The sequence below is a fragment of the Coregonus lavaretus genome (genome assembly GCF_964263955.1).
Source record: "Coregonus lavaretus genome assembly, chromosome: 3".
Lineage (NCBI taxonomy): Eukaryota > Metazoa > Chordata > Actinopteri > Salmoniformes > Salmonidae > Coregonus > Coregonus lavaretus.
The window spans coordinates 75847095-75919183 of NC_139990.1; the positions used below are offsets into that span (position 1 = coordinate 75847095).

At 42.8% G+C, this 72089-nt stretch overlaps 1 protein-coding gene across 1 annotated transcript; it reads right to left on the reverse strand.

The window, feature by feature from the left end:
- Positions 1-7938: 7938 nt before the first annotated feature.
- Positions 7939-42540, reverse strand: LOC311127076 (low-density lipoprotein receptor-related protein 12-like). Its single transcript, XM_084158839.1, has 10 exons — positions 41759-42540; positions 31647-31703; positions 24759-24894; positions 18596-18798; positions 16775-16953; positions 15008-15238; positions 14524-14745; positions 13175-13644; positions 12701-12833; positions 7939-9949 (listed from the first exon to the last, which is right to left on the reverse strand). The coding sequence occupies exons 1-10, from the start codon at positions 41832-41834 to the stop codon at positions 8996-8998; spliced, it is 2661 nt and encodes an 886-aa protein (XP_084014965.1). The 5' UTR covers positions 41835-42540; the 3' UTR covers positions 7939-8995.
- Between the last annotated feature and the right edge of the window lie 29549 nt (positions 42541-72089).

Sequence of the window (72089 nt, forward strand, 5' to 3'; positions counted from 1 at the left end):
TACACCCCTGATCACACACAAACACAGTTAACTTTCATAGCAGCCACATACAAACAGCATGATCCCTTTGATCGTTGTATAATTCCTTCTCGCATATACAGTGGGGAGAACAAGTATTTGATACACTGCCGATTTGCAGGTTTTCCTACTTACAAAGCATGTAGAGGTCAGTAATTTTTATCATAGGTGCACTTCAACTGTGAGAGACGGAATCTAAAACAAAAATCCAGAAAATCACATTGTATGATTTTTAAGTAATTAATTTGCATTTTATTGCATGACATAAGATCACCTACCAACCAGTAAGAATTCCGGCTCTCACAGACCTGTTAGTTTTTCTTTAAGAAGCCCTCCTGTTCTCCACTCATTACCTGTATTAACTGCACCTGTTTGAACTCATTACCTGTATAAAAGACACTTGTCCACACACTCAATCAAACAGACTCCAACCTCTCCACAATGGCCAAGACCAGAGAGCTGTGTAAGGACATCAGGGATAAAATAGTAGACCTGCACAAGGCTGGGATGGGTTACAGGACAATAGGCAAGCAGCTTGGTGAGAAGGCAACAACTGTTGGCGCAATTATTAGAAAATGGAAGAAGTTCAAGATGACGGTCAATCACCCTCGGTCTGGGGCTCCATGCAAGATCTCACCTCGTGGGGCATCAATGATCATGAGGAAGTTGAGGGATCAGCCCAGAACTACACGGCAGGACCTGGTCAATGACTTGAAGAGAGCTGGGACCACAGTCTCAAAGAAAACTATTAGTAACACACTACGCCGTCATGGATTAAAATCCTGCAGCGCTCGCAAGGTCCCCCTGCTCAAGCCAGCGCATGTCTAGGCCCATCTGAAGTTTGCCAATGACCATCTGGATGATCCAGAGGAGGAATGGGAGAAGGTCATGTGGTCTGGTGAGACAAAAATAGAGCTCTCTGGTCTAAACTCCACTCGCCGTGTTTGGAGGAAGAAGAAGGATGAGTACAACCCCAAGAACACCATCCCAACCGTGAAGCATGGAGGTGGAAACATCATTCTTTGGGGATGCTTTTCTGCAAAGGGGACAGGACGACTGCACCGTATTGAGGGGAGGATGGATGGAGCCATGTATCGCGAGATCTTGGCCAACAACCTCCTTCCCTCAGTAAGAGCATTGAAGATGGGTCGTGGCTGGGTCTTCCAGCATGACAACGACCCGAAACACACAGCCAGGGCAACTAAGGAGTGGCTCCGTAAGAAGCATCTCAAGGTCCTGGAGTGGCCTAGCCAGTCTCCAGACCTGAACCCAATAGAAAATCTTTGGAGGGAGCTGAAAGTCCGTATTGCCCAGCGACAGCACCAAAACCTGAAGGATCTGGAGAAGGTCTGTATGGAGGAGTGGGCCAAAATCCCTGCTGCAGTGTGTGCAAACCTGGTCAAGACCTACAGGAAACGTATGATCTCTGTAATTGCAAACAAAGGTTTCTGTACCAAATATTAAGTTCTGCTTTTTCTGATGTATCAAATACTTATGTCATGCAATAAAATGCAAATTAATTACAATGTGATTTTTTGGATTTTTGTTTTAGATTCCGTTTCTCACAGTTGAAGTGTACCTATGATAACAATTACAGACCTCTACATGCTTTGTAAGTAGGAAAACCTGCAAAATCGGCAGTGTATCAAATACTTGTTCTCCCCACTGTACGCGCTTTCCTCCTCGCACCTTTTCCCTTCACTTGTGGACTTCAGTGCACAACACTTCAGCTGTCTGTGACCAGGCCAAAAAAACTTTCCAAGCCAAACCTTCATATCATCACCGCTAACCACTACACACAGCCTACATTGTCACCATATTAACGTCATAGTCAACATAGCTACTAGAACTAACATGTTAGTAAATCCGCTACAATCATGCTGTACAGTGTACAGTCAGCAGCAAGCAGTTTAGCAGTTACACCGACGGGCCCCGGTGACAATACATTAATAAAACCAAATGCTTACCTTGACTTGGAAGAGTTCCAGTGTTGGATAGCCATAGCCAGCTAGCTAACATAGCATCCCTCTCTGTTTGAGCCAGGTGTTTGAGTAATCTAAACTAGCTAGATGCATTCATTAGCTAAGTAAGTGAAAATGACAAAAAAAAAATACAATGAAATATAGCTAGCTCTCTCTCTTTTGCTTCTTCATTTTTGAAGAAATTAATTAGTTCAAAACTGTTCAACTATTGTCTTTCTCTTTGAGTCAACTACCCACCACATGTTATGCACTGCAGTGCTAGCTAGCTGTAGCTTATACTTTCAGTAATAGATTCATTCTCTGATCCTTTGATTATGTGGACAACATGTCAGTTCATGCTGCGAGAGCTCTGATAGGTTGGAGGATGTCCTCCAGAAGTTGTCATAATTACGGTGTAAGTCTATGGAAGGGGGTGAGAACCACAAGCCTCCTAGGTTTTGTATTGAACTCAATGTACCCAGAGGAGGACGGAAACTAACTGTCCTCCGGCTACACCATGGTGCTGTTGAGGCTACTGTAGACCTTCATTGCGAAACAGTGTGGTTTAATCAATTATTTGGTGACATGTGAATATACTGTATTTACTATAGTTTTATCTAAAAAGGATAACTTTAATGTTTCACTCATTTTTGGGGGGTGAAATTCACTGGGGAAGATGGTCCTCCCGTTCCTCCTCAGAGGAGCCTCCACTGGTGTATGAGGAACTTGGTGTGTCTCAGATTCTTTTTAGTTTATAGTGTTGCTGTCCAGCGGTTCTGAAGTTGCGATGCACTTGACTGTCCACATTTTTCTGTGCAATAGCCTTTTGATTTGAACATTTGGTGTGTGTTATAGGTTATTTAATTTAATTTATATATGTTACAGCACTTTGGTTTCACTAATAAATATGATGAAATAGAACCAAATTCTGTTTCTGTCTTCAGTCCTTTTTAAATACGATAATAGGCTTTATGGACTACGGTATAGGTCGAATGTGATAGTCTGCCTATAACCAGCCTGAGTAGGCCTATAACTCCATTCCTATTCTATGCAGAGTTTAGAGAAATTAATCAAATTGGAAATGAGCTATTATCAGGCTGGTTAATGTGACGCATGTCTGTTGAATTTGGAAAAATCCACCCGCACTCGACTTGCGAGTTCGAATCTCATCACAGAAAACTTTAGCATTTTAGCTAATTAGCAACTTTTCAACTACTTACTACTTTTTAACTACTTTGCAGCTACTTAACGTGTTTGCTAACCCTAACCTTAACCCTTTTAGCTAACCCTAACCTTAACCTAACTTCTAAACGTAACCCTAACCCCTAGACTAGCTGACGTTTGCGAGCTAGCTAACGTTAGCCCCCTAGCTAGAAATCGTAACATATAATACGTTTTGCAGATTCATAACATATTGTACGTTTGGCAAATTCGTAACATAACACTTTAGTCAAATTTGTAACTTATTTTACATTTCGCAAATTCGTAACATAATACGCCTTGTAATTCGTAACATATAAAATGAAATGGGTGATGGACATCCACAAATTAATACATACCATACCAAACGTAACATATCATACTAAATGGAGTATCTCCGATTTACGTACAGAATAATACTAAATGCTCTGAGACCAGGTTGCCTACTCAGCCAGTCACGAGCAGCTAGTGCAATGCGGCCATGGCATACTGCATACTTTTTACTAAACTGTACAGTGCTAAACATTTATGTGACTATGAGTACATAGTATGCAGTTTAAGTATGTAGTACGCTGGTATGTGTATTCGGACATGGCCGCGGTCTGGATTCGGGCCCAGAACGGGGTCAATACAGACCGTGGGCCCGACAGAATGTGAATTACACTATGACAAATGGGGGGGTCTCTATATCGAGCACATGCATACATTTTTTTATGGGCCTAATAATAAAGACATAATTTCAAATGTACAAAAATAATTACCTTTTAATGTGGCATGACCACAACCAGTCATGATATTTTAATCTCATTGTCCAACAAATAACTTCAAAAAGTAGGCATGTTCGTCCACTCCAAAATAATTCCAGCATCCAAACTGCCATTTGATGAATGGAAATAGACATCTGTTGCAAAACACCAAGAAGTGTGCCTAATGACATTCAGCGATTGCCATTGATTAGGCCTGCATTAATTGATGCGTCTTGCTGACAAATTGATATTTTTTTGTAGCCTGAAAAGCCGGGACACCTGAAATGGGACTGAAATTGTCCCAGGAAAAACAGGATGGTCACCCTAATACATGGTGAACTTACAATACTAGGCTACAATGTGTATTACCATGAACTTCAAATAGGCCTACCGGTAGCCAGTGATGTAGTGTTAAAAATAATAGGTGGGTAAACTTTTTGCCGGTCGCGGTGAAAAAAGTAACGCTCCCTATACTTCCAATGCATTTTTTGGAACAAGGTGGGTAAACTGCGTTTGCTTGTGTTTACCCTCCACTTGGCCTGCAACACTGCCGGAAGCCTACCCTCTATAACACTTGAACTTACGCAGAATAGGTAGCCTACATTTAATATAATACATGTTTTGCACCCTAGTTCATGAATTGTCCATAATTCATGAGTTAAGGCTTGGAGTCTTCACAGATCATGTGATATAAAACACTACCTTTCTTTCATTACATGAATCACATTTATGACCGTGTTATTTAGCATTTAACAATTGAATTAAAATATTGAACTTAACCCCTGTAAGTTAACCCCATGGATCTTGGAGATCTCGGAAAATGAACTGGAAGTGTAACTATGCCTATGTAACATTTCATTATGTTTCGCCATGAAAACAGTACTCACACAAAAAATAATGTAGGCATATGCGATTGCAAAATCGAATGCTTCAAACCAAAAGAGTCAACTATAGGCCTACTGTCATTAACATATGACATACACTGAACAAAAACATAAACGCAACATGTAAAGTGTTGGTCCTATGTTTCATGAGCTGAAATAAAAGATCCCAGACATTTTCCAAATGCACAAAAAGCTTATTTCTCTTAAGTTTAGTGCACTAATTTCTTTACATCCCTATTAGTGAGCATTTATCCATTACCAAAATAATCCATCCACATGATACAGTGGGGAAAAAAAGTATTTAGTCAGCCACCAATTGTGCAAGTTCTCCCACTTAAAAAGACGAGAGAGGCCTGTAATTTTCAGCATAGGTACAAGTCAACTATGACAGACAAATTGAGGAAAAAAAATCCAGAAAATCACATTATAGGAATATTATTGAATTTATTTGCAAATTATGGTGGAAAATAAGTATTTGGTCACCTACAAACAAGCAAGATTTCTGGCTCTCACAGACCTGTAACTTCTTCTTTAAGAGGCTCCTCTGTCCTCCACTCGTGACCTGTATTAATGGCACCTGTTTGAACTTGTTATCAGTATAAAAGACACCTGTCCACAACCTCAAACAGTCACACTCCAAACTCCACTATGGCCAAGACCAAAGAGCTGTCAAAGGACACCAGGAAGAAAATTGTAGACCTGCACCAGGCTGGGAAGACTGAATCTGCAATAGGTAAGCAGCTTGGTTTGAAGAAATCAACTGTGGGAGCAATTATTAGGAAATGGAAGACATACAAGACCACTGATAATCTCCCTCGATCTGGGGCTCCATGCAAGATCTCACCCCGTGGGGTCAAAATGTTCACAAGAACGGTGAGCAAAAATCCCAGAACCACACGGGGGGACCTAGTGAATGACCTGCAGAGAGCTGGGACCAAAGTAACAAAGCCTACCATCAGTAACACACTACGCCGCCAGGGACTCAAATCCTGCAGTGCCAGACGTGTCCCCCTGCTTAAGCCAGTACATGTCCAGGCCCGTCTGAAGTTTGCTAGAGTGCATTTGGATGATCCAGAAGAGGATTGGGAGAATGTCATATGGTCAGATGAAACCAAAATATAACTTTTTGGTAAAAACTCAACTTGTCGTGTTTGGAGGACAAAGACAGCTGAGTTGCATCCAAAGAACACCATACCTACTGTGAAGCATGGGGGTGGAAACATCATGCTTTGGCGCTGTTTTTCTGCAAAGGGACCAGGATGACTGATCCGTGTAATGGAAAGAATGAATGGGGCCATGTATCGTGACATTTTGAGTGAAAACCTCCTTCCATCAGCAAGGGCATTGAAGATGAAACGTGGCTAGGTCTTTCAGCATGACAATGATCCCAAACACACCGCCTGGGCAACGAAGGAGTGGCTTCGTAAGAAGCATTTCAAGGTCCTGGAGTGGCCTAGCCAGTCTCCAGATCTCAACCCCATAGAAAATCTTTGGAGGGAGTTGAAAGTCCGTGTTGCCCAGCGACAGCCCCAAAACATCACTGCTCTAGAGGAGATCTGCATGGAGGAATGGGCCAAAATACCAGCAACAGTGTGTGAAAACCTTGTGAAGACTTACATAAAACGTTTGACCTGTGTCATTGCCAACAAAGGGTATATAACAAAGTATTGAGAAACTTTAGTTATTGACCAAATACTTATTTTCCACCATAATTTGCAAATAAATTCATTAAAAATCCTACAATGTGATTTTCTGGATTTTTTTTCCTCATTTTGTCTGTCATAGTTGACGTGTACCTATGATGAAAATTACAGGCCTCTCTCATCTTTTTAAGTGGGAGAACTTGCACAAATGGTGGCTGACTAAATACTTTTTTTTCCCACTGTAAGTGTGGCATATCAAGAAGCTGATGTTGTAGAATTACAACATTATGTTAATCACATTACTTTTATATTACATTCACACTGTCTGTTCTTCTGAGAGGCAACATAATAGGGTTTTTAGAACTATCCTGTGTCTGTGTGGAACTGAGATGAGCCTCTGAGATTTAAACGCTGACAGTTGATTTGCGATGACTTGGTGATAAGACAACATTCCATTCCATGATTAGTGTCTGTGTGCCTGTCTGTCTGTGCCAGGGAGACCCAATCTCCAGTTTATTTATCCTATATGGATTAATTAACACTGAACTTCATAAATTAAGGCCAAGGCTTAGTATCCTATGTTGCATTGAACTAGAGACAGATATTTGGCAACATGTAAATCTTGATGTCTGTTGCATGAGAGCACAATGTACCTTTTGACCCATTCCACACATCTGCTGTTTGTCATGTATTCAGAAGGATGTGTCTTTGCTATAAAGAGCTTTAACCTCAGTTCTGCTCTTCTGAGTTCTCAGTGATCACCTCCAGGGTGGTTACCGACCAACTCCATTACTGCAGTAATTAATAAAGTTCTATTGTTTTGAGGAAATCTAAAAGTCTTGCCTTTGATTAGAATAATTACCACGACACTGATTAAACAGCATGATCAATACACAGGTGCACCTTGTCCTGGGGACAATAAAAGGCCACTCCAAAATGTGCAGTTTTGTCACACAACACAATGCCACAGATGTCTCAAGTTTTGAGGTAGCGTGCAATTGGCATGCTGACTGCAGGAATGTCAACCAGAGCTTTTGCCAGAGACAGCCTGACCAACTCTTGCAAAGGAGATGAGTCGCACTGCACGAGGCAAATGGTGGTCACACCAGATACTGACTGGTTTTCTGATTCACGCCCCTACCTTTTCTTTAAAGGTATCTGTGACCGACAGATGCATATCTGTATTCCCAGTCATGTGAAATCCATAGATTAGGGCCTAATGTATCCATTTCAATTGACTGATTTTATTGTTTTTATATTTTTGTTCAGTATACTTGTTGGATGGATTGGATGCACAATGGTGTCTAGCAGCAGGCTAGTTGTCTAGTGAGATTGTCGACCATCATCAGGTGATCCAGTAAAGAAAACAAATATTGATAGCAATACAGGTACGAACATTAGTCCTGAATTGGTCAACAACAATGCTTACTGTTGACTTTGAGCATTACAAATTTCACCTCATATCCCAACGAAGAAACAAACAAGTTAGCAGGATGAATGCTTTATTCTGATTTTCTACATGCAGTAAACAGTTATGTTTATATAATTATTTTTTCAACATATCACTTTAACAAAAAAATAGCACAAGACAATTTGACATGCATCTTCTCACGTAACAGCTACTGAAATTGAAATAAATATACACAGTGGCACAAGTATTCTCAGTACCAAAACAGTAACAAAACAATAAATACAACAAACATCTGTGGATGTTATACAATGTTTCGTCTTCAGAAAGAGGTTCTCTGCAATTTACTTTTCCTTTTTATAAATAAAATGCTCTTGCTATTATCACGCATGAGAACACATCCGTACCTTTCAATAGGAAAGGAGTTACACAGCCTCCCATTGAACTGAAATGAAACAAACATACCATCACATGGTCAGCCACAGATACTCAGAGCCCTCACCCTCACCCTCACATTCCCTATAATGAAGGAGAAGAAACTGACATTAAATAACGCTGACAGACATCTTTAAATCACGTCTAGCTTTTCACAGGCTCTAGATTGTTAATTTCGTCCGTACTCTATACTTGGTCTCTCTCGTACCATTATTCTTGAACATAAAAAGGCAGCTTATTTATTCTGCTTCATCCCAAATTAGTGTGAGAAGAAGAGGAACAGAACGGCAGGTGCTGTGGTTGTGTTGTATACAACTCAGTTCCACTCTGCTGCACGTGTCTTCTTGCTATGGAGTCCATTCAACTTTTCCTCGGCTAGACAAAGTCAAGGTTGAGTAGTTCTACTTCCCAGTTCCCAGGCTGAGCTGGAACTCCCAAGGGAAAAGTCTGGAACTGGAACATGGAGGGGAAGAGGGGGGAGGTTGGGCAGAGAATGTACCATCTGATGAATACACCAAGAAGACTGCAATACAGTACGAACTACAGGCTTTTCAAAAACACACTTGATCTTAAAACGGGGCATAAAAATGACATTTACCACCCGCCCTCTTCCAGATAAAATAAATGGCAAGCTTTGACAGGGACGGTCCATGTTGACAGTCAGTTGAGTCATACCGTAACGTCCCTTAGGTTAGAGCTATTAGCAGAGCAGAAGTAACTCGTCATCACTATTGGTCTCCGTCTTGCCTGTGGCCTCCAGACAGGCGTCTGGGATCTGTGCGGTATGAACCATGCTACAGTGTTCACAGGGCCCGTTCCGGCACAGGGACACCCGGCCTGACCTGAGGGAGGCTGGGGACGATAGGTGAGGGGCAGCCTGATCCAGGCCTACCACCAGGTTGAGGAGCCTGGAGGTCTCGCTGGTGGAGTCAGTGTCTGAGGCAGCATCCAACACAGGGATAAGCAGCTCCACGTCGTCTTCGTCCTCCCTGGTCCCTGCTCCATGCTCTAGGTGCCTCAGAGGGCTGTGGTTCTGGGTTCCCCCACCTGAGGAGCTTCCAGAGCGGCCCAGGGATAAACGTACCCAGCGCAGGCTGCGGGTGACCCTGCTCAGGGCACTGCTCAGCTGGCTCCTCCCGGTCGCAGTACACTGAGGCTCTGCTGCCTCTCCCCCTGGGGTCTCCACGGTGTGTGTCTCCACCACTGCCGGGCTGGCCCTGTCCCTGGCCCGGTGGCTGTCCCTACGGCTGGGCAGCAGGGCGGGGGTGGTGGAGCTCGTCGACACAGAGACAATGACCTCCACTGCGGTTGCAGGAGGGGTCTTTACGGGGAGGGGGGCTACAAGGCCCCCCACGGCCCCGGGCACGTCCCGGCGCTCGCTCTCCGTATCTGTGTCGTCTGAGTCGAGGGGCAGCAACCCCCGGTGGGGTCCAGTCCTGTCGGGCTCGCGGGCCGAGCAGCCGCCGTTACCGCGGCTGGTGCTGTTGTCCTCGCCGTCGGCAGATACCAGGGCCAGCGAGCCGGAGCGCCGCGAGCGTGTGAAGTTGAAGAGGCGACGCCAGATGTTGCTGTGGCGACCGGAGGTGGGCAGGTGGATGGAGGTGAAACCCAGCTGGGAGCGAACCGCCAACCTCAGGTTCTCCAACACAGACACCTGGACAACACACAGTGAGAACAGCAAGACTGTTAGTATCATCAATCAAATAATAAAACCCTTTTTAAATCAACAGTTTTCACACAGTCCTTTACAGTAAGTAACCCAATTTATTATAGACGACAATAAACATGAAACTCCTGAGATGTGTATATGAAGGTCATTGGGAAATGTGTCTCCCAACAGAAACCAGGAAAGACTACAGTTAATCCCACATAGCTGTAAACTAGCGGCAAACGGGACTGTTTGTTTGGACAAGAAGAGAAAAGTTGTTGCTGAACGAAGTTGTTGGAGGAGTGGCTACATACAGTGGGGAGAACAAGTATTTGATACACTGCCGATTTTGCAGGGTTTCCTACTTACAAAGCATGTAGAGGTCTGTAATTTTTATCATAGGTACACTTCAACTGTGAGAGACGGAATCTAAAACAAAAATCCAGAAAATCACATTGTATGATTTTTAAGTAATTAATTTGCTTTTTATTGCATGACATAAGTATTTGATACATCAGAAAAGCAGAACTTAATATTTGGTACAGAAACCTTTGTTTGCAATTACAGAGATCATACGTTTCCTGTAGGTCTTGACCAGGTTTGCACAAACTGCAGCAGGGATTTTGGCCCACTCCTCCATACAGACCTTCTCCAGATCCTTCAGGTTTTGGGGCTGTCGCTGGGCAATACGACTTTCAGCTCCCTCCAAAGGTTTTCTATTGGGTTCAGGTCTGGAGACTGGCTAGGCCACTCCAGGACCTTGAGATGCTTCTTACGGAGCCACTCCTTAGTTGCCCTGGCTGTGTTTCGGGTCGTTGTCATGCTGGAAGACCCAGCCACGACCCATCTTCAATGCTCTTACTGAGGGAAGGAGGTTGTTGGCCAAGATCTCGCGATACATGGCCCCATCCATCCTCCCCTCAATACGGTGCAGTCGTCCTGTCCCCTTTGCAGAAAAGCATCCCCAAAGAATGATGTTTCCACCTCCATGCTTCACGGTTGGGATGGTGTTCTTGGGGTTGTACTCATCCTTCTTCTTCCTCCAAACACGGCGAGTGGAGTTTAGACCAAAAAGCTCTATTTTTGTCTCATCAGACCACATGACCTTCTCCCATTCCTCCTCTGGATCATCCAGATGGTCATTGGCAAACTTCAGACGGGCCTGGATATGCGCTGGCTTGAGCAGGGGGACCTTGCGTGTGCTGCAGGATTTTAATCCATGACGGCGTAGTGTGTTACTAATGGTTTTCTTTGAGACTGTGGTCCCAGCTCTCTTCAGGTCATTGACCAGGTCCTGCCGTGTAGTTCTGGGCTGATCCCTCAACTTCCTCATGATCATTGATGCCCCACGAGGTGAGATCTTGCATGGAGCCCCAGACCGAGGGTGATTGACCGTCATCTTGAACTTCTTCCATTTTCTAATAATTGCGCCAACAGTTGTTGCCTTCTCACCAAGCTGCTTGCCTATTGTCCTGTAACCCATCCCAGCCTTGTGCAGGTCTACAATTTTATCCCTGATGTCCTTACACAGCTCTCTGCTCTTGGCCATTGTGGAGAGGTTGGAGTCTGTTTGATTGAGTGTGTGGACAGGTGTCTTTTATACAGGTAACGAGTTCAAACATGTGCAGTTAATACAGGTAATGAGTGGAGAACAGGAGGGCTTCTTAAAGAAAAACTAACAGGTCTGTGAGAGCCGGAATTCTTACTGGTTGGTAGGTGATCAAATACTTATGTCATGCAATAAAATGCAAATGAATTACTTAAAAATCATACAATGTGATTTTCTGGATTTTTGTTTTAGATTCCGTCTCTCACAGTTGAAGTGTACCTATGATAAAAATTACAGACCTCTACATGCTTTGTAAGTGGGAAAACCTGCAAAATCGGCAGTGTATCAAATACTTGTTCTCCCCACTGTACGTATACTAAGCCAAGTGGCTATACAGAGAAGCAGGCAGGACAGCTTGATGCGTGGCTGAGGCTCCGGACCTGTCCGTGTTTGGCTTACTGACTGTGACTCCCCTGGCTGCTACCGTGATCCTCCCTCCACTCAGAGACAAACGATGCTTCCTCCCGCCACGCCAGTCCCAAACTGCTTTAATAAATTATTTAATCAACACTTAATTTCACCCTAAAATCTTATCTTTCTTTTCTTTCCTTTTTGTCTGTAGACTGTAATTCAGCTTTCAGCTGTGAATGTGTACAAGCTCAAATAAACCTTACTATATATAAACGTTGATATACTGCAAACAGCCATAATGTTCTCCATGAAGCAGTTACTGTTTAACTAAACAATCCCAGTCACTGAGTAACTCACTTCACAGTGCTTCAGAAGGAAGTTCAAAAGAACTTCCTCATAATGAATCACAGTTAAACCGCTTCAACATCTCTTTTGTTACTGAAGTCAGGTTGTTAGACATTACACAGTTGATTATGTGGTCCTCTGTAGCTCAGCTGGTAGAGCACGGCGCTTGTAACGCCAAGGTAGTGGGTTCGATCCCCGGGACCACCCATACACAAAAATGTATGCACGCATGACTGTAAGTCGCTTTGGATAAAAGCGTCTGCTAAATGGCATATTATATTATTATATATTATTATTATTGGTGTCTACAATCCCATGACAAAGATAGGCATTCACGGCTGGACTTGAAATGTGCACTCTTAACACAGACTTAAGCTTAAGTCATGCATGGACAAGAGGATCACATCTTCTGAGGAGAACAAGAGGGCAGTGTGATCTAGCTGTAGACTTGCCTGGTTGCCGGAGCACACAGGGAAGTCCTCCACAGAGGGTATAAGGCCCTGGGCGATCAGCTGGCCATAAGACGGGGGAGCCTCCCTCCTCAGGAGCTCAGCCTCAACCCTGGACAGCTGGGTCTCAAATGACCTGAGGAAACAGTTAGAGGGACTCAAAGGAATGGAAGAAACACACACAACCAGATCAGTTAGAGGCACAAAAAAAAATGCATTTCAAAGTTCATTCAGTGTCCTTTGATGGAGATCAAAGACAGAAATCAGAGAGCTAACTAGCTATATGAATCCAAAGATAAAGGCCTAAAGACTAGTCTGGATTACCAATCATCTCTCGTAGTAGGTGTGAAACATACTAAAGCGGTCCTAGCAAACCACACAGACAGAAACAAAGTCTTATGACTTATGTGGGCACCATATAATTGTTTAACAACTGTGTAATAACAAGAGTAATAGCATGGGGTCTGAGTTTATTACCTGCGCTCAAACATCCGGAGAGAGTAGAGTTTGCAGGTGCAGCCCAGAGCGATGACCAGCAGCAGGCCGCAGATGAGACTTCCTATAACCGCCGCCGTGATGACCCGTGTGGGCACGATGACCGGACAACTCTCCTCGTCGCTCCCGTCGCCGCAGTCGTCCTGCGCGTCACACACCCAGCTCTCGAACACACAGCGGTTGTTCTTGCAGTGGAAGTTGCCCGGCTGGCAGAAGAAGCAGTTCTTCTCGTCCGAGCCGTTGGGGCAGCGGTTCTGGTAGTTGCAGCGGTCCGAGCGCGGGTAGCAGGCGCCATTCCTGGAGCAGGGGAACTCATCCTCCTGGCAGGTGCTGCAGTTGACCTCGTCGCGGCCATTGGGGCAGTGCCAGTAACCGTCGCAGCGTTGCTGCTCCGTGTAGCAGCCCCAGTTGCCCCCACACGGGATCTCCCAGGGCAGACAGAAACCGTCCACCTGGCAGGAGAGATGAGGTAGATTCAATTAGTCGATTTGAGGGCGTCCGTAATGATTCCAAAATAAAGAAATGGATACATCTATGAAAGGGTTTAAAGGGAAATGTCAGAAGCACTTCTAGGTCAGTGAGATGTGTTTTACACATAATTGGCCTCAAAGAAAGCGGGTCTGGGTTTCATGCGGCGAATGATACACACAATGACAACAATACGGTATTGATGGGGTGGACGAGATCAGAAAAGGAAAGTCGTCCTGCTTTGTGGCATTTCGCAAAGCCTCTGATATATCAAGTGCACTATACATTTGTGTGCGTGTAGATATTGTTGTACTTGTTCGATAGAGCCATTGGACATCTTTCAGCAATGTTCCTATCAGCGGATTCATTGCTATATACACACACACGACTACACATTTTTTCAGGTCTCTGAAATACTACAGCTCAGTGTGCGACGGTGCTTCCTGCTCTGGTCCCGTTGTGCATTCGGTATGAATGCTGGGTCTTGTGGTACAGTATGAGCAGAGAAATAGAAGTTGAAACGTCCTGATATTACCGGTGAAATTAGAACAAGCTCGTTCAAGCTTTTGGCAAGGATATTTTTTATGTTTATGAAAAAACGTAACGTTGATAATATTGTTATGACTATATTCAGTGGCAGCGCTAAGGTGAAATTTCACTTTAAATAAACAAGATTGTTTGTTTTGATTAAAAAATTGTAGCTTTTCTCCCCCCGCAATAAATAAGAAGCTAGTATGCAACAATGTAAGTACCTCTTACTATATATTTCCAGGAAAACTATTCATTGAATCACTCGGCCCTAGCAACCAAACCAACAGCAACTAATCGATTCAGAGAAACTTGGGTTGAACTCATGCGACTACCTGGTAGGTGACGTTGAAGCCCCTTGCCGCATTGATCTTGTCAGCGTAGAAGTGAACGCGCAGCTGGCCCGAGGACGAGACCACGGCCACGGGGGCGTGGGAGTCGAAGGCAGTGAGGACGCGGAGTAGATGGCGAGGGTTCTCCTCCAAGCCGTCATACACCTTGACGTAGTCCCCGTAGCCCGTCCCGTCCAGCTTGAAGTCCATGAAACGCAGGATCACCTGGAATCAATCCATTAAAGAATGAATTAATGAAGATTTTAAAATACGTATAGTCTACGTCTGGTGAGCCTGTCAAAAATAGTTTACCATATAGGGATAGCGTGTCATTTCAGACAAACCCATTGTTGTCTCAGCCATGTGAATACCGTACAACAATACACACATAAACAAAAACATTGAGGATTTTTTAAACACAAAATCTACATCCATTTTGGTCGGTTCTCGTTTGTTCTCAGACAGGCAAAAGAACCAGAGTACCAACCTTGCGGTGGTCGCCCGTGTCGATGAGCCAGGTGCAGTTGCTGCCTGGTGGGTAGAAGTCAGGGTAGTTGGGCGAGCTGAAGGTGCCGTAGAAGTTCCGCAGCCACTCGCCGCAGGTGGGCACGTCACAGTCGATCTCGTCACCAAGGTCCTGGCAGTCGATGCTGCCGTCACATTTGAGCGACTCGGGCAGGCAGGTGTAGACGCGGGTGTAGCGGGACAGGCAGGGAAACTGAATGAATAAATTAATGAAATAATTGTATTTGACAAATTTAAAATACATATAGTTGCCTCGGCTAATGGGAGTACAACAACACATACAACAAAAATCGTAGAGGATTCAAAACACAAAGTCTACAAACTTATTTCCATTGTGGTCCTTGTTTTTATCAGGTGTGCAAATTAATGGACAGCTTGCGCAAGATTGTCTGTACATTAGACACCCCAAAAGGACTTTATATTCAATAAAATTGGAAAATACATACAGAAAGTATTCACAGGCCTTGACGTTTTCCACATTTTGTTGTGTTACAGCCTTAATTTAAAATCGACTAAATTGAGATTGTCACTGGTCTACACACACACACACACACACACACACACACAACACAAACAATACCCCATAATGTTAAAGTGGAATTATGTGAAAAACTTTTTCTACAAACTAATTTAAAATGAAAAGCTAACAATTCTTGAGTCGATAAGTATTCAACCCCTCTGTTATGGCAAGCCTAAATAAGTTCTGGAGTACAAACTTGCTTAACAAGTCACATAAGTTGCATGGACTCACTCTGTGCAATAATAGTGTTTAACATGGTTTTTGATTGACTACCTCATCTCTGTACCCCACACATACAATTATCTGTAAGGTCCCTCAGTCGAGCAGTGAATTTCAAACACAGATTCAACCACAAAGACCAGGGAGGTTTTCCAATGCCTCGCAAAAAAGGGCACCTATTGGTAGATGGGTAAAAATACAGACATTGAATATCCTTTTGAGCATGGTGAAGTTATTAATTACCCTTTAAATACACCCAGTCACTACAAAGATACAGGCGTCCTTCCTAACTCAGTTGCCGAAGAGGAAGGAAACTTCTCAAGGATTTCACCATGAGGCCATGGTTACAGAGTTCAATGGCAGTGATAGGAGAAAACTGAGGATGGATCAACAACATTGTAGTTGTAGGTCCCATGTGGCTCAGTTCGTAGAGCATGGCGCTTGCAATGCCAGGGTTATGGGTTCGATTCTCACGGGGGACCAGTATGAAATAGTATGAAAAATGTATGCACTCAATACTGTAAGTCGCTCTGGAGAAGAGCGTCTGCTAAATGACTAAAATGTTAAATTTAGTTACAGCCACAATACTAACCTAAATGACAGAGTGAAAAGGAGGAAGCCTGTACAGAATCAAAATATTCCATAACATGCATCCTGTTTGCAATAAGGCATTTAAGTAAAACACCAAAAAATGTGGCAAAGAAATTAACTTTCTGTCCTGAATACAAAGTGTTATGTTTAGGGCAAATCAAGCACAACACGTCAATGAGTACGACTCTTCATATTTTCAAGCATGGTGGTGGCTGCATCATGTTGTGGGTATGCTTGTCATCAGCAAGGACTAGGGAGTGAAAAGCTCTTAGAGACTTACTCAAAAAGACTCAGCTGTAATCGCTGCCAAAGGTAATTCTAACATGTATTGACTCGGGGTGTGAATACTTATGTAAATGAGATACTTGACCTAGACTACAAAAAGTTAGCAATCTCTACCTGGTTGAAGGCACAGGGCTGGAAGGAGAAGGCTGCCGAGGGGTTGGGCTGGACGCACAGCTCCTCGTCAGAGTTGTCACCACACTCGTCCATGGCGTTGCACTTCCATGACTCCGGGATGCACTTTCCGTTGGAGCAGTGGAACTGGTCTGAGTCGCAGCTGATCATCTCCGATTTTCCTGAAATTAGGAATATTAGGAAATACTAGGGCTGTGGCGGTCACGAAATTTCGGCAGCCGGTGATTGTCAAGCAAATAACTCATGGTAATTGACCATTAATTAACATAAGCACATTTAGCATCTCCTGGCTTCCACACACAGCCTACAAGCCACTGATGCAGACCTTTGGAACACCTACATAAAAAAAAAGTCTAATAAATCCATGTAATATAGCCTACGCCTTCACAATAAATCCATTATTTATTTTAGACAGGTCAAAGAAACATGATATGAAGAAAATGTAGTCTATTTCAGAAGAACAGAATAGCATACTTTGAGTTGTCCTTATGTTAGCCATTTTGCATAGCCAGATCAGGACCTGTGGATTACACTAGTTCATTTAGCAAACAAGATTTGCTTAGAATTCCGTGACATTATTTTATAGTATGAAGAATACAATTGAACAAAGCTGAATAATATAAAGGATATTTTCTCCAAACGATTTGAGGGAGTGCGCACATGCGGCTATTCTGTGTTGAGCGGTTAACAAACAAATATTCCTATATGCTTAATTTAGAGTTATTAATGTAACTTTAGTTGTTCTACAAACGTTGGGCTACATGTTTTGATTTTTAATACATTGTAAGGCTGCATGATGCGACTCTAAAAAGTTGCTTGAAAGGCATGAGCTCTGCTTTGTTTAATGCGCAGGCTGTACACACTACATCAGTAACTCATTCACAATTTGACAAGCACTTGATAATGCCTAGAATTTCACGGCAGCATCCTATGTGTGGCCGTAATGCACCCTTAAAAAAATCTGTGCCATTTGCGCCCAGTGGCTGTTGTGCCCTTCTCCCTGAGTGCAGGACGCTCCGAATCACCTCTCACTCACATGGCTCTCCATCACGTGTTCGGGTCTTTCTCACAGGCTACAAGTGAAGACAGGCACATCGGGGACGCAACTGCGTGCGTCCTTATCCAATTCCGAGGTGCATATTGAAGATATTGGAAGAACTGTCCACATTTACTTTTCGTCTGCTAACAAGATGAGTAGGCATAACGAACAGCAAAAGCACTAGCCTATGTCAATCTTCTATCCCCCATAGTACAAAAGTCGATCTATTCTATTTTGTGCGAGACTAAACGGTCACGTGGAATTTGACTGCCTTCATGACTCGTGACCGCCGGTGTGGCGGTAATATGGTCACTGCAACAGCCCTAGGAAATACCACCATTTAATGTACTGTGTGACCATTTAAAAATGTTTTACCATTAGTGATAATCGAGGGAAAACGACGTGGGATCATTTAGTTAAATTATGTACAATGATAGTGCCTATTGATCAAGCTGTGCACCATCAACATTATATAAGCAGCCCAAATTTCTTCATAAGTTCATTTATAGACCTACACAGTCCATGAGCCTCTGATCCTCTGTCATAGAAACATTTGAAAATCCAATGCTTGGAGACAACAGAGAGAAAAGCATAGCGAGAGGACAAAAAAAACAAAAAGCTGCTTTCTCTTTTCTCTTGGGGGAGGGGACATCCTCACCACCAGTAGACGTCCGTCCACATGACACCGGGTGTCATCTTTGACCAGACCGTACAGTAGCCCTCGCTGACAGATATAAATAGCATGACTCTGCGAGCTGTGCTACCTGTTATATAAGACAGCCTGAAGCCCTTGCCGGTCATGATGTCGTCCGAGTGGAACTTGATCCACACGTGGTCCTGGGAGGAAATGTAAGGGGCTGGGATGGACGAGCCACATGCCCGGTAGCCGTCCAGGTTCTTGTAGGTGCCAATGGAGATCCAGTCCAGGCTGCAACGGTGAGAGCTCTGGATCTCAAAGTCCTGGAAGCTGGGGGGAGAAATGGCAAAGGGTTAAAAGAGGTTTCCAGGCAGTAAAAATGAATAATGTACTGTACATATCACATTTTAGCAAGTTAAAGATCGAAGCCGCATTTTGGGAAACAGCACCACTGTTCGCCCCAGCGTCTTTGTTATTGTTTTGGTTTTGCTGATGAAACAATGGAGAGGAGTGTCTAGCAGTGTGGTAAAATAAAATGTGCAGTACATATTCTGCTGTTCTATTGTGCGTGCATTGATGTTCAAGTGTTTGTTGTTTGCAGTAACTTGTTGAAATATCCCAAAAGGACGTGGCAGTTTCACCAATTAAGGATTCTAGCTTTATACACACTCTTGAATTACAATAAGTGCATTCAACTGAGGTAGGTAAGAAATCCATTCATTGCTAGTCGAAGTCTGTAAATTGGATGTCATCGATATGAGCGACTTTCATAGGGTACATGCTGGAAAAAAGCAAACAGTTGAAAGAAGTTCCCCCAACAATAAAGAGGATCAATGTATTTCACTGATATGACTGAGTGACTTTCCTCCAGGGTTAGAGTACATTGGATGAGACATAATTACAATAAGTGCATTCACGGTTGACAACTCTGTTGTGTCCTCCTCCCAGAGTGCGAAGAGCCTTGGCGTGACCCTGGACAACACCCTGTCGTTCTCCGCTAACATCAAGGCGGTGACCCGATCCTGTAGGTTCATGCTCTACAACATTCGGAGAGTACGACCCTGCCTTACACAGGAAGCGGCACAGGTCCTAATCCAGGCACTTGTCATCTCCCGTCTGGATTACTGCAACTCGCTGTTGGCTGGGCTCCCTGCCTGTGCCATTAAACCCCTACAACTCATCCAGAATGCCGCAGCCCGTCTGGTGTTCAACCTTCCCAAGTTCTCTCACGTCACCCCGCTCCTCCGCACACTCCACTGGCTTCCAGTTGAAGCTCGCATCTGCTACAAGACCATGGTGCTTGCCTACGGAGCTGTGAGGGGAACGGCACCTCCGTACCTTCAGGCTCTGATCAGTCCCTACACCCAAGCGAGGGCACTGCGTTCATCCACCTCTGGCCTGCTGGCTCCCCTACCTCTGCGGAAGCATAGTTCCCGCTCAGCCCAGTCAAAACTGTTCGCTGCTCTGGCACCCCAATGGTGGAACAAGCTCCCTCACGACGCCAGGACAGCGGAGTCACTCACCACCTTCCGGAGACATTTGAAACCCCACCTCTTTAAGGAATACCTGGGATAGGATAAAGTAATCCTTCTACCCCCTCCCTTTACTCCAACCCACCCCCCCCCCCCCCACTGGCTATAAGGTGAATGCACCTATTTGTAAGTCGCTCTGGATAAGAGCGTCTGCTAAATGACGTAAATGTAATGTAAATGTAATAACCAATAAATCAACTTCTTTTACTTAAAAATAAAGCTGGAGTATAACCACATATATTACTAATGTGTAGAACCACGACTTACTTAAACATAAAGCAGGAGTATAACCACTTATATTACTAATGTGTATAACCACCACTTGAGTATAAACACTTACTAACCTATTACTAACACATTCGCTAATTTAGTGAATTTATCAAGTGTTGTTTGCGTACAAGCTCTGTTGCCCATTAATGGTCATTGATAGATTGCATTTTCAGTTTGTTCTTAGCCACTAAACACGGAGGGTCTATTTCTGTGCTGGTAACCATGGACACAGCACTGGCATAAAGAAATGGCAAGTTCCTGTCAGCGCTCTGGTCGGTCCAGACAGAAAACACAACACATGAACCGATGTGTCCCAAACAAATAGGACACTACAAGCACAATGAGTGCAAATCTGAAGAGCATTATCAAAATGAATAAAAAACACATTACTTCAAAGGACAGGCCAAGACATATAAATCGTATAGAACACGCAATGAGCGCGAGAGAGGGCATTATCATGTGCAGTATACAGCACATGAAGAAAAATCTTTCTGCACACTGAAATTTCATGAGCGAAGCATTTGGTTTAAACAGACCTTCGTCAGATCATTAAACAGCAGCACCTAGGTCTATAGCCTACAGTACAGCAAACCCAAGCCCTAACCATTTCAGCTGGGCTAGTACTCTGAGGCGAACCTAGTGCGCAGGCCTAACAAATCTGTTTGAATGGAGATTATTTTTTTCACCATTTATCACATCCCTACCATGTAGTAATCATGGCAGGGCGCGTGCCCAGGGGCCCGGACTTCCAGGGGGCCCCCATTGATTTTGTTAGTCACTCTTACTCATATAATTGACATAGCTTTAAAACTGAAAAAAATGTGTAGAATTGCAGGAAATGTTATTGTGTAGTTTATTCTCCAGTGATTGCACGTTGGCAAATAGAACGGATGGTAGGGGGTCGACTAAAGTCTTCTGCCTTGCTTAGTGCCCCCAAAAGGCTAGGGCCCGCCCTGAATCAGTTACCCAACCCCACAGGGCCCCCTACCTCCTCTCCTCCCCCATCTGATGATTAGCAGAGCAGCAGCAGGCTATCTACACTTATTGAGCGCAGGCTCCTGTAGTTGGCGGTTGCAGTAAAAAAATAAAAAGAATACATACACTACCAGTCAAAAGTTTGGACACACCTGCTCATTCAAGGGTTTTTCTTTATTTTTACATTGTAGAATAATAGTGAAGACATCAAAACTAGGAACTAACACATATGGAATCATGGAGTAAAAAAAGTGTTAAACAAATTTGAGATTCTTCAAATAGCCACCCTTTGCCTTGATGACAGCTTTGACATTCTCTCAACCAGCTTCACCTGGAATGCTTTTCCAACAGTCTTGAAGGAGTTCCCACCTACAGTGGGGGAAAAAAGTATTTAGTCAGCCACCAATTGTGCAAGTTCTCCCACTTAAAAAGACGAGAGAGGCCTGTAATTTTCATCATAGGTACACGTCAAATATGACAGACAAAATTAGAAAAGAAAATCCAGAAAATCACATTGTAGGATTTTTTATGAATTTATTTGCAAATTATGGTGGAAAATAAGTATTTGGTCAATAACAAAAGTTTCTCAATACTTTGTTATATACCCTTTGTTGGCAATGACACAGGTCAAACGTTTTCTGTAAGTCTTCACAAGGTTTTCACACACTGTTGCTGCTATTTTGGCCCATTCCTCCATGCAGATCTCCTCTAGAGCAGTGATGTTTTGGGGCTGTCGCTGGGCAACACAGACTTTCAACTCCCTCCAAAGATTTTCTATGGGGTTGAGATCTGGAGACTGGCTAGGCCACTCCAGGACCTTGAAATGCTTCTTACGAAGCCACTCCTTCGTTGCCCGGGCGGTGTGTTTGGGATCATTGTCATGCTGAAAGACCCAGCCACGTTTCATCTTCAATGCCCTTGCTGATGGAAGGAGGTTTTCACTCAAAATCTCACGATACATGGCCCCATTCATTCTTTCATTTACACGGATCAGTCGCCCTGGTCCCTTTGCAGAAAAACAGCCCCAAAGCATGATGTTTCCACCCCATGCTTCACAGTAGGTATGGTGTTCTTTGGATGCAACTCAGCATTCATTGTCCTCCAAACACGACGAGTTGAGTTTTTACCAAAAAGTTATATTTTGGTTTCATCTGACCATATGACATTCTCCCAATCCTCTTCTGGATCATCCAAATGCACTCTAGCAAACTTCAGACGGGCCTGGTCATGTACTGGCTTAAGCAGGGGGACACGTCTGGCACTGCAGGATTTGAGTCCCTGGCGGCGTAGTGTGTTACTGATGGTAGGCTTTGTTACTTTGGTCCCAGCTCTCTGCAGGTCATTCACTAGGTCCCCCCGTGTGGTTCTGGGATTTTTGCTCACCGTTCTTGTGATCATTTTGACCCCACGGGGTGAGATCTTGCGTGGAGCCCCAGATTGAGGGAGATTATCAGTGGTCTTGTATGTCTTCCATTTCCTAATAATTGCTCCCACAGTTGATTTCTTCAAACCAAGCTGCTTACCTATTGCAGATTCAGTCTTCCCAGCCTGGTGCAGGTCTACAATTTTGTTTCTGGTGTCCTTTGACAGCTCTTTGGTCTTGGCCATAGTGGAGTTTGGAGTGTGACTGTTTGAGGTTGTGGACAGGTGTCTTTTATACTGATAACAAGTTCAAACAGGTGCCATTAATACAGGTAACGAGTGGAGGACAGAGGAGCCTCTTAAAGAAGAAGTTACAGGTCTGTGAGAGCCAGAAATCTTGCTTGTTTGTAGGTGACCAAATACTTATTTTCCACCATAATTTGCAAATAAATTCATAAAAAATCCTACAATGTGATTTTCTGGAATTTTTTTCCTCAATTTGTCTGTCATAGTTGACGTGTACCTCTGATGAAAATTACAGGCCTCATCTTTTTAAGTGGGAGAACTTGCACAATTGGTGGCAGACTAAATACTTGTTTTCCCCACTGTATGCTGAGCACTTGTTGGCTGATTTTCCTTCACTCTGCGGTCTGACTCATCCCAAACCATCTCTATTGGGTTGAGGTCGGGGGATTGTGGGGGCCAGGTCATCTGATGCAGCACTCCATCACCCTCCTTCTTGGTAAAATAGCCCTTACACAGCCTGGAGGTATGTTGGGTCATTGTCCTGTTGAAAAACAAATGATAGTCCCACTAAGCCCAAACCAGATGGGATGGCATATCGCTGTAGAATGCTGTGGTAGCCATGCTGGTTAAGTGTGCCTTGAATTCTAAATAAATCACAGACAGTGTCACCAGCAAAGCACCCCCACACCATAACACCTCCTCCTCCATGCTTTACGGTGGGAACTACACATGCGGAGATCATCCGTTAACCCACCCCGCGTCTCACAAAGACACGGCGGTTGGAACCAAAAATATCAAATTTAGACTCCAGACCAAAGGACACATTTCCACCGGTCTAACATCCATTGTTCGTGTTTCTTGGCCCAAGCAAGTCTCTTCTTCTTATTGGTGTCCTTTAGTAGTGGTTTCTTTGCAGCAATTCGACCATGAAGACCTGATTCACACAGTCCGCTCTGAACAGTTGATGTTGAGATGTGTCTGTTACTTTAACTTTGAGAAGCATTTATTTGGGCTGCAATTTGAGGCTGGTAACTCTAATGAACTTATCCTTTGCAGCAGAGGTAACTATGGGTCTTCCATTCCTGTGACGGTCCTCAAGAGAGCCAGTTTCATCATAGCGCTTGATGGTTTTTGCGACTGCACTTGAAGAAACTTTCAAAGTTCTTGAAATGTTCCGTATTGACTGACCTTCATGTCTTAAGGTAATGATGGACTGTCGTTTCTCTTTGCTTATTTGAGCTGTTCTTGCCATAATATGGACTTGGTCTTTTACCAAATAGGGCTATCTTCTGTATACCTTGCCACAACACAACTGATTGGCTCAAACACTTTAAGGAAAGAAATTCCACAAATTAACTTTTAAGAAGGCACACCTGTTAATTGAAATGCATTCCAGGTGACTACCTCATGAAGCTGGTTGAGAGAATGCCAAGAGTGTGCAAAGCTGTCATCAAGGCAAAGGGTGGCTATTTGAAGAATCTCAAATAGAAAATCTTTTTTGATTTGTTGAACACTTTTTTGGTTACTACATGATTTCTTATTTTCATAGTTTTGATGTCTTCACTATTATTCTACAACGTAGAAAACTGTAAAATTAAAGGAAAACCCTGGAATGAGTAGGAGTGTCCAAACTTTTGACTGGTACTGTATATATATATAATTATTTCCTGCCTCAAGTGCCCCCTACGGGCTTGGGCCCGGGGGCTTCAGCCCCTGCATTAATCAGGCCCTCTTAGTGCGTGGGCAGTGTATGTATCCAGCTTGACTGATGAGGGTACAGACTGAGGGAGGGAGATACTGAGGGAAGAGAGGAGGAAGAGAAGAGAGGAAGAGGGGGAGCGATGGAGAGAAGTGCTTAGGGAGAGAAGGTATAGATTGTGTAGAGGAGATGGTGTAGAACTGTACCTGATGGTGATGATTTCCCCAGGGCTAGCCCTGATGTTCCAGCTGCAGTTGATCCTGGAAGGGTACTGGAAGGGCCAGCCAGGGCTGGTGATCACTCCACTGGACGCCCTGATCTGCTCTACCACATCTCCACAGGCTGGACAGACACACACGGAGACAGACAGGCGTGCGCACACACAAACACAGGCACACAAATTAGCATTTAAAGTGATCATTTTGTTCGGTAGTTTTGAAAGTAGTGCTCACAAGCCAAAACGGGTCACCAAAGATTGTGTACCATCTTACATATGTGTATCATGTCATTGTTCTCGAACCCTGCAGTGTGTGCAAAAAGAGAGTAAAAAAAAAAAACTGATGTGCATGTGCTTGGACCCACCATGCAAACTCATTGGAAAATACTGGGCCGACCTGATCCCGCCTACCATTTTTACCTTGCAACCTAATTGGACATGATTCCACCTGCCAATAAACATTGTCCATCACGCTAGGTTGTTGTAGGCTACTGATTTTCTACCACCCTTTGTTGCATGGTCTGATCAGACTATGGGAAAATATAATAACATCTGAGGACCTTCAGAAAGAATTCACACCCCTTGACTTCTTCCACATTTGTTGTGTTACAAAGTGGGATTAAAATGTATTTAATTTTCATTTTTGGTCAACAATCTACACAAAATACTGAAAAAACAAATATATCTTGATTAGATAAGTTAGAAACATCTCTCTTAAGAGCTTTGCACACCTGGATTGTACAATGTTTGCCCATTATTATGTTTTAAATTCTTCAAGCTCTGTCAAGTTGGTTGTTTATAATTGCTAGACAGCCATTTTCAAGTCTTGCCATAGATTTTCTACACAGTGTACAAAACATTAAGAACACCTGCTCTTTCCATGACTTAAGCCCTATTTGCACGGGACTAGTATTACTATAGAACGTCGGTTATGTAATTATTACCCCAGCATGTCCGTTTTTCTAGTGGACGATTCGGACGGGATTAGTTTTACCAAACTGCCCCTGTAATTCTTTTTTTTCCTCATTCAACATTGACCGTTATGAAGGAAGCCTGGAGGCTCTTATAGGTGTGATCAGGAGACACGATCAATAAGGATTTTTAAGCCTTGAAACAATTGAGACATAGATTGTGTATGTTCTCCATTCGGAGGACGAACAGGCAAGACAAAATATTAGTATTTTATTAGGGATGGCAGCAGCTACCCTTCCTGGGATGAAAACACATCAAGACACTTACAAAACAAAAGATAAAACAGTACATCATATAACATCGCTACTCCACTACACATCCACAACACAAAATACAAGATACCACCATACAACAATACCACAATGTTCATCTGTGGAGTGCGTATGCGTTTGTCTGGACCTGTATTACAAGATTTAGTTGAGCAAGGGGCCTAGACAGCTGCCCTGGGGAATTCCTGGAGAGGCTTCCATTAAAGAACACCCTCTGTGTACTGTTAGACAGGTAACTTTTTATCCACAACATAGCAGGGGGTGCAAAGCCATAACACATACGTTTTTTCAGCAGCAGACTACGATCGATAATGTCAAAAGCTGCACTGAAGTCTAACAAAACAGCCCCCACAATCTTTTTATTATCAATTTCTCTCAGGCAATCATCAGGCATTTGTGTAAGTGCTGTGCTTGTTGAATGTCTTTCCCTATAAGCGTGCTGAAAGTCTGTTGTCAATTTGTTTACTGTAAAATAGCATTGTATCTGGTCAAACACCATTTTTTCCAGATGTTTACTAAGGGTTGGTAACAGGCAGATTGGTCGGTGATTTGAGCCAGTAAATGGGGCTTTACTATTCTTAGGCCTCCTGTAGCTCAGTTGGTAGAGCATGGCACTTGCAACGCCAGGGTTGTGGGTTCAATTCCCCCGTTGTCAGACCCCGCTGGCTTATCATTGTTCATAGGCAACAAAAAAATGCACCTCTTCCACACTCACATTACGGAATGTAAAATTTGATCAGTTATACTTGTGTGGTGTCAGCGTTTGTTGCTGGCATGTCATGCCTTAGTTTGCTAATCTTGCCAAAGAAAAAAATCATTAAAAAGTAATTGGCGATGTCAGTGGGTTTTGTAATGAATGAGCCATCTGATTCAATGAATGATGGAGCTGAGCTTGCCTTTTTGCCAAAAAATTCATTTAAGGTGCTCCAGAGCTTTTTACTATCAATCATCTTTGTTTCATAGTATAATATATTTTTATTCAGTTTAGTCACATGATTTGATCAATTTGCAGTATGTTTGCCAATTGGTTGTGCAGCCAGACATATTTGCCTCAGCCCTCTCAACCACACAATTTTTCAATTCTTCATCAATCCATGGGGATTTAACAGTTTTTACAGTCATTTTCTTAATGGGTGCACGCTTATTAGTAACTGGAATAACCAATTTCATAAATTTGTCAAGCGCAGCGTGTGGTTGCTACTCATTACACACCACAGACATACAAATATTATTTACATCAACAACATAGGAATCACTACAAAACGTATTGCATAACCTCGTATGACTTTGGTTTTCGTAGATATCAGTACTATATTGTGATCACAACATTCAATGAATCTGGATACTACTTTCAAGGAAATGTCTGCAGCATTAGTAAAGATGTGATCAATACATGTTGATGATTTCATGTGCTGTTTGTAACTACCCTGGTAGGTTGACTGATAACCTGAACCAGGTTGCAGGCACTGGTTACAGTTTGAAGCTTTTTCTTTACTGGGCAGCTTGATGAAAGCCAGTCAATATTGAAAATCACCCAGAAAATATACCTCTGTTGATATTACATACAGTGGGGAGAACAAGTATTTGATACACTGCCGATTTTGCAGGTTTTCCTACTTACAAAGCATGTAGAGGTCTGTAATTTTTATCATAAGTACACTTCAACTGTGAGAGACAGAATCTAAAACAAAAATCCAGAAAATCACATTGTATGATTTTTAAGTAATTCATTTGCATTTTATTGCATGACATAAGTATTTGATACACCAGAAAAGCAGAACCTAATATTTGGTACAGAAACCTTTGTTTGCAATTACAGAGATCATACGTTTCCTGTAGGTCTTGACCAGGTTTGCACACACTGCAGCAGGGATTTTGGCCCACTCCTCCATACAGACCTTCTCCAGATCCTTCAGGTTTCGGGGCTGTCGCTGGGCAATACGGACTTTCAGCTCCCTCCAAAGATTTTCTATTGGGTTCAGGTCTGGAGACTGGCTAGGCCACTCCAGGACCTTGAGATGCTTCTTACGGAGCCACTCCTTAGTACAATTTTATCCCTGATGTCCTTACACTCAGTTGGTATAGCGTGGCACTTGCAATGCCAGGGTTGTGGATTCGATTCCCACGGGGGACCAGTACGAAAAAATGCATGAATGCTGAAATGACTAAAATGTAAAATGTATGCATTGCTACCACTGTATCATAGGGTCTTATCTATTATCCATCCTCCTTATAAAACATGTTTTGTTTCCAAAAGGTATCGAAATTGTCAACAAAAGTTACACCCATTGAGCAGCAATAATCACGTAGCCAGTTGTGAAGAGAAAGAATCCGGCTAAAGCGTACGATTCAAAGAGGGCACAGGGCCAGATATGATGGGTCTTTTATTAGTGTCTAGCAGAGAATCAATCAGCTCTTTAAAATCCTGTTCAGAGCTGCACTTCATGATGTCATTAAAACCCACATGGACTACGATGGAATCGATTCCCATGTCCTGGCGTAGAACATTCAGGAGCAGCTTAGTAATGTAATTTACTCGAGCTCCGGGATAGGACATTGTTTTTGCACCAGGATCAGTCACATTTCTTATCATGGAGCTGCCCAAATCACGGCTGGCGAGAAGGACGAGGAAATCCGCCGCTCCCACACTTCACAGGACGGGCGACAGGCAGGATAACTTGAGCCCGTAGCTCCCGGTGCCTGGTGCAGGCCCGCCTGATCCAGAGTAGGGACGGAAGATTGCCAACGCCGACTTCGAAATCGTAGGGGAATGAGTAGGCACAGCGGCCGTAGACACAGGTACTCCAAGCAACGAAGGTGAAGATCAGGCTCCAGGGTGGCGAAACTATTAGTTGTTTGTATCCGCTCCGGGCCTGTCGGAGGGAGTTTAGCCAGCTTTACAGGAGGCCACTGTCATCAGATTCCACGGCTCGTGACATGCGACCATCGTTGATTTGCATGCTCCTCTTGCTTTGCTCCTTCGACTCCGCTATCAGATGGGGGAGGAGAGACAGGAGAAGGCTCCCCTGTCGAACGAACTCCGGGCAACACCAGCCAGTCGGATAACAACAAACGGCAAGGCAGAGATGCATCAAAACAAGCGCGAACACTGTCCAGCCACCGGCGTAGAAAAGGTCAACATTCCAATCTGCGTATTCCCAAGTTTCTTACGTAGGCTGGTGATCTGCTTGATCAAGGAAGCCACTTCAATCCTATAATCCTCGGCAAGCAAACAATTGCTACATTGGAACTCTGAGGGATCCAGTTTGTCCCGAAACAATGCGTAGTAGATACAGCTCCTACAGTACTGGAACCGTTCATTTACTTCTCCAGACAAAGAGGGCTCCATTGCAAAACTCATCTGGGACTAACTTTGTTAGCTTGATGGCTAGCTAGCTTAGCTGCTAGCTAAGGTAAGCAGCTCTGTTAAGCAGGATTCCGGGACAAGAAATAGCAATCCTAGCTGTTAAAAGCTAACCGTGTCAAGGAATCCATGCAAAAACAAGTTCAGTATTTATATCTAACGAAGATTGGTTATTTTTTTGACAAAAACAACAAACCGAGTGTTTCCAGCATACAGTGTTCAGCTGCGCACTCTGATGACGTATTGAGGACTGTGCACCGGTACCGCTTCAGGGAGGAAGCAGAGAGCCCTTTGAAAGGGGTATGGTAGTAGGTGCCAGGCGCACCGGTTTGAGTCTGTCAAGAACTGCAACATTGCTGGATTTTTCACGCTCAACAGTTTTCTGTGTGTATCAAGAATGGTCCACCACCCAAAAGTGATCGAGCCAACTTGACACAACTGTGGGAAGCATTGGAGTCAACATGGGCCAGCATCCCTGTGGAATGCTTTTGACACCTTGTAGAGTCCACGCTTCGACGAATTGAGGCTGTTCTGAGGGCAAAAGGGGGTGCAACTCAATATTTGGAAGGTGTTCAGTGTATATTTGGCCTTGTGTTTTAGGTTATTGTACTGCTGAAAAGTGCATTCATCTCCCAGTGTCTGTTGGAAAGAAGACAACCAGGTTTTCCTTTAGGATTATGCCTGTGCTTAGCTGCATTCCGTGTCTTTCTATCCTAAAAAAAACTCCCTAGTAATTGCCGATGACAAGCATACCTATAACATGATGCAGACACCACCATGCTTGAAAATATGAAGAGTGGTCCTCAGTGATGTGTTGGACTTGCCCTAAACATTTCAGGACAAAAAGTTTATTGCTTCTCACATTTTTTGCAGTATTACTTAAGTGCCTTGTTGCAAACAGGATGCATGTTTTGGAATATTTTTTTATTCTGTACAGGCTTCCTTTTCACTCTGTCATTTAGGTTAGTATGTGTAGTAACTACAATGTTGTTGATCCATCCTCAGTTCTCATATCACAACCATTAAACTCTGTAACTGTTAAAATCACCATTGGCCTCATTGTGAAATCCCTGAGCAGTTTCCTTCCTCTCCGGCAACTGAGTTAGGAAGGACGCATGTTTCTTTATTGTGGCTAGGTGTATTGATACACCATCCAAAGCCTAATTCATAACTTCACCATGCTCAAAAGGATAATCAGCGTCTGCTTTTTTTTATTGTTACACATCTACCAATCGGTGTCCTTCTTTGCGAGGTATTGAAAACCTCCCTGGTCTGTGTGGTTGAACCTGTGCTTGAAATTCACTACTCGATTGAGGAACCTTACAGAGATGGGGTAGTATTTCAAAAATCATGTTAACCACATATTATTGAAAACAGAATGAGTTTGCAACTTCTGTGATTTGTTAAGCCCATTTTTTATCCTGAACTTACTTAGGCTTGCCATAACAAATGGGGTTGAATACTTATGGACTTAAGACATTTCAGCTTTTCATTTTTTGATTAATTTCTAGAAACAAAATTCCACTTTGACATTATGGGGTATTGTCTGTAGATCAGTGAAACAAAATCTCAATATAATACATTTTTTAATTCAGGCTGTAACAACAAAATGTGGAAAAAGTAAAGGTGTGTGAATACTTTCTGAAGGCACTGTATAGGCTAAAATAAAATATTATTTATTCAAAAAATTTATTATCCTCGTTTTTCATTAGGCTAGATGCCACAACCACCAGAGAGTTTGTGACAGGGAAAAATAAATAAAATCAGCCTCAAAATAATTTCCCTATTCCAATAGATATTGATGTGTGCAGCTATGGAAATACAATTTATGCTCACTGTCAATTTTTTTGTAATTGTTGGGTAATAATATACATTTGTTGGCCTACTGTGGGTTAAAACGCTAAGAAAAGGTTCAAAACGGGAGGTAAAAAAAAAACAGAAGTCGTTTTCAGGCCTCCGTAACGCCGCTTAATGTGCATTGGAAGAGTGCACAGCAAGCCAAGAGAGTAGGCCTATCCCACTCCCGACTAAAAACACAGTACTAACTCACCACTGACACACTAAATGCTATTTCAATGTCTTCCATTTCTAGTGTCCCGAGGGTATAGGAAATGAACAGTGTTCTGTTCATGCAAAAAGGCTATTCTGAAAGTCTGCTGTGGGCAACAAATGTACTGTTTGGTTCTTCGCAGACAAAAACAAGGGCTGAGTTACTGCCTACATTACGAGCTCAGAGATAAATGATCATGTGATCTAGGCTAAACCAACTTACCATTAGAAATCCCTGATACGTAAACGTTCTCGTTGTGCTCCGAGCAAACTGCATTTCCTAGAAAAGATAAGACAAAAAATGTAAAGGTTATTTTTCTAACGAATGATTGTGGGATCACGAGATGGAGCTTTGGACTAATCTTTTGTGTAAACATGATGTGGAAATGGGGCTTATTCATAACTCTGGCCCCTCTGAGGCAAATGTAAATGTTGAGCTATTTAATCAACGAAACCCAAGACTGACCACGATCAACAGGCAACTGAAATTACATCTGTAGTCTTGCAGCAGGAGAATTTGAGCTTTGAGAAAGTGTGTAGGCTAATGTATATGGGAACAAGAGGCAGTTAGAGAGGACGATTACACTAGCCCAAAATGTCTGAGTGGTAAAGAGTGGAAAGTGGAAAACTAACTAGGCTTAACATTCTTGCAGGTTACGAGGATCATACAAAATGAAGAAAAAATACATGACTGAAAGAATTAAATCTACATACCTATAGAAATACGTATGACTGAACAGGCTAGGCTAATGGAAGACTTGTTATTAGCCAAGCTATGAGCTTAGGCCGTTTAGGCAATGGTCGGGTGTGTGTATTATTATTATTTTATTTTTCTTTCTTGGGGGTAGATTAGCTTTAATATTGCAGATAGATTGTAACTTCCATCAATGTAATTGTCTGCATCACTTCCAATCCCCTATGTGTTTTTTCTCTCGCATATACAGTATCTCACAAAAGTGAGTACACCCCTCACATTTTTGTAAATATTGGAGTATATCTTTTCATGTGACAACACTGAAGAAATGACACTTTGCTACAATATAAAGTAGTGAGTGTACAGCTTGTATAACAGTGTACATTTGCTGTCCCCTCAAAATAACTCAACACACAGCCATTAATGTCTAAACCGCTGGCAACTAAAGTGAGTACACCCCTAAGTGAAAATGTCCAAAATGGGCCCAATTAGCCATTTTCGTTCCCCGGTGTCATGTGACTCGTTAGTGTTACAAGGTCTCAGGTGTGAATGGGGTGCAGGTGTGTATACATTTGGTGTCATCGCTCTCACACTCCCTCATACTGGTCACTGGAAGTTCAACATGGCACCTCATGGCAAAGAACTCTCTGAGGATCTGAAAAGAATAATTGTTGCTCTACATAACATTTTTACATTTACATTTTAGTCATTTAGCAGACGCTCTTATCCAGAGCGACTTACAGTTAGTGAATACATATATATTTTTTTTCATACTGGTCCCCTGTGGGAATCGAACCCACAACCCTGGCATTGCAAACGCCATGCTCTATCAACTGAGCTACATCCCTGCCGGCCATTCCCTCCCCTACCCTGGACAACGCTAGGCCAATTGTGCGCTGCCCATGAGTCTCCCGGTCGCGGCCGGCTGCGACAGAGCCTGGATTCGAACCAGGATCTCTAGTGGCACAGCTAGCACTGCGATGCAGTGCCTTAGACCACTGCGCCACTCAGGAGACATAAAGATGGTCTGGGCTATAAGAAGATTGCCAAGACCCTGAAACTGAGCTGCAGCACGGTGGCCAAGACCATACAGCGGTTTAATAGGACAGGTTCCACTCAGAACATGCCTCGCCATGGTCAACCAAAGAAGGGGTGGGGGGGGGTCAGCCTGTCAGTGCTCAGACCATACGCCGCACACTGCATCAAATTGGTCTGCATGGCTGTCGTCCCAGAAGGAAGCCTCTTCTAAAGATGATGCACAAGAAAGCCCGCAAACAGTTTGCTGAAGACAAGCAGACTAAGAACATGGATTACTGGAACCATGTCCTGTGGTCTGATGAGACCAAAATAAACGTATTTGGTTCAGATGGTGTCAAGCGTGTGTGGCGACAACCAGGTGAGGAGTACAAAGACAAGTGTGTCTTGCCTACAGTCAAGCATGGTGGTGGGAGTGTCATGGTCTGGGGCTGCATGAGTGCTGCCGGCACTGGGGAGCTACAGTTCATTGAGGGAACCATGAATGCCAACATGTACTGTGACATACTGAATCAGAGCATGATCACCTCCCTTTGGAGACTGGGCCGCAGGGCAGTATTCCAACATGATAACGACCCCAAACACACCTCCAAGATGACCACTGCCTTGCTAAAGAAGCTGAGGGTAAAGGTGATGGACTGGCCAAGCACGTCTCCAGACCTAAACCCTATTGAGCATCTGTGGGGCATCCTCAAACGGAAGGTGGAGGAGTGCAAGGTCTCTAACATCCACCAGCTCCGTGATGTCGTCATAGAGGAGTGGAAGAGGACTCCAGTGGCAACCTGTGAAGCTCTGGTGAACTCCATGCCCAAGAGGGTTAAGGCAGTGCTGGAAAATGATGGTGGCCACACAAAATATTGACACTTTGGGCCCAATTTGGACATTTTCACTTAGGGGTGTACTCACTTTTGTTGTCAGCGGTTTAGACATTAATGGCTGTGTGTTGTGTTATTTTGAGGGGACAGCAAATGTACACTGTTATACAAGCTGTACACTCACTACTTTACATTGTAGCAAAGTGTCATTTCTTCAGTGTTGTCACATTAAAAGATATACTCAAATATTTACAAAAATGTGAGGGGTGTACTCACTTTTGTGAGATACTGTATATACAAACACACACAATATATATATAAATATATATATATATATACATATACACATACACACACACGTTGGGTGTGTGTTGCTGTGAGTGAGCATTAGAACAGTTATGAGGGAGCATCAATAATCTTCAGACAAACCCTCCAACATGTCCCAACAAAGGAAACAATGTTGTTAAACGACTAGTTTGACTACAGAACCAATGCTCCTTCCCTGAGGTAGCCTAGGAACTGATTAACCCTTTGACTAGACAAACTACTTAGAGGTATTAGCCTATGGCATACTATTCAATCAACTCTTTGAACTAAGGCTAGCCACTAGGCCTACATGCCCATTATCGATGGTAGTGAGAAAAAAAAACACCTCAGTAGGCATATTGCATTCATTTGTTAGTTGGGTTGCAATAAAATGCAAATTAATTACTTAAAAATCATACAATGTGATTTTCTGGATTTTTGTTTTAGATTCCGTCTCTCACAGTTGAAGTGTACCTATGATAAAAATGACAGACCTCTACATGCTTTGTAAGTAGGAAAACCTGCAAAATCGGCAGTGTATCAAATACTTGTTCTCCCCACTGTATATTCATATATTATAGTACCTAACATCCGATTTGGATGGTCAACGAGTATACAGTATCAAGTAGTATGGAGCTGCGGCTCGGAGTATTTTTTCTTCATCCTATGTAATGTATTCTCAGTAAATTTGGTGGGGTTTTTTCCCCTCAGTTCAGAGAAATTAGTAAATGAAGATGTTGGGTTTATGTCCCATCCTACATCCTGATATTACCAGGTGCTGTTCCTGTTATTAGATGATACTTTAAAGAATTATCCCTTTTCTTAAAAGTACATATTGGTTTTCTTACCCTGTAAACAGTCCATGGACCAGGTATGACAGCAGCCGATGCTATGCAATTGGGGTGAACTATCCCTTTAACAATGGGGGAGATTCTTTAAAATGGGGCATAAACCCAACAACTTCAATTACTAATTTATCTGAACTGAGGGGAAAAAACCCACCAAATTCACTGAGAATACATTACATAGAAGCAATACTCCAAGCCGCAGCTTCATACTACTTTTCAACCATAGAGAACTGGTACTATATCCTTGTTGTTGGGGTGGAATTGGCGTAAGATGTGGGGGGTCCATGGATGGCTTTTGACCACTTCTTTAGATTCCTAATATCTAACTCATTGTTAGAAAAATGTTAGGTACTATAATTACTTAATATTATATGAATCCTATAAATTAAAATGGCCAATTTGGGTGCAATCAATCAGCTTAATTTCACAGAGATCTAATTATATTTCAACAAAATAATGTTTCCGGAATGCTTATCTTATCTGTTTCTAACTACAGAAACGATTCCAGAACAATCTGAGATTATGGGTGTGGATTTAAATGCAAATGTAATAGCTGCCTTTCACATGGGCTGAAATAACAGCTCAACTAATTAGAAAGGTGACAAACACCATTGAGACCTGGTGCTGCTGATCAATATTTAAAAGTAACCCATCCAATGACAATCAAATCAAATGTTATGTCACATGCGGCGAATACAAGGTGCGCAGACTTTACTGTGAAATGCTTGCTTAGGGGTCCTGCCAAATTATGCAGTATTTTTTTGTTATCCAGGTTTCTCATTAAGATAAAATCTATTTTTCAAGAGAGACCTGGTCCAACCAAGACAGCAGCAGGGGGGAACAATGTTTGAGATAAATATCAGACATAACAACTTATAAACATAGACAATATAAAACGTAAATAAACACATACAGATGAAGTCAGAAGTTTACATACACCTTCGCCACATACATTTAAACTCAGTTTTTCACAATTCCTGACATTTAATCCAAGTAAAAATTCCCTGTTTTAGGTCAGTTTGGATCACCACTTTATTTTAAGAATGTGAAATGTCAGAATAATTGTAAAGATAAATATTTTTTTCCAGCTTTAAAAAGGAAACTGGTTTTTGGTAACTTTCTCATTATAAAAACAGCGATGGTGAGATTCAAATGGTGAGATTAATGCTACCGCTATTCATGGCTTTATTATATGTCCCTGTGTCGACCACATAGGCTACAGAAAAATCACCATGCATGCATCCAATTTATTTAGTCAGGCAATGTCCACATTATTCTCACATATTTTAGAATGTAATAATGATAGTGAAATTATTATTACATTCTTTCAATGCATTGGCAAGGCCTAAAAAGTATTATTCTTAAAGTGGTAATGGCTACTTTTTGCATGCTTTGGGGGGGGGGGGGGGGGGGGATTCCATATTATGTACAATTATATAAATTACAATGAAGTGCTTGAAAAATTCAGTGAAAGTCCTTGAATTTGACTTGCCATGTCTTTATGAACCCTGCTTAAAGGATGTATAGTCCTAGGCCTATGTTGTTGTATAGGTGGAGTTATGGCCAATTTGCATATATTCACTTTTTTTCCCTCTAAGTACACATGTGGAACGGCATGAAAATCCTTTAAATTTTTTGTTTCAAACCATTTAGAAATGTTGATCCAAATGTGACACACTGGCCCAATTATTTATAGAAAGACCCACAAATGTCATTCTCTTCATGGTGATGTACAAAGGTAGAAAAAAGTAATATCCTCCTTTGCGTGTTCGGGTATTATTCTACACACTGGCTATCATTCTAATGAGCTCGGCCCCCAAACAAGACCAAATTTGGTTGGTCCAGACCGGACCAAATATCTGCCAATCTTAGACGTGACTATGTTCCACAAGTTTGGACATCACAGTATAGCAGAGTAGAGTACAGCACAGAAGAGTATAGTTCAGTACAGCAGAGTATAGTTTAGTACAGCAGGGTCACATTAGCTTTCAGAAATCTGCATTTTAAAAACGCAGACCATAAAAAAGTCGATATTAAAAGTCAACAGTGTTTTTTTGCTTCAATAGAGTAATCAGGGGCGTGCAACTATGGTTTATCATCACAAAAATAAATTAATGCCAAACATTCGGCAGAAAATGGCTTCATTTTCATCAGATGACAACAGAAGTGCAACGCTACTTGACTAGCAGCCACACAAGTCAATTAGCTTACAATGAAAAAGCTAGGTATTTTTTTGCAAAACGAAGCACGTGCATCATATTTCTAATGTTTATCATAGAATGAATGTAGCCATCTATATTCCCTAATGTTTTGCTTGAAGATAATCTTGCATTTTAAAGGAGAAAAATACACAGAAAATTAGCTACACATCAGTCAGAATGCTGTCTGCTGATAGAATGCCCGTTCGTGAATACGTGAATTTGCTTAGTCTGACGACGACAGCACAGATTTCTCATCCGAGTGGAGAAGTGCAACTGAAGCACAACATTTGTCTGAAGCAGATATTACAATAAGAAGCATTTTAGATGTGCGTTTAAAAAACACAGCAAGATGTGTTTTATTTTTTATTTTAAATATGCAGAATTCTGTGTTAACGCGACCCCTGGTACTGTAGAGTACAGTAAAGAGTAGCGTATAGTTCAGTAGAGTAGAGTACAGAAAAGTAGAATCAAGTACAGTATATTATATTATACTGTACCCTACTCATTTGTGCTCTACTGTACCATACTCTAATGCAACTGTGGTTTGGGACAAATAGGATTCCCCATTGTGGCCAATTCAATTGAAGTCATTCTGTTGCAGATTTTTCTCTACTGTACCATACTCTACTGCAACTGTGGTTTGGGACAAAATATGATTTCCCCATTGTGGCCAATTCAATTGAAGTCATTCTGTTGCAGATTTTTCGGTCACTGTTACCGATTTGGTAATACAACTCAAACAAAATTGTTCTCAGTAAAAACACTAACTAAATGGTAGGTCTATCTATACTTGTTACTTGCATGAACTTTCATAATTCTCCCTCATGCGGGAGAGAAATTAGAAAATATCTTAAAAGATATGTGGATTTTTCGAAAATGATGGGGGGGAAATCGATACAGTTACATATCGCAATATTATTTTGGACTATATTATATCGATACCATGACTCAGACTATCGATTTGTTAAAAAAAATAAGTTGGCAGGTAGCGTTAGCACTAGTTGGCTGTACCTGCACTGAAACTCATATACTTCTTATCCTATAACTTGCTCTACATCTTTTTGAAGTGTGTCAACATGTTTCTAGCACTTTTATTTCCATGACTGATCAAAACTAATTTTCTTGTCTCTCTGCAGCAGACATATACAGTGCATTCGGAAAGTATTCAGACCCTTTGACTTTTCCACATTTTGTTACGTTACACCCTTCTTCTAAAATTGATTAAATTGTTTTTTTCCCCATCATCAATCTACACACTATACCCCATAACGACAAAGTAAAAACAAGTTTTTAGAAAATTTTGCAAACTTATTAAAAATAAAAAAGGGAAATATCACATTTACATAGTGATGGCTATTTAACAGTCTGATGGCCTTGAGATAGAACCTGTTTTTCAGTCTCTCTGTCCCAGCTTTGATGCACCTGTACTGACCTTGCCTTCTGGATGATAGTGGGGTGAATAGGCCGTGGCGCGGGTGGTTGATGGCCTTCCTGTGACATCGTGTGCTGTAGGTGTCCTGGAGGGCAGGCGGTGTGCCCCCGGTGATGCGTTGGGCAGAACGCACCACCCTCTGGACAGCCCTGCGGTTGCGCGCAGTAAAGTTGCCGTACCAGGCAGTGATAAGGCCCGACAGGATCCTCTCAATTGTGCATCTGTAAAAGTTTGTGAGGGTCTTAGGGGCCAAGCAAAATGTATTCAGCCTCCTGAGGTTGAAGAGGCACTGTTGCGCCTTCTTCACCACACTGTCTGTGTGGGTGGACCATTTCAGATTGTCAGTGATGTGTATGCAGAGGAACATGAAGCTTTTCACTTTCTCCACTGCGGTCCCGTCGATGTGGATGGGGGCGTGCTCCCTCTGCTATCTCCTGAAGTCCGATCAGCTCCTTCGTTTTGTTGACGTTGAGGGAGAGGTTATTTTCCTGGCACCACTCCGCCAGGGCCCTCACTTCTTCCCTGTAAACTGTCTCGTCATTGTTGGTAATCAGGCCTACTACTGTTGTGTCGTCTGCAAACTTGATGATTGAGTTGGAGGTGTGCGTGGCCATGCAGTCGTGGGTGAACAGGGAGTACAGGAGGGGGCTGAGCACGCACCCTTGTGGGGCCCCTGTGTTGAGGATCAGCGAAGTGGAGGTGTTGTTTCCTACCTTCACCACCTGGGGGCAGCCCATCAGGAAGTCTAGGACCCAGTTGAACAGGGCGGGGTTCAGACCCAGGGCCCGAGCTTAATGATGAGCTTGGAGGTTACTATGGTGTTGAAGGCTGAGCTATAGTCAATGAACAGCATTCTGACAAAGGTATTCCTCTTGTCCAGATGGGATAGGGCAGTGTGCAGTGCGATGGCGATTGCATCGTCTGTGGATCTACCTTGCTTTCTCAGGTACAGCAACAATGGTGGACATCTTGAAGCAAGTGGGGACATGTCCGTAAACACTCCAGCCAGCTGTCTGCGCATGCTCTGAGGACACGGCTAGGGATGCCGTCTGGGCCGGCAGCATTGCGTGGGTTAACAGGTTTAAATGTCTTACTCACGTCGGCCACGGAGAACGAGAACCCACAGTCCTTGGGAGTGGGCCGCGTCGGTGGCACTGTGTTATCCTCAAAGCGGGCTAAGAAGTAGTTTAGCTTGTCCAGGAGCAAGACGTCGGTGTCCGTGACGTGGCTGGTTTTCCCTTTGCAATCTGTGATTGTCTGTAGATCCTGCCACATATGTCTCGTGTCTGAGCCATTGAATTGCGACTTCACTTTGTCTCTGTGCTGACGTTTTGCCTGTTTGATTGCCTTACGGAGGGAATAACTACACCGTTTTTATTAGACCATAGTCCCAGTCACCTTGCCATGGTTAAATGCAGTGGTTCGCGCTTTCAGTTTTGCGCGAAATGCTGCCATCTATCCACGGTTTCTGGTTTGGGTAGGTTTTAATAGTCACCGTGGGAACAACATCCCCTATACACTTCCTGATTAACTCATTCACCGTGTCCGTGTATACGTCATGTTATTCTCAGAGGCTACCCAGAACATATCCCAGTCCGCGTGATCAGAACAATCTTGAAGCATGGATTCTGACTGGTCAGACCAGGGTTGAATAGACCTTAGCACGGGTACTTCCTGTTTGAGTTTCTGCCTATAGGAAGGGAGGAGCAAAATGGAGTCATGATCTAATTTGCCGAAGGGAGGGCGGGGGAGGGCTTTGTAGGCATCTCGAAAAGGCGAGTAGCAGTGGTCTAGTGTTTTTCCTAAGCGAGTAATACAGTCAATGTGTTGATAGAACTTTTGTAGCGTTTTCCTCAAATTTGCTTTGTTAAAATCCCCAGCTACAATAAATGCGGCCTCAGGATCAGACCAGAGAATCTTGTTTCTCATGGTCTGAGAGTCATTTAGGTGCCTTTTGGCACAGAAATGGTTGTCCTTCTGGAAGGTTCTGCCATCTCCACAGAGGAACTCTGGAGCTCTGTCAGAGTGACCATAGGGTTCTTGGTCACCTCCCTGACCAAGGCCCTTCTCCTCCGATTGCTCAGTTTGGCCAGGCGGCCAGCTCTTGGAAGAGTCTTGGTGGTTCCAAACTTCTTCCATTTAAGAATGATGGAGACCACTGTGTTCTTGGGGACCTTCAAAGCTGCAGACATTTTTTTGTACCCTTCCCCAGATCTGTGCCTCGACACAATCCTGTCTCGGAGCTCTACGGACAATTCCTTCGACCTCATGGCTTGGTTTTTGCTCTGACATGCACTGTCAACTGTGGGACCTTAAATAAACAGGTGTGTGCCTTTCCAAATCATGTCCAATCAATTGAATTTACCACAGGCACCTGAGCTCAAGTCTCATAGCAAAGGGTCTGAATACTTATGTAAATACGGTATTTCTGTTTTTATTTGTAATACATTTGCAAAAAATCTGGTTTTGCTTTGTCATTATGGGGTATTCTGTGTAGATTGATGATTGACATTTTTTAAAATCCATTTTAGAATAAGGCTGTAAAATGTGGAAAAGGTCAAGGGGTCTGAATACTTTCCGAATGCACTGTAGTGAGCAATATGTTTGGAACATCAAATCGCAAGAAAATCCCAGTATCTAATTGCAATACATATAGAATTGTGAGAATCTCCCAAAAATATAGACTCTTAGCTTTCATTTGACACCAAATGTGATATGCTCCTATAAACCTCACGTTACATTTTAGTCATTTAGCAGACACTCTTATCCAGAGCAACTTACAGCATACATTTTCATACTGGTCCCCCATGGCAATCGAACCCACAACCCTGGCGTTCCAAGCGCCATGCTCTACCAACTGAGTTACACTGGACTACGTTGGTGTTCATGGGTAATTTTAGATGGAAATGAACATATCCTCCTGTGTGCTTGAGTGTGTTTGAGTTGCTGTGGTATAGATTGTATGCGAGTTGTAACAAATATTTAGTTATTATAAAATACTTACCAGTGAATATGAGGAGGACCATGTGTAGAGATATCCATGATGAGATCCCATTTGAGGCCAAAGTGTAGTAGGCCATTATAGCTAATGAACTAGGCCTAATATATTTGTTGCTACTTTGTTACAATGTTCCCAAAAATGTAACTAAGTAAGCTCTTCTTTGGTGTCCCGAAATCACTTAAGCAGTGACAAAAACAAAATCAACAAATGAGATTGCTTTGATTTAAAGATAATCTAACTAACGTTTACCAATTCCTTTCTGGCCAGACAACACACTGATTTTCAATCAATTATACAGCCAATACAGATGAAGTTATCTTGCTAGCTTGATGACAATGAAGAAACAATAGCTGTCTTGACAAAATACTGCAATCAAACGGTTAAACACAACAGTGCGTTGTAACTGGCTAGTTAGCTAGCGTAACAACAAAAGAGCGACATTGAATTTTAGATAACCAAACTGCTAGCTAACGATTACTCTAACGTAAGCTATCTATCTATTCCTAGCCAATATTAATCCATCTTCACATTACATGTGTAGATATATGTCTGAGTGGCGCTCCATCTCCTAGTATGATAAGCGTTGTGTTATGCATTGTGCCAGAACAGAGGAAAATACAAAGGCATTGCTAGCAATACAGTCAACTCCACCGTTAACTAACTAGCTCCTAGAACTCCCCTTTGTGTTAGCTAGCTAGCTAACGTTAGTGATCAACGCTAACGTTAGCTATCGTTAACAAAGCTAGCTAGCTGCGTTAGCACAATTACGTTTCATTACCAACATTGAAATCGAACATAAATATGTCACCATATATAAACTAAAAAAACAACAACAATATAACCGAAAGAAAACTGTTACCTAAAAAACAAACGAGCGTTGTAACCCGCTCTTCTCCTGTTTTACGCCTCCACAGCCTCGCAAATGCTAAATACAAGCTAGCCTGCTAACGTTAGCTAGCTTCCAAAGCAATGGCAGAACGGAACGAAAATATTATTGAGGTATCGTTTAAATGTCACTTCACTGTCTTCTTCTAGTGAAGGTGGCGAAAATGTTCCTTCAGAGTTTCATCATTATTGAAAATGTTAAAGCATAAGCCCCTAACACTCCGGGCTCTAAACTGTATGTAACAGTACATCCCGTGTAGCCACAACTACCTATGCATTGGCTGAATGTTGTTACAGCCGGGGTATCATTATCATTATCATCAGCGTCGTCGTCTTCTTCTTCTTCTTCTTCTTCTTCTTCATCTTCATCTTGTGCGTTTCCGGCAAACTAAACTGTGTATTGCGTATTGCTGCCATCCTCAGGTCGGAGTGCGAATTACACATTTAAATATCTATACCAGGGGTGTCAAACGTCCGGCCCGCGGGCCGGATCAGGCCCGCAAACGGGTTTAATCCGGCCCGCGAGATGATAAAAAAAAAAAATGCGCTGCAATTTTTCAATAAAATAAACTGCTGTTCCAATTATGTCCACTGGATGGCGCAATAGCAATTGTGTTAAGCAAGCAAACTGTTTATACCGGGGCAGAGCAAGTAGGTCAAGCACGTGCAGCCAATGAGCTACTTTGTTTTGCCTGCGATATTTATTACGGCTTCTACTTTTAACATTATGTGCTTTGGCACCCTCATTGCCCCAATATGTCTCTGTCAAAAAAGGGAAAAGTGGACGCAGAGTGCAGAGTGTTCCAAGAAAAATGGTCATCCTATTTATTCACGGAATTGAATGGGAAAGCTGTATGTTTGGTGTGTTCAGAGCATGTTGCAGTGCTGAAAGAATATAACCTTCGTCGCCACTATGTGAGTCTTCATGCCGACAAATATGACAACTTTCAAGGACAGCGGAGATGAGAGAAGGTGAATGAACTGTTGGCGGGTCTGAAGAAACAGCAGTCTGTGTTTACTCACAGCCGAGACATCAGTGACGCTGCAGTGAAAGCTAGCTACCTCATTGCTAATGAAATCGCAGTGGCTTCAAAACCATTTAGTGAGGGTGAATTTGTAAAAACATGCATGATGAAGGCAGCGGAGATTGTGTGCCCTGAAAAGCTGCAGGCTTTTGCAAATATCAGCCTGACAAGAAACACAGTTGCAGACAGGATTTCCGATCTTTCAGTGGATTTGGACAGCCAGTTGAAGCAAAAAGTAAAGTCATTTATTGCGTTTTCGGTTGCAATTGATGAAAGCACGGACATTACAGATGTTGCACAACTGGCCATTTTTATCCGCGGAGTTGATGACACATTGACCGTCACCGAGGAGTTCGTGGAGTTGGTGCCGATGACAGATACAACGACAGCAGCCGATATTTTTACCGCACTCGTCGGCGCGCTGGACAGGGTCGGAGTGGACTGGTCCCGCGCTGTCAGCCTGGCTACAGATGGTGCGCCCTCAATGATCGGGAAAAAAGCAGGCGTTGTGACAAAGTTCAGAGAGAAAGTGCAATCTGCAAATGGAGGACGTGATTTTTTGACTTTTCACTGTATTTTGCACCAGGAGGCTTTGTGTTGCAAGTCATTAAAGATGGATGACGTCATGAAGGTGGTCATCCAAACTGTTAATTTCATCCGATCCAGAAGCCTGAATCACCGTCAGTTTGACAGCCTTCTCAGAGAGAAAGACCACATCTATGGCCTGCCATACCACACTGAGGTAAAATGGTTAAGCCGAGGTGCTGTGCTGAGGCGTTTCTTTGATTTACGAGAAGAAATTGAACAGTTCATGGAAGAAAAGGGCAAACCAGTGTTAGAATTTCATTCCGCAGAATGGATGCAGGCCCTTGCATTTATGGTGGATGTTACAGAGCACCTGAATAACTTGAACAAACAGCTGCAAGGGCGCAACAAAGTTGTCACGCAGTATTATGACAGCATACGTTCTTTCAAGTTGAAGCTGTCATTGTGGGAGACGCAACTTGCCGGTGGTGATGCAGCTCACTTCCCCTGTCTGAAAAATGTGTGCGCGACCCAACATGTGGCAGACATGAAGCGGTTCAAAGATAAAATAACGGGACTGTTACGGGAGTTTGAGCAACGCTTTCAGATTTATGTTTATATGTTTTTATGTTGATGTGCTATTGTTTTTAATTGATTTTATTTTATTTGTATATTTAACCTATTCTTGACTCTGTGGTTCTTGCACTTGTTTGGGGAACAGGATTTCATTATTTTCATCTACATTTCTGCCTGAGAAATGACACCCTGATATAGTTCTGTGATCTGTGAAACAGTTCTGTTAATCACTGAGGCATTGTGTGTTTGTGTGTTCTTTTTCTTTAGAATTTTCAAATAAACTTGACGTGTTTTATGATTAATAGTGATGTTGTGCTTGTACTATTTTGGACACACTGTCCTCAGGCTCCAGCTTTATGTTGTATGTTGATCGTATTAAAACAAAGAAAACAATCTGAAGTTGTTGTTTTTAAGTTATATATACCATGATTTTTCCGGTCCGGCCCACTTGGGAATAGATTTTCCTCCATGTGGCCCCTGAGCTAAAATGAGTTTGACACCCCTGATCTATACGCATCACCCGTAGGTGCAGGCCGGTAGAACAGAGAAACGACAACAGCTTCCTTGCTATTTCGCTCTGCCTGTCATTTGAGGCCAAAATTGTTACAAGCTAAAATGTGGTTACACCCGACTCAGCCAGGTATGAAAAATTAAATAGTATGAAAAATAAAAAAATTATGTATGCACTCACTAACTGTAAGTCGCTCTGGATAAGAGCGTCTGCTAAATGACTAAAATGTAAATGTAAACAAAATATTTGAAATAACTTGAAATATCTCAATCAAATTTTATTGGTCACAAACACATATTTAGCAGATGTTACTGCAGGTGTAGCGAAATGCTTGTGTTCCTAGCTCCAACAGTGCAGTAGTATCTAACAATTCACAATAATACACACAAATCTAAAAGTAAAAGAATGGAATTAAGAAATATATTAATATCAGGATGAGCGATGTCTGAGTGGCATTGACTAAAATACAGTAGAAAATAATACAGTATATACATATGAGATGAGTAAAGCAGTATGTAAACATTATTAAAGTGACTAGTGTTCCATTATTAAAGTGGCCAGTGATTCCATGTCTATGTACAGTGGGGAAAAAAAGTATTTAGTCAGCCACCAATTGTGCAAGTTCTCCCACTTAAAAAGATGAGAGAGGCCTGTAATTTTCATCATAGGTACACGTCAACTATGACAGACAAATTGAGAAAAAAAAATCCAGAAAATCACATTGTAGGATTTTTAATGAATTTATTTGCAAATTATGGTGGAAAATAAGTATTTGGTCACCTACAAACAAGCAAGATTTCTGGCTCTCACAGACCTGTAACTTCTTCTTTAAGAGGCTCCTCTGTCCTCCACTCATTACCTGTATTAATGGCACCTGTTTGAACTTGTTATCAGTATAAAAGACACCTGTCCACAACCTCAAACAGTCACACTCCAAACTCCATTATGGCCAAGACCAAAGAGCTGTCAAAGGACACCAGAAACAAAATTGTAGACCTGCACCAGGCTGGGAAGACTGAATCTGCAATAGGTAAGCAGCTTGGTTTGAAGAAATCAACTGTGGGAGCAATTATTAGGAAATGGAAGACATACAAGACCACTGATAATCTCCCTTGATCTGGGGCTCCACGCAAGATCTCACCCTGTGGGGTCAAAATGATCACAAGAACGGTGAGCAAAAATCCCAGAACCACACGGGGGGACCTAGTGAATGACCTGCTGAGAGCTGGGACCAAAGTAACAAAGCCTACCATCAGTAACACACTACGCCGCCAGGGACTCAAATCCTGCAGTGCAAGACGTGTACCCCTGCTTAAGCCAGTACATGTCCAGGCCCGTCTGAAGTTTGCTAGAGTGCATTTGGATGATCCAGAAGAGGATTGGGAGAATGTCATATGGTCAGATGAAACCAAAATAGAACTTTTTGGTAAAAACTCAACTCGTCGTGTTTGGAGGACAAAGAATGCTGAGTTGCATCCAAAGAACACCATACCTACTGTGAAGCATGGGGGTGGAAACATCATGCTTTGGGGCTGTTTTTCTGCAAAGGGACCAGGACGACTGATCCGTGTAAAGCAAAGTATGAATGGGGCCATGTATCGTGAGATTTTGAGTGAAAACCTCCTTCCATCAGCAAGGGCATTGAAGATGAAACGTGGCTGGGTCTTTCAGCATGACAATGATCCCAAACACACCGCCCGGGCAACGAAGGAGTGGCTTCGTAAGAAGCATTTCAAGGTCCTGGAGTGGCCTAGCCAGTCTCCAGATCTCAACCCCATAGAAAATCTTTGGAGGGAGTTGAAAGTCTGTGTTGCCCAGCGACAGCCCCAAAACATCACTGCTCTAGAGGAGATCTGCATGGAGGAATGGGCCAAAATACCAGCAACAGTGTGTGAAAACCTTGTGAAGACTTACAGAAAACGTTTGACCTGTGTCATTGCCAACAAAGGGTATATAACAAAGTATTGAGAAACTTTTGTTATTGACCAAATACTTATTTTCCACCACATTTTGCAAATAAATTCATAAAAAATCCTACAATGTGATTTTCTGGAATTTTCTTTCTCATTTTGTCTGTCATAGTTGACGTGTACCTATGATGAAAATTACAGGCCTCTCTCATCTTTTTAAGTGGGAGAACTTGCACAATTGGTGGCTGACTAAATACTTTTTTTCCCCACTGTATATAGGGCAGCAGCCTCTAAGGTGCAGTGTTGAGTAACCGGGTGGAGGCCGGCTAGTGATGGCTATTTAACAGTCTGATGGCCTTGAGATAGAAGCTGTTTTTCAGTCTCAGCTTTGATGCACCTGTACCGACCTTGCCTTCTGGATGATAGCGGGGTGAACAGGCCGTGGCTCAGGTGGTTGATGTCCTGGCCTTCCTGATGGCCAGGACATGATGATCTTTTTGGCCTTCCTGTGACATCGGGTGCTGTAGGTGTCCTGGAGGGCAGCCAGTGTGCCCCTGGTGATGAGTTGGGCAGAACGCACCATCATCTGGAAAGCCCTGTGGTTGCGGGTGGTGCAGGTGCCGTACCAGGCGGTGATACAGCCCGACAGAATGCTCTCAATTGTACATCTGTAAAAGTTTGTGAGGGTCTTAAGGGCCAAGCTGAATTTCTTCAGCCTCCTGAGGTTGAAGAGGTGCTGTTGTGCCTTCTTCACCACACTGTCTGTGTGGGTATCTATTTACTACTGTGAAGTGGGTCCAATTAAATGAGAGAGGGACGAATGGTAGCCTATCCTAATTTGTTGTAGGCCTATAGGCTATTTTGCGAATATGAAACCATCACAGTCAGAAAAGGTGAGGAATTTATTCTGCAATGATCATTGAAATTAAATAAATAATAGGAAATAGATGCCTATTTCTAATTATTTTAGAATGCAAAGATAAAATAAATAGATTTGAACTCTTCTCACTAACAGCAAATGATTGCATCTTGTTATTATATTTAGCTACCTGTTTTTTGTTACGAATAAGAGTGTCATCAAATATTCTTGCACAAGGCTACTAAAAAGGCTACCCTTTCCTTCTTGCAATGCAATACTTCAACCACTGTGCATATGCATGATCTGAAGTTTGCGGGAGGATAAGCACATTCTCACGTCAAGTAATTTCTTTATAAATTCCCAATTTTGTGTGAAAACTGGCGCATGCATGTTTTGGGGCATATTTTGTGCGTACGCAACGTTAATAAATGAGGCCCCTGATACCTATTGACCTTCCTCACAGAATTCTGGATAGAGAAAAACTGCCTTCCCAGCTCCTCTCTATCTCACTCACGTTACCACTCCTGGGTTAACCCCTCTACTATGATGCTTCTACATTCCATCCCCCCTAATGGGACCACCACATCTACCTCCTCCCTCTTCAGAGCTGCCTTCGCTACCTTATCTGCTGCCTCATTTCCCCTACCCCAACATGAGCTGGGATCCACAGAAAACCTACCTTACACCCTTTCTGACCCACCCTATCAGGTCTGGCCATGCCTTTGACTTCCCTTCTCTCAGCGAGACCAGGCTAGCAGCAGAGTCTGAACAAAAAACCCTTTAGGCCCCATTTCTTCCACCCACCCCAATGCCCACACTAGTGCTAGCGTTTCAGCAGAGAAGACTGAACCTCCATCAAACAGCCACTGAGGAACACACGGCCAGCAGACAGGGACCCCCACTTCCAGACCTCCCATTCTTAACTCCTCCCGCCATTCCTGCACTTAGGTTACATAGCTTGGCCTACCTCTTCTCACTCCATTTCCCTCACCTCCCCATTCCCATACCTCTCCCAACAGACCCCTTGCGAGGGAACTTGAGTCATTCCCCCATACTTTCATCCCGTAGCGCATGGCCAGATTAGCTCGTCGCAGCCTCAACTGAACCTCCTCCATTTCAACAAACAACACAGGGATAGGGGTAGTTCGAAATGCCCCACAACACAACCTCAGCACCCTTGCCTGTACCACATCCAACATCCACAGTGTTGTAGCCGTCGCCGCTCCAAATGCCATGCTCCAATAGTCAAGCACCGAGCGGATCATCGCTTGTTTAAATAATTTGCATGGTGCTTCTATCTGCTCCCCATGATATCTGGGTCAGACACTGCATTATATTAATGACATTAGAACACCTTTCAACTACTTTTTTCACTTGAATCCTCTAGGACATTCTCTCTTCCAACCAAACCCCCAGGAATTTGATCATCTTGACCCGTTCCAGCAGTGTATCATACATTTCAAGCCCTTGCTCCACCTTCTTTTTTTATATAAAAACATAAGGGCTTGGTCTAAATCCCCACTTATCTGCTCAGTACAACACCCTTCCCAATGCATCCTGCACCTTCTGGATATTCCTTCCTCTTTTCCAGAGCGCCCCATCATCAGCAAACAGGGAGAGGCCAAAACCAGGCTCGAGATCCTGGAAAATGTCATTCATCATTATATTAAACCCAATTGGAATAATTACACTTCCCTGCAGTGTCCCATTCTCTATCCCCACTGACTCAAAATAGGCCCCACCAACTCTGACCTGGATCGTCCGGTTCTTCAAGAAATCCTGGATCCAATTAAACAGATGTCCCCGCACCCCAGCAGCATACAACTTCAGCAGCAGTCCCCCTTTCCAGAGCATGTCATATGCCTTTTCAATGTCCAGAAACACCACCACCACTCCCTCCTTGTTGGCCAGCACCTTCTTTATGTCACATGGTACACCGTCCTAACCCATATCCACTCTGGTACGGGGAAAAGAGACCTTTACTCTCAAACATACAGTATGTTTTAATCTGTCTGTGCTCATTCTTTCCATTACTTTACACAGTACAGAGGTCAACGCTATGGGTCCATATGAGCCCGGGTGGGATGATTATTTTCCCGCTTTCACAATTGGCACCACTATGTGCATGTTTCCAGGCTGCTGGTAACTTCCCCTCCTCCCATACTGTATTCATTAACGGCAGCACCTCCTCCAGTACCAAATCATACAGGTGTTGAAGTTGTTCACAGCATAGCCTATCCTTACATGGGGCCGTTTCCTCCTCCTTGTATCGCCCGATGCAGATCATTCATTGTAAAAATAAACACATTGCTCGGGTCAATATTGTCATAGTTGGGCTCAAGCTTTTTATGTGGTAATAGTCTATTAACCTTACTCATTCCTTCTGCACGTTCTCTGTAAATTCCTCCTGTAGAGTCCAGGGGTCTAGGTCTTTCATCCACTTCATCAACCAATCTCCAGCGCGAGGCATGGGTTGTAAAAGTGAATTACTGTAATTCTACCCTGGACACTCCACACTTCAATCGCTATACAGTACATTCCAACTAGAGATTAATATTTTCCAGAAAATCTACCATGTTTCAAAACCATGAATAATTAATATTTATCCCGGGAAATGCAGCAAATATCGGAAGTGCCCATTTAAAGCATTTAAAAACAAGATATGGTCACTATGCCAGGGTTCTCCCAAAATAAGATTGTTGCTGCGCCACTTTGCCAGCTTGCCTGCGCCACTATGTGAAGATTTTACAGCAAGTGAAACTGATGTTTAGTAATGATAGAGTAACTTTGATCGCCAATAACATTGTTGTGAATTGCGAAACAGGCCATTCATAAAATCAGAGCGTTATCATGTTCCTTAATTTTGGAGTATTTTGGTATTTTATTAGGATACCCATTAGCTGTTGCAAAAGCATTAGCTACTCTTCCTGGGGTCCACACAAAACAGCTCAAGGACAGAACTACGTCATTGAAAAATAAATGTATAAAAAGGCACTCGTAGCCTACATATCAATACATACACACAAACTATCTAGGTCAAATAGGGGAGAGGCGTTGTGCCGTGAGGTGTTGCTTTATCAGTTTTTTTAAACCAGGTTTGCTGTTCATTTGAGCAATAAGAGATGGAATGGAGTTTCTGACACACACTTACCCCACCAGACATGCCACCAGGGGTCTTTTCACAGTCCCTAAATCCAGAACAAATTCAAGAAAGTGTACAGAGCCATTATTGCATGGAACTCTGACACACACTTACACCACCAGACATGCCACCAGGGGTCTTTTCACAGTCCCCAAATCCAGAACAAATTCAAGAAAGTGTACAGAGCCATTATTGCATGGAACTCTGTTTGACTATGCAAGCAATTTGGGGTTTTCAACACTTTGTTTATTATAAAAAGTAGAAGTGATGCAGTCAGTCTCTCCTCAAGTCTTAGCCAAGAGAGATTGGCATGCATAGTATTTATAATCAGCCCTCTGATTACAATGAAGAGCAAGACGTACCGCTCTGTTCTGGGCCAGCTGCAGCTTAACTAGGTATTTCCTTGCAGCACTCAGCCACACAACTGGACAATAATCAAGATAAGACAAAACTAGAGCCTGCAGGACTTTTTTTTTGTAGTGTGGTGTCAAAAAAGCAGAGTATCTCTTTATTATGGACAGACCTATCCCCATCTTTACAACCATTGAATCTATATGTTTTCACCATGACAGTTTACAATTTAAGGTAACGCCAAGTATTTTAGTCTCCTCAACTTGTTCAACAGCCACACCATTTATTATCAGATTCAGCTGAGGTCTAGAACTTAGTGAAGAATTTGTACCAAATACAATGCTCTTAGTTTTAGAGATGTTCAGGACCAGTTTATTACTGGCCACCCATTCCAAAACAGACTGCAACTCTTTTATAAGGGATTCAGTGACTTTATTAGCTGTGATTGCTGATGCGTATATGGTAAAATCATCAGCATACATGGACACACATCAGTGGTGGTCAGTGGCGTTTAAGATGAGGGAGGACGATTATTTTTTTCATGAGCATGAACTCATTTCTATTACAGCATATTGGATGACTGTCATTCATATTTCATTCACCCAGTTCAATGTAACAGCGTTAGGTTTAGGCTACTACATGATACTCAAATTTTCCCTATCATTAGTCCAACATTTGCAAACTAGAGTTTCTGTTGGACAAATTCAGGTATGTTTATCCATTTACATTTACATTTTAGCCATTTATCCCCGTTTTGTTCCGCTTGCTTCCGTTTAAGAAACTTTTTTCAACAGAATCGGTGGAATGAATACACCCCTGATCATGCGTAAACACAGTTCACTTTCATAGCAGCCATGTTGTATTCCTTCTCGCATCTATGTACTCTCCTCCTCTCACCATGTCCCTTCGCTTGTGGACTTCAATACACAACACATCAGCTGTATGTGACCAGGCGAAAAAACCTTTCCAAGACAAACCGCTACACAAAGCCTACATCTTTGTCACCATATTAGCTAAAGTAACGTCATATTCAGCATAGGTAATATAACCAATACAACCGGCTCTGATCGAGCAGAATTCATGGTTCCTTCTATTGGGCAAGTCGTCCAGGTCCTGAGGCAGCAAAGCATCCCCAAACCATCACACCACCACCATGCTTGACCTTTGGTATGATGTTCTTACTGTGTAATGCAGTGTTTGGTTTTCGCCAGGCATAATGGGACCCATCTCGTCCAAAAAGTTGACTCAAGTTTGCCAAAAAGCACCTGGATGATCATCAAGACTCTTGGAAGAACGTTCTATGGACAGATGATTCAAAAGCAATACTGGTTCCAGTAATGCCTGGCGAAAACCAAACTCTGCATTCCACAGTAAGAACATCATAGCAAAGGTCAAGCATGGTGGTGGTGGTGTGATGGTTTGGGGATGCTTTGCTGCCTCAGGACCTGGACGACTTGCCTTAATAGAAGGAACCATGAATTCTGCTCTGTATCAGAGAATTCTACAGGAGAATGTCAGACCATTCGTCTGTGAGCTGAAGCTGAAGCGCAGCTGGGTCATGCAGCAAGACAATGATCCAAAACACACAATCAAGTCTACATGAAAATTAATAAAAAGCAACAAATTGGAAGTTTTGGAATGGCCTAGTCAAAGTCCAGACCTAATCCCAATTGAGATGTTGTGGCAGGACTTGAAAGGAGCAGTTCATGCTTGAAAACCCACACGTCACTGAGTTAAAGCAGTTCTGCATGGAAGAGTGGGCCAAAATTCCTCCACAGCGACGTGAGAGACTGATCAACAACTACAGGAAGCATTTGGTTGGAGTCATTGCATCTAAAGGTGGCACAACAAGTTATTGAGTGTAAGGGGGCAATTACTTTTCACACAGGGGAATTGGGTGTTGCATAACTTTGTTTATGAAATAAATTAAATAAATATGTAATTGTTGTGTTATTTGTCCACTTATGTTCCCTTTATCTAATATTAGGTTTTGGTTGAAGATCTGATAACATTCAGTATCACAAATATGCAAAAGTAGAGAAAATTAGAAAGGGGGTAAATACTTTTTCATAGCACTGTAGCTCCTCAGACCTGGCCTTGGTCGGCAGGATCACTGGACAGAGAGTAGCAGTCCCAGCAACTGATGCCAACTGCGTCGCGGGATCCAAACTCAAAAGTTAGCTAGCTACTAAGAAACCTTCCAATACACTTTCAGAACAACAAACTTTCCAAAACAGCAAACTGAGCTCTCCCTCGTTCCGCATTTCAGCAGTAGGCCTGGGCTATCTCGACACAGAGCACGATCAGGACACACAGAGTGCACCTGTAGTAGGCTATAGCGTTGTCGAAGGGCAGTCAAACAAAAGTAAAATGACCAAAGTTGCTAAGCTTGCTAGATAACCTCCAACGAATGACAGAATATGTCCTATTTGGCAAAATCGAGTTGATGATTATACAGATAGCAGATCAGCTCATGAATAACGGGGCGATGAAGAGAGTAAATTGTTTAAATATCAAGGTATCTTAACGGGGACCAATTCTGTTGGTATCCATATCTACTCTCTTACCGTTTGTTGATCACACATTCTCTATCGAAGCTCTCATAATAACAATAATATGCCATTTAGCAGACGCTTACAGTCATATGGGCAGCAATACGAGACAGCGCAGAGAAGCGGTGTCACACCCTGGCTCTGGGACTCTATTTGTTGAGCCAGGGTGTGTTTATTCTATGTGTGATATGTCTATGTTGGGGGTTCTAGGTTGTCTGTTTCTATGTTTGCCTGTGTGACTCCCAATCAGAGGCAACGAGTGTCAGCTGTCGGCTGGTTGTCTCTGATTGGGAGCCATATTTAACTGTCTGTGTTTCACATTGTGTTTGTGGGTTTTTGTTCCGTGTCGGTATTTGTTTACCGTGGACTTCACGAGTCGTGTTTTGTTTGGTATACTTGAACTAATTAAAGTCATGTTTGTTTCACACGCTGCGCCTTGGTCTACTCACTCCTACGACGATCGTGACAGAAAAACCCACCATACCAGGACCAAGCAGCGTGTCCAGGAACACACGCAGGAGGTGACTCTTGTGGATGTCCTCCTCGGTTGGGGGCAGATTACTGAGGAGGAGGCCGTCCGGTACCGGAAGGCGATAAAGGGGGAGACCCAGGCAGGAGAGGAGCAGCGGCGCCAAACGGGTCAACGTCGGACAGGCGAGAGGCAACCCCAAGAAATTTTTAGGGGGGGGCACACGGCATGGGCGACTGGGCAGCAGGAGGCTGCCACAGGGCGAAATGGGAGACGAGGAGAGAAGGCCACCGGGTTACGGGAGCCATTGGCGAGAGGAGGGAAGGAAGTTGTAGAGGCACGGCGAGAGGTACTGAGGTGTATTGCCAGTCCGGTCCGGCCCGTTCCTGATCCCCGTTTAAGGCCAGTGGTGTGTGTTCCCAGTACGGTCCGGCCTGTTCCTGCTCCACGCACCAAGCCTACGGTGTGCGTCGCCAGCCCTGCCCGGCCTGTTCCTGCTCCACGCACCAAGCCTACGGTGTGCGTCGACAGCCCAGCCCGGCCTGTTCCTGCTCCACGCACCAAGCCTACGGTGTGCGTCGCCAGCCCTGCCCGGCCTGTTCCTGCTCCACGCACCAAACCTACGGTGTGCGTCGCCAGCCCTGCCCGGCCTGTTCCTGCTCCACGCACCAAGCCTACGGTGTGCGTCGCCAGCCCTGTCCGGCCTGTCCCTGCTCCACGCACCAAGCCTACGGTGTGCGTCGTCAGCCCAGCCCGGCCTGTCCCTGCTCCACGCACCAAGCCTACGGTGTGCGTCGCCAGCCCTGTCCGGCCTGTCCCTGCTCCACGCACCAAGCCTACGGGGTGCGTCGCCAGCCCTGTCTGGCCTGTCCCTGCTCCACGCACCAAGCCTACGGTGTGCGTCGCCAGCCCTGTCCGGCCTGTCCCTGCTCCACGCACCAAGCCTACGGTGTGCGTCGTCAGCCCAGCCCGGCCTGTCCCTGCTCCACGCACCAAGCCTACGGGGTGCGTCGCCAGCCCGGCCCGGCCTGTCCCTGCTCCACGCACCAAGTCTACGGTGCGCGTCGCCAGCCCGGTCCGGCCTGTTCCTGCCACTCGCACCAAGTCTACGGTGCGCGTCGCCAGCCCGGCCCGGCCCGTTCCTGCCACTCGCACCAAGCCAGGGGTGCGAGTCGTCAGTCCGGCACAACCCGTGCCTGGGTCATCGGTGCCAATTCAGGTACCGCTCTACTGCTCCACTAAGGAGCTGAAGCCTACCGCTCCTGCTACGTCCAGTCCAGCTCCAGCCAGCGGGGCCAGACCGGACCAGGGGCGCTATGGGGGGTTTGTTGGAGGGTGGTGGGCAAGACCGGAGCCGGAGCCGCCGCCGAGGAGGAATGCCCACCCAGCCCTCCCCTGTTTTGCTCGTATTTAGGCGCGGTCGCAGTCGGCGCCTTTAGGGGGGGGTACTGTCACACCCTGGCTCTGGGACTCTATTTGTTGAGCCAGGGTGTGTTTATTCTATGTGTGATATGTCTATGTTGGGGGTTCTAGGTTGTCTGTTTCTATGTTTGCCTGTGTGACTCCCAATCAGAGGCAACGAGTGTCAGCTGTCGGCTGGTTGTCTCTGATTGGGAGCCATATTTAACTGTCTGTGTTTCACATTGTGTTTGTGGGTTTTTGTTCCGTGTCGGTATTTGTTTACCGTGGACTTCACGAGTCGTGTTTTGTTTGGTATACTTGAACTAATTAAAGTCATGTTTGTTTCACACGCTGCGCCTTGGTCTACTCACTCCTACGACGATCGTGACAAGCGGGGGAAATGTTATAGCGGTATTTTGACATGCAACAGCGAGACGTGCTTTGATAAGGCGACCTATGGATTCAAATCAAATCAAATCAAATGTGATTTGCCACATGCACCGAATACAACCTTACAGTGAAATGCTTACTTACAAGCCCTTAACCAACAATGCAGTTTTAAGAAAGAAAATAAATTGATAAGTAAAAAATCAAAAAAAGCTAATAATTAAAGCAATTAGAGCCGCAGTAAAATAAAATAACAGTAGGGAGGCTATATACAGGGGGTACCGGTACAGAGTCAATGTGCGGGGGCACCGGTTAGTCGAGGTAATTGAGGTAATACAGTGGAAGAAAAAAGTATTTAGTCAGCCACCAATTGTGCAAGTTCTCCCACTTAAAAAGATGAGAGAGGCCTGTCATTTTCATCATAGGTACACGTCAACTATGACAGACAAAATTAGAAAAAAAAATCCAGAAAATCACATTGTAGGATTTTTAATGAATTTATTTGCAAATGATGGTGGAAAATAAGTATTTGGTCAATAACAAAAGTTTCTCAATACTTTGTTATATACCCTTTGTTGGCAATGACACAGGTCAAACGTTTTCTGTAAGTCTTCACAAGGTTTTCACACACTGTTGCTGGTATTTTGGCCCATTCCTCCATGCAGATCTCCTCTAGAGCAGTGATGTTTTGGGGCTGTCGCTGGGCAACACGGACTTTCAACTCCCTCCAAAGATTTTCTATGGGGTTGAGATCTGGAGACTGGCTAGGCCACTCCAGGACCTTGAAATGCTTCTTACGAAGCCACTCCTTCATTGCCCGGGCCATGTGTTTGGGATCATTGTCATGCTGAAAGACCTAGCCACGTTTCATCTTCAATGCCCTTGCTGATGGAAGGAGGTTTTCACTCAAAATCTCACGATACATGGCCCCATTCATTCTTTCCTTTACACGGATCAGTCGTCCTGGTCCCTTTGCAGAAAAACAGCCCCAAAGCATGATGTTTCCACCCCCATGCTTCACAATAGGTATGGTGTTCTTTGGATGCAACTCAGCATTCTTTGTCCTCCAAACACGACGAGTTGAGTTTTTACCAAAAAGTTCTATTTTGGTTTCATCTGACCATATGACATTCTCCCAATCCTCTTCTGGATCATCCAAATGCACTCTAGCAAACTTCAGACTGGCCTGGACATGTACTGGCTTAAGCAGGGGGACACGTCTGGCACTGCAGGATTTGAGTCCCTGGCGGCGTAGTGTGTTACTGATGGTAGGCTTTGTTACTTTGGTCCCAGCTCTCTGCAGGTCATTCACTAGGTCCCCCCGTGTGGTTCTGGGATTTTTGCTCACCGTTCTTGTGATCATTTTGACCCCACGGGGTGAGATCTTGCGTGGAGCCCCAGATTGAGGGAGATTATCAGTGGTCTTGTATGTCTTCCATTTCCTAATAATTGCTCCCACAGTTGATTTCTTCAAACCAAGCTGCTTACCTATTGCAGATTCAGTCTTCCCAGCCTGGTGCAGGTCTACAATTTTGTTTCTGGTGTCCTTTAACAGCTCTTTGGTCTTGGCCATAGTGGAGTTTGGAGTGTGACTGTTTGAGGTTGTGGACAGGTGTCTTTTATACTGATAACAAGTTCAAACAGGTGCCATTAATACAGGTAACGAGTGGAGGACAGAGGAGCCTCTTAAAGAAGAAGTTACAGGTCTGTGAGAGCCAGAAATCTTGCTTGTTTGTAGGTGACCAAATACTTATTTTCCACCATAATTTGCAAATAAATTCATTAAAAATCCTACAATGTGATTTTCTGGAAAAAGATTTCTCAATTTGTCTGTCATAGTTGACGTGTACCTATGATGAAAATTACAGGCCTCTCTCATCTTTTTAAGTGGGAGAACTTGCACAATTGGTGGCTGACTAAATACTTTTTTCCCCCACTGTATAAGATTGCATAGAACTGCACCATTTGGTATATCCCTATTAGTAATAGAGGAAGGAGTAGAAATTTGAGTTACTTTTCCAAGATTAGCACCATAGGGCCTGAGGCCGCAGCCTATGTCAATATGGGGAACTCTCAGAGTAACAAATGATGGAATGTTAAAAACGGACTTACATGGGCTGTGGTTGCTATCGTGCAACAGCACAAGCCCTCTTCGTGATTTGAAAACTGAGGGGGTATTCAAGTTGATATAATTCACATTTGAACCAAAAGCACTGGGTGAGCAGACCACAGTGGGCTTCTCTTTTGAGCTAACAATTAGCAGATCTAAGAGTCGAGTTCAAATGAATGGGTACAAGATTACAACTTACAACACACCTGGCAGTACAGACAACAGTACGACGATAATGCTTAGAAAGGATTGAAGGTATTACCTGAGCGGGGCTTGGTATGTCTCTGAGTCAATATCTTAATGCAGCCTTGAAGTGTGAAGAGAGGATCCAGGCTCCTAGATAGTTTGGGTGGAGTCCATCATCTCTATAGAGCATATTTTGTTTCCAAAAAGTGTTGAAGTTGTCAATAAAAGTCATGTCAACAGTGGCAGTAGTCTTTAAGACAGATATGAAGACCTAAGTGGCTGTTGAACCTTTAGCTGCCGTGACCCAGCGACGGCACGGGACCAGAGATAATCGGCTGCTTTTCAGAGCCTTTCAGGGTGTTGATCAGCTCATTAAAATCCTGTTTCATTAGCTCTGATTTACCCTTCGCCGTAGCCCCTGGGTAGCACAGGGTTTTTGCTCCAGGAACCAAGATGTGCCTCACCATGGAGTTACCAATGATGATGGCTGGAGGAAGGTGCCTCGATGATGATGGCAGCATTATCAACAGCACCTGTCTCTTTGCTCAAGAAATGCGATAACTTCTTCTTTCTTTCTTTTTCTTTTCTCTACCCTGCTCTGAAAGCGGCTCACTGCTGCAACTTAATATCAATGAAAGTCAAGTTTAAAATAATATCGTGTTAAACAATGCACGGGAACTCTGTCAGGGTGAAATAGTTCATTATTATGAACCAGTCCGTGGGTAATTAATGACACTTGTTTCTACTGTTATGAGAAAAACGTGAATTATATTAATATTGATATGAAATGTATGTATATGTATGGAAATCAATTATTTATCTATTATGAATTATTATTTGGGTGTATGGATTAATTCTTGGAGGCCTTATCTGTCAACAATGTGGCCTCATTAATCTGGGTACTGTGGCCAGGCAAAACCCCCTCCCTCCCCATTTCCTTTGAAACTTTTACGCTTATTGCAGATTTTGCTGCTGCTGAACCAACCTGCTGAAGCAAGACAGAATGAGAGCGATGACCATGACAGTGGGTCGTTTGTCGAGCTGAGAAATTATATTTTAAAAAATGATTAATTATGCCCAGCTCACGAGGTCTCTTGAGGATGTGAGGCCTGAGGCAATTGCCTCTTCTGCCTAATGGTAAGTCCGCCACTGCATAGGATGATGCTCTCTCTAAATCCAGTGCTGAATATCAGGGAGGGGAACGAACACATCATGCAGGATCAAGGGGATTGTATTCTGTTCACCAGTGATGCTAAAGTTCTACCTCCTCTCTCAATTTTGGGATAGCCATCTCATTTGGGATTTAATTTGGTGGCAGATAATGATTCTAATACAAGGGACTTTGTTTTCCTTATGTAATGCGTGGAGCTTGTATCAAAGCCACTATTTAAGAACACACAACAGATTAGAAGCAGATTCAGTAGCTTACTGTAAAACAACAACAACACCAACAAACCTTATCCTTCTTTGACTTGTTTTAATTACTACTTTTTTATATTTTTCCAATATAGCATTAGAACTAATACTAATTTCTCAAATGTTGCTCGTGTAGTTAAATGTAAACAAAGTTTTCTAAAATGTATAAAATGGTTTGAAAGCTGCATACTACCTATTAAATGATGCAAGCAAAGAAGAAAATAATTCAGCTTTTGTTTCATTTACATTTTTGTCATTTAGCAGACGTTCTTATCCAGAGCAACTTACAGTTAGTGAGTGCATACATTTTTCATACTGGCGCCCCGTGGGAATCAAACTCACAACCCTGGCGTTGCAAACGCCATGCTCTACCAACTGAGCTACATGGAGCCAGTATTGTTTCAGTATTGTTAAATTATTTGATAATTGGTAGTTGACTGTCCTGCGGAGAAATGATTCATGGACGTGTCAGTAAGCTATATTCTATATTTTGTTCTGAAGTTGTAATTTGGGTGTATTTCTAGTTGAAGACACACAAACATGTCTATTTTAGGAGAATATTGGAATATTTGGCACATTAAGAGACCAGTAACAGTATCACATACAATATAGTCTCAAATGCAGCCTTATCTGTGGCCCCTGCAACTTCCAGCTTTGACAAAGCAGAGGTGGATGTTGCTGTAATAACAGTATATATTTGTCATGAGCCTGCATCCAAATGTGTGATATTCTAAGGGTCTACGTCTTGCCAATTACCACAGCAGGATTAAATAGTTGGTTGTCTTGGAAACTGGTGAAAGTACTGAGGTGAGAGGGATTGGTACACCATGTCCAGATACAGAACGCAAAAGAGAACAGCAGCCATCTTTGTTTAAAACGGGACATGTTCACCTGTGTTGAGAAGTCACCCTGATAGACCATCATTTCATATACAGTACCAGTCAAACGTTTGGACACACCTATTCATTCAATGGTTTATCTTTATTTTTACTATTTTCTACCTTGTAGAATAATAGTGAAGACATCAAAACTATGAAATAACACATATGGAATCATGTAGTAACCCAAAAAAGTGTTATATATATATATATTATATATTTTAGATTCTTCAAAGAACCCACCCTTTGCCTTGATGACAGCTTTGCACACTCTTGGCATTCTCTAAACCAGATTCACCTGGAATGCTTTTCCAACAGTTTTGAAGGAGTTCCCACATATGCTGAGCGCTTGTTGGCTGCTTTTCCTTCACTCTGAGGTCCAACTCATCCCAAACCATCTCAATTGGTTAGAGGTCGGGTGATTGTGGAGGCTAGGTCATCTGACGCAGCAGTCCATCACTCTCCTTCTTGGTCAAATAGCCCTTACACAGCCTGGAGGTGTGTTGGGTCATTGTCCTGTTGAAAAATAAATGATTGTCCCACTAAGCCCAAACCAGATGGGATGGCGTAACGCTGCAGAATGCTGTAGTAGCCATGCTGGTTAAGTGTGCCTTGAATTCTAAATAAATCACCAAGTGTCACCAGCAAAGCACCCCCACACCATCACACCTCCTCCTCCATGCTTCACGGTGGGAACTACACATGCAGAGATCATTCATTCACCTACACTGCGTCTCACAAAGACACAGTGGTTGGAACCAAAAATCTCCAATTTGGACTCCAGACCAAAGGACAGATTTCCACCGGTCTAATGTCCATTGCTCTTGTTTCTTGGCCCAAGCAAGTCCCTTCTTATTATTGGTGTCCTTTAGTAGTGGTTTCTTTGCAGCAATTCGGCCATGAAGGCCTGATTCACGCAGTCTCCTCTGAACAGTTGATGTTGAGATGTGTCTGTTACTTGAACTCTGTGAGGCATTTATTTGGGCTGCAATTTCTGAGGCTGGTAACTCTAATGAACTTATCCTCTGCAGCAGAGGTATCTCTGGGTCTTCCTTTCCTGTGGCGGTCCTCATGAGAGCCAGGTTCATCATAGCGCTTGATGGTTTTTGTGACTGCACTTGAAGAAACTTCTTGACATTTTCCATATTGACTGACCTTCATGTCTTAAAGTAATGATGGACTGTTGTTTCGCTTTGCTTATTTGAGCTGTTCTTGTCATAATATGGACTTGGTCTTTTCCCAAATAGTGCTATCTTCTGTATACCACCCCTACCTTGTCACAACACAATTGATTGGCTCAAACGCATTAAGAAGGAAAGAAATTCCACAAATTAACTTTTAACAAGGCACACCTGTTAATTGAAATGCATTCCAGGTGACTACCTCATGAAGCTGGTTGAGAGAATGCCAATAGTGTGCAAAACTGTCATCAAGGCAAGGGTGGCTACTTTGAAGAAACTCAAATATAAAATATATTTTGATTTGTTTAACACTTTTTTGGTTACTACATGATTCCATATGTGTTATTTCATAGTTTTGATGTCTTCACTACTATTCTACAATGTAGAAAATAGTAAAAATTAAGAAAAACCCTTGAATAGTATGTAGTAAACTATGTATGTAAACTCTTTGACTTTCAAATAATTACAGTTTTAGACAAATATCATATGTCATATCATCGAATTCCCAGTCCGATTGGAATCTTTTAGATGGTTTACTTTGCTCATTCAATAGTGCATCATTGTGTCAAACAGAGACCCCTGGTGGCTGTATACATAAAGGTTTCTGAAAATATAAAATAAATTGAATCAGAATGACTAGAATGTGGCTAACATTACACTAGATGGCAGCATTGACTAAAATGTCAAATTTCTCACCTCTGTTCTACCATCATTAGCAAACTATAAGTCTCCCCCTTCAAATGAGACCTTTATTAATTGAGAGATGAGAGGAAGAGATTTATAAAGGGCCTATCTGTAGATCCTTGACAGATCTCAAGAGACACAGTAGTCACCTGACAGAGACAGGCAGAATACTATTTGTTCTTATCTCCCTCTCTTCAGCAAGGACATTTACAGTGCTCAAAGTTTCCAGATAATGTTGAAAACATCCTTTCACAACCATCACAGTCACCGGTTCTCAAATGCTCTTGTATCTAAGAGAAGAATGGAAAAAGATAAAGTCAAAATTGAGAAATCTATACAGTACATCACAGTGGTTTTGTGAATCAATAGCTTACTGTCTCCTGTTCATGTATCTTTGGTAAACTCGTTGGTCATTCTAAGATCTTCAGATAGAAGAGGAATGTGATCGAAGTTGATAGCTACAATATCCTTACTTGCATCATGGCAAGTGAATGAGAATCCCTCCAAGAGTACAGTTTATCATGTCTGCCTGATATAGCCTCTGTCACAGGCTTTCACCTTACCTTGAGCGAAGCCTGGGCATCCGAGGCTAGTCCTGATGTAATTTCACTGAAGTTAAATGAGGGGAACATTTAGGGTGCATCAGGTTAGTTAGATAGATAGAGTGATTGTATAGGCCTGTCAATATGTCTTAGTAAGGTAATAAGGAATGCAAAAAAGAGATAACATTGTTAATTTTCATATGGTGTTTTATACACCTGACAATGATGGAAAAAGTGATGCAAACCAACACTGCAGTAATACTAATGTGGTAACACTTTACTTGACACCTAGCGTCATATCATGTTATGATACGGTCATAACCATGTCATAAATGTCATAACAGCTGACATGACTTGTCATAACCGGTCATAACATGGTCATAACACCTTCATGACCTTAATATTTACACCTGTTGTGACATATATTGTTATTTTATGGTTGTTTATGACACCTACATAAGTGTCAAAACCCACATTTGTTCAAATGTATTTTGCCAATAAGTTTTCTTTTGTTTGAAAGTTTGTTTCTTAAAGCCTTTATTGTTGTTGTAATGAATTCTTTAAAGTTTTTACACTTTATGACACTGTCAAGAAGCATTATGACCATCCTGTGTCACTTTACTTGGACTAAGAAAATACACTTTATGACACTGTCAGGAAGCATTATGACCATTAGCATCATACAAGCCAGATAGGCCTATCACGTACAGTACATGCCATTATGTCAGTCATCAGTCAAAAAGAGGGTGTCTTGTCCCACTCCTGAAATCTGCTCCTGCATTCATCCCAGTAATCATCAACATGTCTGACATCAATGTGTGAGCAATTACAATGATAATTCAATATGGTCCATTTCAGAAAATGTTACACAGTATAACTAAAATAATTTTGACAAGTAGGCTATCGTGTAATGGAATGTTTCTCCTTGTGTGTTAGGTTTTGTGGGTTTTGACACTCTTATGTAGGTGTCATAACCAGCCATAAAATAATGCAATATATTTCACAACAGGTCTAAATATATGTGTCATGACAGTGTTATGACAATATTATGGCAGGTTATGACAAGTTATGTCAGCTGTTGACATGTTATGACATAGTAATTTTTTTATTTTTTTTTAGTCATTTAGCAGACGCTTTTATCCAGAGCAACTTACATACATTATTTTAATTTTTTTTCTCATACTGGCCCCCCGTGGGAATTGAACCCACAACCCTGGCGTTGCAAGCGCCATGCTCTACCAACTGAGCTACATGACTGTGTTATTACACTGGGTGTCAAGTAAAGTGTTACCACTAAGGGGTACTTTTAGTTTTACTCAGCTAAACATAGCACCATAGATTCCAATGTGAGAGATATATAAACATCACCTGTAAAGTGTAAAGTGGTTGAGTGACAGGTGTGGACTCCGCTAGTTGGAACAGCCATTTGGGAATGAATATTTCCAGATGTCTTGCAGCGTTTACCCAGACAGTTTCGAGGGGGGATAGAGAAACAGCACAGAGAGAGTACCATGCAAATGAACACAGAGATGCAAATCTTTACTGGCAAGTCGTATATTTTGACAGCCATCTGTGCAGATGCCTTTTCTCTTTCAACATAATGAGCAATTAAAAGTAGTCCCACTTAATTCTGCAGTACCAGTGTTGCTGCATGGCTGGTTCTGGGAGCATATATCTACTGTATAGAAATATTGGTAGTGGATTCAGATTTTTGCAGATTAGAACGTGTGCAGATCTTGTCGCAAACAGGCACACTTTAAAAAGACAAAGTCTCAAAACACCATGATTGTGTAATGAAATCATGGAAAGTAGAGCGCCTAAGCTGAAATCTGGTGTTTGGAGGCTGTTTGAATGTAAACTCAATGTAAGTGTTTTAAAACAGAAATGAATGACTCTGAAACACCCAAAGTGGTTAATCAATGTGAATAATGTTATTTTTGAGAGTGTTGTGAAAACACTTTGAGGGTTTAAGTGCATGTAAAATGCAGCATCAAAACACAAAAACTGTGGAATTCCACCTTAATTTTTTCAATGCTTTATTTAGACATATTAGAAAAAGGAGGGGCAATAAGATGATACATTGGAATTTTCGTTGGAATTTTACCCACTCAACCACACAGCCACACTGTAAGAAATTATTCAGGGCTGACAAAAAACAAAACAACCATCACATAATTAATAAAACATGAATGCAAGTCGTGCAGAGCCTGTGGTCTAGCATTAACGAACCCGGCTTAGACTCGCCATCCCTCTCCCCACCGAAGACCGGGGTTAAATTCCCCACTCCAACCCTTCAATCTGTTTCTCCTACCTATCTGTATCTCCTCTGTAATTTCATAACTGTCTCAATAAAGTGTCAAATGTATGCAAGTAGTTTATCATTTTTAATTTCATTTTACCAAAATATTCTAAGAATTAATCCAACTAAATATGTTGCTCAAAATGTAAGTATCTTTCTTGAGGATCACCTTGAAGGATTGTGGGTAAAACATTTTTTTTTTACTTTAGGAGTCTTTCACACAACGTTGTATACATGTTTGAAGAAAGAAAAGTATATTTCTATATTAGTATTAAGCTTGTTGTGCCATGAGGTGTTATGGATCATGATAAACCGTCAGGCAAATTGACGTTCAATGAGGACAGCACCGATTACCACATTCATGATCATCAACAGAAGAGGCAAGTGCAGAATCCACAATTCTTGCAGTTCAACCTCCAGTTAGTGTTGGTGATTTGATCACTGAGCTTGACAATACCTGCCAAAATAGTATAAAATGGCAAATGATCAAATACATAAAATAATTTTAAACATTAAGACACCTCAGAAAAAAATGATATTTTTCCACTGGACAGGATTCAAAACATCATAATGGTGTTTATAAGCTTTAGAGAGAGGAAATGACACCAAAAGAAAAGGTTTCTAATTCTGCACTAAACAGGACTCGAAACACCGAAATAGTGTTTTCAATCTTTTCTGTTAGTGCCCCCAGTTCCTGGCAAGGTGCTGCACAACACTTGATTAAGTGGTGTTACAACACACCATGTTATGTTTCAAAACATCGCAGGATGATTGTTTCAATACTCCAACAAAGTTAAGGTTTCGTCTCCTTCAAGTTGTTGGCAGCTCAGTTACCATTAGTTTTGGTGTTACAAAGCACTTAATTTTAACAGTGCAGTGCCATTCTAATTTTTTAATATCAGTAGATATGCAAAAAAAGGACCAAAAAAATAAACTTTTGTGATCAGAAATGCTTTGGCATTGCTGTTTAGGAATTCACTGCATTTTGAACTGGGAAATTCTGGTGATTTATTAACACTTATCAGGACCTGGAAAGGCCTTTCCACTGTGATTGTCACATAGGGAAGGATAAATAGTTGAGGTGCTATGTGTGTTCAAATTTGGCTCAAGATCGTCAGTTAAAAAGTCCCCTTTAATTTATCTTCTCGCAGTATGCACATGCAAACAATAAGACTGATTTTCAAATATTCTAATGATTTCTGATAAAATGCAAGGCTATGATTGTGCCAGTTGAATGCTGACTTATTGTTGGACTACATGTTTTCATAAATCATAATACTGGTATCTTCTACTGAAACACATTTGAGAAATGATCATTAATAATAATAAGACAATATGTATTTCATTTAATAATTTCCGCATATGCCTCAGTGCAATATGCAATAGAGTGCATTGGATCCTTTTGTCTTCTATCTGTGTGGGTGTTCAATTAACCCAATCAGCCAAGGGCTAACCCTGGCTCTAAACTCTGGTCTGAGGATAGATAAGCACTGGACAGATCGTTATGGCTGTTCTTAAGGTTAACTGATGTGATGTTGTGTGTTGTTCTTGCACTGTCGATGATATTGACACTCTCCCTCAAGTGAGAAACCCATGTTTAGTAAAACAATACAGTCATTTCAGGGAACATTCTGATGGAGGTTCTGGGAACTGGAAAATAAAGCAGAGATAGATTATCACTTTTTTTTATGTTGTCATTTAGCAGACACTCTTATCCAGTGCATTCATTTTAAGATAGCAACATATCAACAATGACAAGCCACCGGGGTCTGACAAATTGGATGGAAAATTACTGAGGATAATAGTGGACGATATTGCCACTCCTATTTCAAATAAAATGAAATCAAATTTCATTGGTCACATACACATATTTAGCAGATGTTATTGCGGGTTAGCAAAATGTTGTTCCTAGCTCCAACAGTGCAGACTTAGTATTTAACAATTCACAACAATACACACAAATCTAAAAGTTAAAGAAAGCCATTAAGAAATATATAAATATTAGGACGAGAAATGTCGGAGTGGCATAGACAAAAATACAGTAGAATAGAAGACAGTAAATACATATGAAATGAGTAAAGCAGTATGTAAACATTATTAAAGTGACTAGTGTTGCATTATTAAAGTCTCCAGTGATTCCATGTCCATGTATATAGAACAGCAGCCTCTCAGGTGCAGGGTTGAGTAACCGGGTGGTATCCGGCTAGTGAAGGCTATTTAACATTCTGATGGCCTTGAGATAAAAGCTGTTTTTCAGTCTCTCGGTCCCAGCTTTGATGCACCTGTACTGACCTCGCCTTCTGGATGATAGCAGGGTGAACAGGTCGTGGCTCGGGTGGTTGATGACCTTGATGATCTTTTTGGCCTTCCTGTGACATCGGGTGCTGTAGGTGTCCTGGAGGGCAGGCAGTGTGCCCCAAATGATGCGTTGGGCAGACCGCACCACCCTCTGGAGAGCCCTGCAGTTGCAGGCGGTGCAGTTGCCATACCAGGCGGTGATACAGCCCAACAAGATGCTCTCAATTGTGTATCTGTAAACGTTTGTGAGGGTCTTAGGGGCCAAGCCGAATTTCTTCAGCATGCTGAGGTTGAACAGGCACTGTTGCGCCTTTTTCACCACACTGTCTGTGTGGGTGGACCATTTCAGATTGTCAGTGATGTGTACACTGAGGAACTTTAAGCTTTTCACCTTCTTCACTGCGGTCCCGTCGATGTGGATAGGGGCATGCTCCCTCTGCTGTTTCCTGTAGGCTGTCTTGTCATTGTTGGTAATCAATCAAGGCCTACTACTCGTGTCATTTGCAACCTGATTATTGAGTTGGAGGCGTGCATGGCCACGCAGTCGTGGGTGAACTGGGAGTACAGGAGGGGGCTGAGCATGCACCCTTGTGGGGCCCCTGTGTTGAGGATCAGCGAAGTGGAGGTGTTGTTTCCTACCTTCACCACCTGGGGGCGGCCCGTCAGGAAGTCCAGGACCCAGTTGCACAGGGCGAGGTTCAGACCCAGGGCCCCGAGCTTAATGATGAGCTTGGAGGTTACTATGGTGTTGAAGGCTGAGCTATAGTCAATGAACAGCATTCTTACATAGGTATTCCTCTTGTCCAGATGGGATAGGGCAGTGTGCAGTGCGATGGTGATTGCATCATCTGTGGTTCTATTGGGGTGGTAAGCAACTTTAAGTGGGTCTAGGGTGTCATGTAAGGTAGAGGTGATATGATCCTTGACTAGCCTCTCAAAGCACTTCATGATGACAAAAGTGAGTGCTATGGGGAGATAGTCATTTAGTTCAGTTACCTTTGCTTTCTTGGGTACAGGAACACTTGAAGCAAGTGGGGACAGCAGACTGGGATAGGGAGAGATTGAAAATGTCCCTAAACACTCCAGCCAGCTGGTCTGCGAATGCTCTGAGGACGCGGCTAGGGATGCCGTCTGGGCCGGCTGCTTTGCGAAGGTTATCATGCTTAAATGTCTTACTCACGTCGGCCACAGAGAACGAAAGCCCCCAGTCCTTGGGAGAGGGTCATGTCGGTGGCACTGTGTTATCCTCAAAGCGGGCGAAGAAGGTGTTTAGCTTGTCCGGGAGCAAGACGTCGGTGTCCGCGACGTTGCTGGTTTTCCCTTTGCAATCCGTGATTGTCTGTAGACCCTGCCACATACTTCTCGTCTCTGAGCCGGTGAATTGCGACTCCACTTTGTCTCTGTACTGACGTCAATTTGCCATGGTTAAATGCGGTGGTTTGCACAGTTTTGCGTGAAATGCTGCCATCTATCCACGGTTTCTGGTTTGGGTAGGTTTTAATATTCACAGTTGGAACAACATCCCCTATACACTTCCATGTCCTTTGGTCTGTTTTGCCTTGTAGTCACTGCCAGTTTGGAAGCCTTTGTTAAGGCCTCTAGAAGTGCAAGCGATATAAAACACCAACATTTTGATATGCATTCATTGATATGCTGTAATATGTAATATGTAAACACATTACCAATTGCCATATCTTCATTTTAAGTCTACTACAAAATGTGTTCCCTCAAGCCTGGAGGGAAGCAAAAGTCATTCCGCTACCTAAGAATAGTAAAGCCACCTTAGGCTCAAATAGCTGACCAATCAGCCTGTTACCAACCCTTAGTAAACTTTTGGGGAAAAAATTGTTTGACAAGATACAATGCTATTTCACAGTAAACAAAATTGACAACAGACTTTCAGTACGCTTATAGGGAAGGACATTCAACAAGCACACCACTTACACAAATGACTGATTATTGGCTGAGAGACATTGATGATAAAAATATTTTGGGGGCTGTTTTGTTAGAGTTCAATGTGGCTTTTGACATTATCGGTCATAGTCTGCTGCTGGAAAAACTTGTGTTATAGCTTTAACATAGGGTGTTTTTTAATGGAAGCCTCTACAACATAATCCAGGTAGAATCAGAAATTCCCCAGGGCAGCTGTCTCGGCCCCATACTTAAAAAAAATCTTTACTAACAACAGTCCACTGGCTTTGAGTAAAGCCAATTAACTCAACATTATACACGTCAGCTAATACAGCGACTGAAATGACTGCAACACTTAAAAAAGAGCAGTTAGTTTTAGAATGGGTGGCATGGAATAAATTAGTCCTAAATATTTCAAAACTAAAAGCATTGTATTTGGGACAAATCATTCACTAAACCCTTAACCTCAACTAAATCTTGAAATGAATAATGTGGAAATGGAGCAAGTTGAGGTGACTACACTGCTCGGAGTAACCCTGGATTGTAAACTGTCATGGTCAAAGCATGTTGATACAACAGTAGCTAATTTGGGGAGAAGTCTGTCCATAATAAAGCACTGCTCTGCCTTCTTAAAAATTATATCAACAAGGCAGGTCCTACAGACCCTAGATTTGTCGCACCTGGACTACTGTATAGTCGTGTGATCAGGTGCCACAAAGAGGGACTTAGGAAATTTACAATTTACACAGAGCGCAAACAATAATAATATGCATGTCAATCTCTCCTGGCTCGAAGTAGATTAGAGATTGACTTCATCACTACTTGTATTTGCAACAGGTATTGTCATGATGAAAGCACAGAGCTGTCTGTTTAAACGACTAGCACACAGCTCAGACACCCATGCATACCCCACAAGACATGCCACCAGAGGTCTCTTCACAGTCCCCAAGTCCAGAACAGACTATGGGAGGCGCACAGTACTACATAGAGCCATGACTACATGGAACTCTATTCCACATCAGGTAACTGATGCAAGCAGTAGAATCAGATGAAAAAACCCAGATAAAAATACACCTTATGGAATAGCAGGACTGTGAAGCAACACAAACATAGGCACAGACACATGCATACACACACATGATAACATATGCACTATACACACACGTACACATGGATTTAGTGTTGAAGTGGAGTATGGGCCTGAGGGCACACACTTAGTGTGTTGTGAAATCTGTTATGAATATATTGTAATGTTTAAAAAAATGGTATAACTGCCTTAATTTTGCTGGACCCCAGGAAGAGTAGCTGCTGCCCTTGCAACAGCTAATGAGGATCCATAATAAATACAAATACACACACACACAAAGGTACAGACACACGCATACGCACACAGGTGCTAGCACATGCACTCTACACACACACGTACATTGTAATATTGTTGTATGGTGGTATTATACATTTTGTATTTTAGATATGTAGTGGTGTAATAATGTTATATGATGTACTGTTTTATCTTTTGTTTTATGTGTATTGTAAGTGCCTTTGGACCCCAGGAAGAGTAGCTGCTGCCTTGTATATAAATACAAATACAGTTGGCCAATCAATTCCTGCAAATTATTATTTTCTCAGAAAATGTTTGTTATGTGATCCCCAAAAATTCTACTTTGGTCTCAGAATTATTTGCGTTTATTCTAACAAATTCTCAAATCCTGTAATGTCTATTGCAATCTTCTAACAGACGCACAGTGGTGCTTTAGAAACAATTAGCCTACTGTCATCACCAATGTTCCCTCAAAAAAAATTTGGGCACTGATTAAATTTCAGGTCTGCTGAGTGCAAACTTGAATGCGTTTACTGTGAACACTGAGGCTGTACCCATTTAAATTACAGTTTTAACAGCGGCCAAGTGGGCTACTGTGGCTATTTGATCATAATGTAGGCCTACCAGAGTGGCCTACCATAAAACACAATTCAGTAGCAGCCAATGTGTGGTGTTCAATGTAGGCTTACATTCCATGAGACTTTAGAAAAAATCATGCAGGGCTTGACGTTAACCTGTTTATGCACTTGTCCTTCAGACAAAGAGGTGACTGAAAGCGTTGTGTTATTTGATGCAAGAAACCACTTTACAAAATAAAATGCATTATTATTCCCATACCATCATTACAGAGAATCAGACAAATTATGCTACCCTCTGCCTATTGGCTACTTAGCTTATTCAAGCCTGTCTAAAAAT

Coding starts and splice junctions, on each gene's coding strand:
- LOC311127076 (XM_084158839.1), bottom strand. CDS start 41,834: ATGGCCTACTACACTTTGGCCTCAAATGGGATCTCATCATGGATATCT. Junction 24,895..31,646: donor CGTATCAGGGATTTCTAATG/GTAAGTTGGTTT, acceptor GTGTCTGTCCAG/CCTGTGGAGATGTGGTAGAG. Junction 16,954..18,595: donor CAGGCTGTCTTATATAACAG/GTAGCACAGCTC, acceptor TCCTAATTTCAG/GAAAATCGGAGATGATCAGC.